This window comes from Lissotriton vulgaris, chromosome 5 (genome assembly GCF_964263255.1).
Source record: "Lissotriton vulgaris chromosome 5, aLisVul1.2, whole genome shotgun sequence".
Classification (NCBI taxonomy): domain Eukaryota; kingdom Metazoa; phylum Chordata; class Amphibia; order Caudata; family Salamandridae; genus Lissotriton; species Lissotriton vulgaris.
Window position 1 is genome coordinate 1,982,527,866 of NC_141693.1, and position 72,089 is coordinate 1,982,599,954.

The window sequence follows — 72,089 nt, forward strand, 5'->3', positions numbered from 1 at the left end:
AAAATCACGTTAAATAGGCTTCTAGGCCTATGGTGCCAACGTCTTTACATGGTACACTTTTGATTCTCGCACACGTTTTCTTCATGTTTTCTGGCCCAGTCGAGCCAGACCCTTAATCGAGACTCCGAGTTCTTTTCTGCCTCTGAAAGCTGCAGTTTAGGTATGGATCCCTGACCTCTGCCTTACTTCCTGCTCAGACGAGCGGTGCCCGGCTTGGCCTGGTCTGCTTGCCAAGACGATGTTTTACCTACAAGTTATCTGCTCAGCCTCCTCGAAAACACATTCCAGTCTAGTGAAATAGGTAAACATATTCACGGCTGCAGTGCAAAGGGCCCTGCCTTCCTGTCTCCATGCAAGTAATTTACTGCTCCCGTTACCATGGTAGGCCCATGGCCCCCGCACTTCACATGAAGATCCATATGCACGCACTAGCATTCAGTGATGAACGGCCTCTGCCCGAGAGACCTTTTACTTCAGACACTACATCCTCCAAACATAAGATATCAGATATGCTTTAAGTGCAGGTCGTTCTGACACCCCAGACATTAGTCTCCTCTACTAGTGCTAAAGTCAAAGCCCCCAGCTCTCCCCGGTTACACATCATGCTCAGTTGCGCGCGCATGTATGCCACAAGTTTCTGCTGATTCTGCAAACTTTCTCTAAAGCATCCACCCACATGTGACGTTTCTTGTGACGTTTCTCTGACATGTCGGGTACACGCCCATGTGTACGCCTTCTTGCACGCCTCCTGTTACGCACATGTGTTCTTATCTCTCTCTTTTCACCTGTTACGCCTACTGTATTCATTTCAATTGTACTGTTTTACTATATACAATGTGTGATGGTAATAAAATGTTGAATGTCCCTTCCTGAACCTTAGTGGTGATGGAACCCGATGTCCCATGCCTCGAGGCATTTCATTAAAGCCCGTATGACTCAGATACCACGGACTCTGCCTCTCATTTGATTGAGCTATCCTTATTGTCATTTAATGTAATCAAAAATTGTACGGTAAAACTATTTACCACAGAACTCGAGATCCATATTTGTTAGTTCCAGAATTAGAGATTTCAGTTCTGCCAGCTGTGCAATGCAATCACCTAGTGACTGTGTATATGTTTTTAGAGGCTGGAATCCTCCATCCCTCATCTTACCCTTTGCCACTGCGCAAGCGACCAAGTATTGGTGTTTTGTTCCGACTGCAGGCTGTGCAGACCCTTTAGTATAAACTTTAAAGCCATACTGATCAAGAGGCATTACTTGACTGGGCAGAGGATATTCTTGTTCATATTATTTTTGTGTTTGTAGTGTAGTGTCAAATATGTCGGCCCACTCTATCCATCTTGGATGTAAGGCTTATGTGTTAGGAACACTAGCCTTTTTGACAGCCTCTAAGGTTGGGATGGGAGTCACAACAATTTTGTGTTTTCCCTGAGCCATTGATCTTTCTCTCACTACAGGTGTTTGGATAGCAGTCAGTATTTTTTCTGTAGGTGCAAAATGCATTTCAGCATTAGAGTCTAGATGTAATTTATACGCTGTTGGTACTGTGTCACCCACGTTAATAGTGTTATATGTGTATCCTGTGGGCCCTGCAATTGAGTGGATTAACAAGTTTGTTGTGATTACACATGTGTTTAAGTGTTTTGCAGCTAGCATGCCAGCTTGTACTGCACACAAAATCTGTGTGTGTTTTGGTGTCCAATGTGTGCTTGAGAAGTCTGGACAGATCAGTTCATAAAACAGTTTTCGCATAGTACCTAATCTGGTATGTATGTTCTACTAAAATTAGAAAACCTAAAAGTAATTGTAGCCTTTTTTATTGTGGTTTTTAAATGGAATTTGTATCCAACCATAACAATTCTCAGAATTATGTGATCTACTTTGACCAGATGGGCATCTTAAGTCATCATCCGTAAGGTATATTTTATTGACATAGGACAATGCTTCATTGTCCAATATTGGTAACAGTTCTGTTACACAGGCTGAGAACAAACCTGGGCTGTTCTTGTACCCATGTGCCAAATGCAGAATTGCTTTTGTGACTCCAAGGTGGTAAATGCTGTCAAATACCTGCTTTCAAGTGCTATATTTTGTCAGAAAAAGACATCTACTATGTTTTTTTTTTCACAACCAATTTTATTAAGCAAATGATCATCACAAATGTGGCATCTCCACACATCGAGCACACCACAACAAAATCAATATAGCAATTACACAGGCAGCAAATAATAGAGCAGATTCAGAATAGGCTTAGTATAGAAATTCCCCAACACCCTACCCTAACCCCCAACGCTACCCCCCCCCCATTCTAAGAACCCCCCCCAACCCCCCCTACCACACGTGTATATATAGCAACATGGAAGACAAATATGTGGGTGTAATTCCACCAGGGCGTTACCGCTGCGGGCCAAGATTGTCACTGCGATCAGATGTCCTCCTCCTGCTCCGCCGGGGGGTCCAAGGACAGACCACGGTAGTCGGCCCAACGCTTCCAAATTTTGTAGTGTTTGCGCGGGCGCCCCCTCGCCTCAAAGATCGGCCCCTCCAGACCCATGAAATAATCCAGCCCAGCCTTCCACGCCGACAAGGGGGGAGCCCTCACTGACTTCCACGCTCGGGCCAGGTCCCGCTTAGCCACGACCAGCCCCAATAGCAACAAGTGGCGCTTATAAACATTACCACCAATCCCTTCCATGATATGCAAGAGGCCCAGCCGGTGGGTACGGGGAAGATCCCAGCCCAGGACCTCAGCCAGACAACTCCACACGCCCCTCCAGAACCCAGTCAATCGGCCACACGACCACACCGTATGCACCAGAGAGGCAGGCACCACTCCACAGCGCAGGCATTCCGAGGACGCAATCAACCCAGCCTTCCACAACCGCTCACGGGTATAATAGGCACGATGCAGATATTTGAATTGAATTAGCCGGAGCCGGATCGCAATGGCGGTTCCACGTGGGGATTCCAGTGCCTCCCTCCAATCGTCTTCATCAAGGGGGCCCACATCCACTTCCCACGCCTCCCGAAGGGAGTGTAGGGTGGAGGAGCAATGAATTACAAGTGTCTGGTAGATCCTAGAGACCTTCCTGTCCCCCAGGTCCCCCATAAATACCTTGGCCTCTACTGGACTAAATTCCGGCAGGGAGTCGAGACCGGCGATGTGCGGGGCGAGGGCATGCCGCAGCTGGAGGTAGCAGAAGAACTGGGACTGAGGCATTTGGAACTCTGCACGGAGCTCCTCGAAGGATTTGAGGGTGGTGCCCGACACAACCTGGCCCAGCTGAGTAATCCCAATGGTCTCCCAACCCTCAAACCCGGTTAGGGCCGCCAGCTCCGGGAGCAAACCATTGTGCCAAAGCGGCGTCTCAGCCGTCAACCTGCCCCACCATCCCATGCGGCGCAATGACTGTCGCCACGCCGCAAAGACCACTCCGGTGACCGATGGCAATGCACGGCGTAAGCGAGCGGAATAAAGAATCGTGTGGAGCGTGCGGTCGCCCATGAGCAACCGTTCCAGGGCATAAGCCGGATCTCTTCTATCACCATACCACCATTCATTTAGGACCAGCAGGTGGGAAGCCTGGTAGTAAGAGAGGAGGTCCGAGGTGGCCAGGCCACCACTGTATGTGGACAGAAAGCACGTCTTCAACGCCACTCTGGCCGCACCACCACCCCACAGGAAGCGGCCCAGCACTGAGTTAACCTGACGGAACCACTCCAGGCCAATGGGGTATGGAAAGTTCTGGATTTGGTACAGGAGCCGCGGAAGCGCCACCATCTTGAAGATGGCCGATCTCCCAAAGATAGTAAGCGGCATTCTAGCCCATGTCTTGACATCAGCCTGAACCCGCTCCCACACCGGCAAGACTCCACGCGCCCAGGCCACGGCCCGCGACTCCGAGAGAAAAACTCCCAGATACTTTAGGCCCTCCGAGGCCACTCGCAACTCAGCAGCCCAGGGGTCACCAACCACACCACCGCCCAGCACCCACAGGGTCGATTTATTCAGGTTAAGGTGAAGGCCCGAGACCCCGCCAAACTCCCGCATGATTTCCAGAACTCGGGGACCTGATCGCCGTAGATCCGTAAGGAAGAGGAGGACGTCATCCGCATACAGTGCAATCCTATCCACCAGATCCTCATTCCAAACGAAACCGCGCAACCGGTCATCCGCACGTATCCGCGACGCCAGAGGTTCCATGGCGAGGGCAAACAGGTACGGGGACAGCGGGCAACCCTGCCGAGTACCACGACCCACATGGAAGCGCCCAGAGGTAGCACTGGCCACGCGGACCGAGGCCGTAACGTTGGTGTAGAGGAGACGAATGTACGACAGGAAGACCGGCCCCAGGTTGAGGCGGGCCAACAGTGTGAACAGATATGCCCAGCTCACCGAATCAAAGGCCCGGTCCATGTCCGCTAGGAGGAGTGCCGCCTGTTCATCTCTAGCACCCATAGCATCCACCGCTGCCTGCGCCCGCCGAATATTATGTCGAGTGGCCCTGCGAGGCATGAATCCAGCCTGATCGGGGTGGACTAGGTCAGCAACATGGGGCAGGAGGCGGTTTGCCAAGGCCTTAGCCAGAACCTTGGCCTCAATGTTGAGGAGGGAAATCGGCCTGTACGAGTCATGCCGGTCCGGTGCCCTGCCCGGCTTCAAAAATACCACGATTTCCGCATGTCGCCAATCTGGTGGCAGCTCTCCCCGAGCCCGTGCCTCCTCTAGAGCGCAGCGATAGTGGGGCCCCAGCTGGACGTGAAACTTTTTGTAGAATTCACTTGGGTAGCCACTCGGGCCGGGCGCCTTACCCGTATTCAGTTGACCAAGGGCCTCTCCGAGCTCCTCAGCCGTAAGCGGGGCGTCCAGTGCGGTTCTGGTCTCATCGGGGACGGCTTGCGGTAGTAGGTCGTCAAGATACGCGGAAATCTCGCTCGCCTCTAAATGATCCCGGGGAGCGTATTGCGCCTCGTAATAACGGGCAAAGCTAGCCGCCAGCAAGTCCGGGTCGGTCATGACCGAACCGTCATCTGCAGTAAGGCCCGGCAACACTAGGGGCTGGAAGGTCGCCTGGCCCAATCTATGCAGCATAGTACAGGACTTGTCGCCCCACTGATACACCCTGCTGCGCGTGGCGAGCCACGCCTGCCGGGCATCCTCATAAAGAACAGAGGCGTATGCTTGCTGGGCCTGCAAGAGCTGCCTCACAATGCCCTCGTCGCTCCCAAGCCGGCCACGTTGCTCCAGCTCCTCCACGCGGGCCGCGGCGGTCACAATGGCCTCCCGATGTTTTCGTCGAGCAGCCACGCACCAAGCTATATCCACGCCCCGAAGCGTGGGTTTCAGCGCCTCCCACACCACCACTGCACTCACATCTCCAACCAAGTTCTCGCGCCAGAAATGATCAATCGCCTCACGCAGGTGATGCACATACTCAGGCCGCTGCAACTGCCAAGAGGACATCCGCCATCGAAACGGCTGTCTCGTGGAGGGGAGGGTCATGGTAGCTAGGACGGGGGAGTGATCAGACAGGCCTCTGGGAAGTATCATAGCATCTTTGACCCGACTCAGACAGGCACCCGGCACAAACAGATAGTCCAGTCTCGAGAAGGACCCATGCACCGCCGACACATATGTGAATTCACGCACAGCAGGATGAAAGTGCCGCCATACATCAACCCAGCCCAGGCCACTCGCAGTCGCACGCAATTTGGTGGGAGCAATAGTGGGGGGGGGGTCCGACACCACAGGCACCCGCCTCAGACGATCCAGGCCTACATCCATAACCTCGTTCCAGTCGCCCCCCACCATGGTTAGGACCTCCGGAATCTCATCCCACAGCGCGAATAGCCGCTCAGACAAAGCCCACTGCAGAGGGGGGGGGGGCATATACGCTACCAAAAACCACCTGTTCAGTACCCAACCGGCCTTTGATGAAGATATATCGGCCCTGAGGATCAATCCACTGCTTGTCATGCACATAGGCCAACCTGCGGTGTACTAAGATAGCCACCCCCCTAGAACCCCTCGTAAAACCGGCATGGTACACCTGCTGAAACCCGAACCTCTGGAGGCTAAGGGCCTTAGAGCCCAGCATGTGAGTCTCTTGAAGCAGCAGCACATCTACCATCTCTCTTTTCCCCCAACGCAGCACAGCCCCACGCTTGATTTTGTCCAGAATACCCCTCACATTCCACGTCACAACACGCAGGGTCTTTTGAGGAGGTACAGTCGTAGTATCAGCCATAATCAAGACAGTGTCCAGCATCCGGCCCCCCGCCCCACCCTGGCGCACCCCACAAAGCAACAAAATCAAAAGCCAAAGACACGTGTGGTCCCACCCTCCCAACCCGAACCCCCAGTACCCCAAAACCCACCTGGCCACCTCCGGCCCCGACCTCCCCAACCCCCAACAATAAGACAACCCCCCCCCTGCACCCCACACCCCCCACCCCGATACCTCAGAAAACAGTGAAGTATCTGTCGCGGCATGGAGAGACCTGGGTCCAGAACAGAGAACCCAAGGCCCACCATACCAATGGATCCCAACACCCCCATCAACACTCACTCACCACCCCCCCAACAACACCCACTACTCGTGAGGGTCTAAGGCCCATAGAAGCCGCCACCCGAGCCCCGCAGTGGCTCTACCCAGAGCCTCAGAGTGTTTTAGAAGCATACAGAGAAGCTCAGGCAAAGTCACATGGAACAGTCTCACCAGTCGGTCCATTTCGGGCAACACCAACAGCCAGGCACCACCAGGGTTCAACTGCCAGCATCAGAGTGTTCAGAGTCAATTGTGCCGTTCGTCTGCGTCGCACTGGCGGAAGCTGACCGTTTCTTAGATCTGGACCTTCGATGCCGTCCTTTCCGGTTGGTGCGGTCCGTCCGCTCCGGTGATGATCTCTGGGACCCGCCAGGATCCAGCCCCGGCTGGGCATGGGGCCGAAGTCGCACCGTCTCATCGGTCCAACGAAAAACCTCCTCGGGTGTATCGAAGAAGTGTGTCCGGGACTGGTGTACTACCCGCAGGCGGGCCGGGTACAGGAGAGAGTATTGAAGCTTCAGGCCCCGCAACTTAGCCTTGGCGGCCACAAAGGATTGTCGCTGCTGCTGAACCATTTTCGTGTAGTCCGGGAAGATCATTATGGCATGATTCTCAAATGTAAGCGAGCCCTTGGTCCTCGCCTCCCGCAGTATGGCATCGCGGTCATGATAGTTCAGCAGCCGAGCAATGACCGGCCGAGGACGTTCCCCCTCAGGCGGCCGCTGAGTCAGGGCCCTGTGCGCCCGTTCAATCACAAAACACGCCGACAGTGTCCCCTCGGGGACCCAGCTCTCCAGCCAGTGAGTCAGGAAACGCTCCATGCCATCTTTCTCGCACCGCTCCGGAAAGCCAATGAAGCGGAGGTTATTTCTCCGTGCGCGCCCTTCGGCATCCTCCACACGGGCCGCAAGCGTCTTCTGGACACACTTCACCTCTGCCATTCGTTTCTTTAGGGCGCCAATGTCTGTTTCGGTCACAGATACTCGAGATTCAGTCTCAGTGATCCTCGCCACTGCGTTTCGTAGGTCCTGGCGAAGCAGTGTAACGTCCGCTCCCACCGCCCCTATTTTGGCGTCCAGCATGTCCCGGGATTGGGTAATGGCCGCCCGGATTGCAGCGTTGTCCGGCCCTGATCCGCCACCTCCGCCAGACGCCCCGGCGCCACCACTGGGCCCGGCAAACTTGTCCATGGGGCCCTGCTTGGGCGGGCCCCCTCCGCCCCCCCTGGTCATGGCCGCTCACGGACACAGCGGATCAGCACACTGGACTGGACGGGTAGGTTCAGCGGGCCCGGGGCAGTGAGTCCACAACAAGAAGCACAGGACCACGTTCAGACGGCGGGTCCGGTGCCCGCGCAGGAGGGGCGGCGGGTCAATACGACTCCAGTGGCACGACACACAAGGCTCCGGACCAGACAGGTCCCCACGATGCCCACAGGTACCTCCAGGATCCAGAGGAGGCAGGGCACCTTCAGCAGTATCCTCATGTAGTGGTGCCCCCAGGCTGCAGCATTGTCCTCATGCAACAGTGGCCCAAGAATACAGCAGTGTCCCCACGCAACGGTGGCCCGGGAATGCAGCAGTGTCCCCACTCACCAGTGGCCACCGGCTGAAGTATTCGGCCAAAGTCTGCGCTGCTGACGCCACTCACAGCGGCGCGCCCACTGCCACCTCTCGGCTGTCCCAAAATCGAGGTCCCCGGCCCACAGCCAGCTACGAGGCCGCCGACCGCCGTCAGCGCCACAGGGTCCCAGAGGGAATGGAGCCGCTAGAACCCAGCACCGGAGGAATCAGGGCCCACTCCCGGACCGACGGCGCCCGCCCAGCACCAACCACGGGCTCAGGGTCCAAGCGCTGCAGGGACGTCCGGGATCCGCACCACAGATGGCACCCTCAGCCGCGCTCCGACAGCCGCCACACGGCGTCACCAAAATCGAGGTCCCCGGCTCGCGGCCAGCCACCAGGCCACACTCCGCCGTCGGCACCTCAGGGTCCCGGCGGAGACAGAATCGCGGGATCCCGTCACCGGAGAGAACAGGACACACTCCGGAGTCAGCAAGACTCGCCAGGGATATTCTGCGGGCTCGGGGGCCAGGATAAATGTCTAAAGTAAGATCGGGCCGGCGGGAGCTCTACTAAGCTGCGACCGCCATCATCGCCCGTCAAGCCACGCCCCCGACATCTACTATGTTTAATGTGGTTTCATATTTTGTGCGCACTATGTAGTTCATTAGTGCAGCACTGTTTGCATTTTGTACTGAAAATGTGCGAGTCTGACTTTTTAAATTGTCTATAGTCTAAGACTCATCTGTATGAGGGATCTGATTTTGGCACCAGAAACTAGGGATTTGTCATTGGTGAGGCATACGGCTTGATGACACCTTGATATTTAAGTTGTGTTAACATTTTACAAACTGCTTTTTTTTACCTCATGTTTATTGGGGTACTGAGGTTGCATTTTCAGGCTGGACCTTATGGGTATTATATGATATGGCTAATCCTTATCCCAGCCAACATGACTGTGATGTAATGCCGGGGCTTGTGCAAGGGCCCACTTCTTGGTATGCACATGCTTCACTGATTCTGGAACAAGGTAGGAGAAAGCTGGATGTATCACAATGTCCCCTTGCGGGGCCTCTGTTACAAACTCAGGTGGCCAATCTATATATCTAAGAGAATGTTATAGCCAAATGGCTGGTTCTCCCTAAAGAGAACCTTAATGGTGCCTTCTTTATCACCCTCAATTCGAAGTTGCAAATCATATAATCTGATTGGAGAGCTGAGTCTTCGATCTGGACAAACTCATCAGTTGTTCTCTCCACCAGAAACTCTTGAAGATTCTGGCAAACTATCAATACCTCTACCGCGCTGTCTAGCTGTCTAGCACAGTCATAGCCCACCCCATGTTCAAAAGCAGTCCTCTGTATTCGTGGCATGTTTCACTGAAATACTTGCCACCTTCTTCATTTTGAATTGAGGCTGTTGTTGTGGATGTTTTTCTTCCTTTATTTTAATAACGTTTGAAGAGCGTTGTGACTCCTTCTTTTGTTGCAAATACTCCTCTGACCTGCGTTCTGATCATCCTCTTCTATCCCACTGTTTTTCAGATGACTCCTGAAAGGAACGAGAAGGACATGTTTCAGTTTACTGATACCTATCAGGCTGTTTAAGTGTTTCACCGTTACACAGATTATGGCACTTTTCAGTGGACTTCTGTAGATTAGACCCATCCCCTAGTTTAGATTTCTCTTTATTATTTTACTTATTATCCAAGCATTATTTAGAAGACTCAGGTGCCTTTTTGAAGTTGTCAGAATTACCCTTAATTTGTGGTTTATTAATTTTGGCTCACGAACTATATTGACATATAGATGTACAGGTTTCTGCAATAGTTTTTGGTATTTCTTTCTCCTGATCCTTTACTGGAACTTGTGCAAGACATTGGACTAATGGCAGTGTTGCTGCTTCCCCTTTAATATTACTTAAATCATTGAGAAGACTGTGGTACAGCATAGTTGTCCAGCAGCTTCATCCCCAAGTCCAGGGCTGGGGCTTCTCTGTATTTATTTTGAATCAGTTTTAGCACATCAGTCAAAACAGCTACGGATGGTGTACCATGTGCTGTGGTATACAAAACAGTGAACACTGAGCCCAATGTGGCACAATCTTCTACCGGAAGAAATTTCTAAAGATAGGCATATTGTGAGCATTATATGATTTTCTTGAGGATTCGTATAGGGAAATTCTGCTTCAAGCTGATTTGGTTTTGTGCAATCCAGAATGGAATTTCCTACCATCAGGTGGGAATCTTTCCCATTATTTAATTAATAGTTACTGGACTAATTGTCTGCATTTCTAAATGTGATTGTGCAGCTTGAGCATTCCTGGCCGGGGTCAGTGGCATTGTTCACATGACATGCTGTGCCATTCTTCTGTATAACGTGAGTAGACCTGTGTATAGTACATACATTTCTATTGTGTTTAGGTCTGCTATGTGTGGATAGGGTGTGTAGCCGGCCAAGACGGACCATGTTTCCCCTTCATTGCTGAGGGGACCCAGTCAGGCATTTGTTGCGGTATATGATGGAGCTCCTTGGAACCAATTTGCATGTTCCTGTTATGTGAGCGGTATTTCTAAATCTGCATAAGCTGCATAATTGTTGGTAACTGCTTGCACAACTTATTTATGAACTGTCTAGATTGACCATTAATTGCTGGAAATGTTACCTTTGAATAGCATACCTGTTGTGTATGCTTCATGAGTCCAAACCACGAAAGTAACATCTCTAGCTGTAGCTTGGAGCCCATGATGTAGTAACATTTGTGTCAACGTATGTGTACTATTTACTAGTATGTTTATTGGTTGTGCGTTAGCCATGTTGATTTATGGAATTCAGAGACGGTAACTATAGTGGGGTGATCCCTTGAAAGTTACAAGCTTAAACAACCTACAGGCAAAAACAGGGGTTTCCTATTTAGCTGAGGAGGATGTATCCCTATCACCTCAGATGTCTCTAGTTAATTGGTGAGTAGGGTCTTTGGCACACTAAAGAAAACTCCTAGAGAGAGACCCATTGAAACACTACCCAAACTAGAACAATGGTGGCACCTTGGCATACGGTTCCAACTTTCTAAGTAAGACTGTGTGTTTGGGCAACATACATGTCAAACTAAGTGGACTGAGGCTGCACATACCATCAGAATGTGTTGGCCTAAATCCTGGATAGCTCATAGTGCGCTATCTGGGCCCTTAAACTCACAGGGCAACAGATGATGTCTGCAACCTCAGAACATGACAACCATAATCCCCCCAAGGAAATCATGGAAACAAATCTTGCCCTTTCGTTTGTAACTCAGGCATGCCCAAAGAGGTACACAAATAATACACAAGTGCCGTTTCAAATATTTATTGTGGCAACTGGATTCTTGTGTAAAATATATGCGCTGCAATGTTTAATAGAATGAAGCAAACCAATGGCACCAGCATGACAAGAATGGTGAACAGGATGAATAATTCAAGCATTGTACAGTTGTATTAGATTATATGAAGACATTTGTTTGTACTCCTAACTAGCTTTGCCTACTCTAATAAGTATAGGTGTGCTAATCTGCCAGATCAGCCAGAGTGGCCTAACTCCTAATTTACCTCTCTGCGTGTATAATCTGACACCCAGGTCTGGTGTAGAGCAGGTCACCATCCTTCTAAGGATAGGGATGGAATCCAGCTGGGTTAGAATTCAAGCACAGAGTCACCACGACAATCCTGTTGAATTGCTTCTCTGCCTTAGAAAGGGCTCATGCAGTTTTTATATAAAACTAAACCCATGCATTCAGTGTCTGAGCTCTGGACCGGCTGCGTTGTTTATTCTATCCACCCAGGGTTGTCGGCTAACAGACAACAATCCATAACATAGTTTGCATAGAGTATCTGGGACTTTGTACAGAGTGTTCTAAAAAACAATAATGTGCCTACGAAGAAATGAACAGGTAAGCAATTATTTTCCGAGTACACTGATGTGCAAGCAAAATGTGTTACAAAGGTCACTGTTTAAAAAGACTGTAAACTTTTTAAACTTGAAATTGGAAATGTTTGTGCTCAAGCCCTATGAAACTACATGACAACCTACCAGTTACCTGTGGGTTTGTTTGCTGCCGCTACTAACCTTTGTGTGTATAGGCATGGAGTGCATGTGTCTGTTCTGTGAGTTGTTTTGTGCACATGTATGTGTTGCCATGTCATACATGTGGTCATTTAGTGTGCATGCATGGAGGCATATTATGTGTGTGGTTGGGTTAGGCATGCACTCTGAGTGTGTTCGTATGTGTATGTGGGTTGGAAGGGAGTGTGTGGATTGACGCATGTATGTGGTAGTCTGGAGAGTGTGTCTATCTTGTTTGTGAGTTCTGCTACACAGGTGATATGGGTGGATAGACAGCTGCTCTGTGTACATCATGCATGAAATCTTTGAAACACTGCTCTTAGAAGGGCGCGTCACCCCGTCTAATGAGCTTGCAGGGCTGCATTCGATGCAGTACCTAGTGGTGAACTGTTACATGTGTACCTTCCTCATCTTTCAGTTCTCAGATTTAATCCTGTATCCATTTGATTCATACATATGTGGAAATGTTTGGGGCCAGAAGGAATAAATTGCTTGGACGGTGACCCTTCACATGTATCTGGTATCAAAAAAGTATGGTAGTGAATTGGACCAATGACTAGGTCCTGATGAGACCCGACTAGTAGTTCTGGGACAAAATGTCAACACTCCCTCAATTAGTTGTGTTGTAACTGAAAGACTTGGAGTATATGTATACAATTGAATACCGGATAGGAAAATAGTTTGTTCAATTAGCCCGCAACCTTGGGGCCTGTAGTGTGTATTTGATTTCAGTGTACATAGGGATGTAACAAAAGAGTTGTACAAGTTCCCCTGGGGGTCATCTTATAGACGGGTCTCTCTCTCTAAACTGACTGGTGTGGTTGATATTCAGGGAACCAGTCAGGTCCCTTGTCGGAACTAAGAAACCTCACACAACTAATGGGCTGGATGACATGTTTCATTTAGCCCTTGTGGTGTTGTATCATCATCGGCTTCCTGCTCCTGCGTCAAGCTGGCGCTGCAATGCCTGACGGGTAACAACAAGTGTTACACTTTTGTGGAGATCTTTTGTTATTTAGTTGTGTGAGGTTTCTTAGTTCCGACAAGGGACCTGACTGGTTCCCTGAATATCAACCACACCAGTCAGTTTAGAGAGAGAGACCCGTCTATAAGATGACCCCCAGGGGAACTTTGTACAACTCTTTTGTTACATGTTGTTAGGACAGGTACACTGGACCCCTCTAAATATCGTCCCCTTTTCGTCCCCCTCTGTTGTACACACAGTATACATAGGGAAACACCCGTTTTTCAACGACGGTGTTTCAATGCGGTGCCATCGCAACGCGACTTTCACATCGCAGGCGGCTTTACAACGCATGCATTCATAACGCATGCTACAACGGCGCAGTGAGATTTACATCGCTAGCGATTGGAATGCCGCGATGACAACTGGGACACGGCTGCTGAAGATATGCCAGTGTGCGCGGAACATTTGTTTTTCAGAAAAAGTGATATGATGCCTTATTTTATATATGATGGATGGATGGCTGGCTAGAAGTGTGGATGGGTGCATGATGGGTGGGTGGATGGATGGATGGATGGATGGGTATATGGTGGAAATTGTTGATGGATGGGTGGATGGATGGATGGGTGGATGGAAGCATGGATGACCAAAATTGTGGATGGATGCATGATGGGTGCATGATGGGTGAATGGATGGATGGATGGATGGATGGATGGCTAAAAGTGTGGATGGGTGCATGATGGGTTGCAAAAATTGTGGATGGGTGCATGATGGGTGGATGGATGGATGGATGGATGGATGGATGGATGGATGGCTGGCTGGATGGCGGAAATTGTTGATGGAGGCATGATGGATGGGTGGATGGATGGATGGGTGGGTGGATGGATGGGTGAATGGATGGAGGAAATTGTTGATGGATGGGTGGATGGATGGGTGGATGGATGCATGATGGGTGGATGGATGGGTGCATGGATGGAGGAAATTGTTGATGGATGCATAATGGGTGGATGGATGGAGAAAAGTGTGGATGGATGCTTGATGGAAGGATGGATGGATGGCTAAAAGTGTGGGTGGATGCATGATGGATGGGTGGATGGATGGATGGGTGGGTGGTGATAATTGCTGATGGGTGTAAATGTAAATGTAGTGTATTTTGTAAAGCGCACAGCTGCCCCAACCGGGCGTCCCGGCGCTGTATAACGCTGTGGAACCCTTCCTGGCTCTCCCTGTGAGATGCCCCTCCTGGGCACCCCCAAGGTGAAGTAGGCATCCCAGTGTTGTAGGGGCCGTTGTGGAGATTAAGCAAGCTATTGCCCGGAGTTGCAGCGTGGGACCCATGATTAGAGTAGGCGCTGAGGCGAGAATTATCGAGTCCGCGGACATTGAGCCCAAGACCCTGCCGCGTCGGGACTTGAACCCTGGTCCCGGGCCTGATCTTTGCTCCAGAGTCTGCCGCTCTAACCAGTGAGCCACACTTCTCCATGCAAGATGGGTGGATGGATGGATGGCCAAAATTGTGGATGGATGCATGATGGGTGGATGGATGAATGGATGGATGGATGGATGGATGGATGGGTGAATGGATGCGTGATGGGTGGCTGGATGGAGAAAATTGTTGATGGATGCATGATGGGTGGATGGATGGGTGGAGAAAAGTGTGGATGGATGCATGATGGATGGATGGATGGCTAAAAGTGTGGGTGGATGCATGATGGATGGATGGATGGATGTGTGAATGGATGGATGGATGGATGGCGATAATTGCTGATGGCTGCAAGATGGGTGGATGGATGGATGGATGGCCAAAATTGTGGATGGATGCATGATGGGTGGATGGATGGATGGGTGGGCGAATGGAATGCATGATGGGTGGATGGATGGAGAAAATTGTCGATAGGTGCATGATGGGTGGATGGATGGATGGATGGGTGAATGGAAGCATGATGGGTGGATGGATGGTGGGTGGATGGCGATAATTGCTGATGGATGCATGATGGGTGGATGGATGAATGGATGCATGGATGACCAAAATTGTGGATGGATGCATAATGGATGGATGGATGGGTGGATGGATGGATGGATGGATGGATGGATGGATGGGTGAATGGATGAATGATGGGTGGATGGATGGAGAAAATTGTTGATGGGGGCATGATGGGTGGATGGATGGGTGGAGAAAAGTGTGGATGGATGCATGATGGATGGATGGATGGCTAAAAGTGTGGGTGGATGCATGATGGATAGATGGATGGATGGATGGATGGCGATAATTGCTGATGGCTGCATGATGGGTGGATGGATGCATGGATGGCCAAAATTGTGGATGGATGCATGATGGGTGGATGGATGGATGGGTGGGTGAATGGATGCATGATGAGAGGATGGATGGAGAAAATTGTCGATGGGTGCATGATGGGTGGATAGATGGATGGATGGCAAATTTGTGGATAGATGCATGATGGGTGGATGGATGGATGGGTGAATGGATGCATGATGGGTGGATGGATGGATGGGTGGATGGCGATAATTGCTGATGGATGCATGACGGGTGGATGGATGAATGGATGCATGGATGACCAAAATTGTGGATGGATGCATTATGGATGGATGGATGGGTGAATGGATGAATGATGGGTGGATGAATGGGTGAATGGATGGAGAAAATTGTTGATGGGTGCATGATGGGTGGATGGATGGGTAGAGAAAAGTGTGGATGGATGCATGATGGATGGATGGATGTTTGTTTGTCATTTTGTAAGGAGCGATAATAATTATATGTTGTGCCCAGAGCACAAAAAGCACTGAGCCTTGACCCCAAAACACTCATGACCCCCAGAGTATTTAAAACAATGAAAATGCAGAGCCAATGACTATAAAAGACCGGACCCTCGGCGCTATACCACTGGAGCACAGCCCCGCCTCTAAAGCACTAACTGTATGTAGTCCAACCCCCGGTAGACCCGTGCCCCAGTGCACGGACCTCCTCGCTGCCCCTAAAGCCATAAACCATGTTAAGCGTTAATGCTTCCAGAGCTCTCGCGTCTCCCGCTCCATGCATGCTTTGGTCATCCAGTCCAGGTATTTTTCTTTACATTTTGGGAATTGTAGCCTTTTTCTGCCTATAATAAAATCAGGGCAACAAATCGGAGAATGCCATTGAAAACCATGGTTAGATGAGGAGGAAGTGCCCAAGCAAGAAGTTGGGAAACTGGAGCTCTGAATCCCAACCACCCTTATGCCTCCACTCCGCTTTCTGCGCACACTCAGAACAAGGCTCTACGATCCGGGTGTGATCTTGGCCCGCCAGATGAAACCACCAGAACCTTAAAAGTCTTCGAATGACCTTCGAGGACCTTCAAGAGCCCCTCCTTTCTGCGTTCAGGCCAGGATCCCGGCAGTGAAACGCAGACTTATCTAGAACTTGGCAATGAGCAAAGTGTCAGCAAAGTAAAAATCAATAGGCCTTAAAGCTGCGGACTTTCACTACTTTGCGCAAGTGCCAGCCGCCCCTCCACACTCGCCTCGCGCCCCGCCATCTGTCCCATCACTAATCTTAGACACAAGCGCTCATCGGGGCTAGATACCGTTTCTAATTCCTGCCCTAATCAGCTTCATTGTAGCAATTTGCTGAGTCGTCGCCGGGGTTTGAACTCCCCATCAGATCATATTGGCGTCTGGGGTGCACAATGCTTTCCCCTCTTCTTCTCTCCCCACTCCTGGGCGAGGGGGCTCTCCGGAAGGTGGCGGCGCTCAGACCCAGTTTCGGACAGTTAATAAATCCCAGACCTCATTATTAGGATTTGTGGACCGCAGTAGTACACATTATCAACAGCAACAGCAGTTGTAGTGTCCTATGGGCCCAGGGACTGCACTGAGGCCGGAAACACCCATTACAACTACTTTGTTTCGTATTTATTGTTATATAAACAAAAAAACAAAAAAATGGGAAAATAGAAAGGGAAGAATTAGCGTTGTGGGGACGGTGGGGGGGGGGGGGGCAGTGGGGCCTAGGGTTAGAGGCGGGATCACGCATTGACCCAACAAAAATGCTAAAACTGTGGTAGGACAGAAAGAGCACGTTGTCATGACGTGCGATGTAATCGTCTACGATGTTAGGTACTTGCCAATATGAATCCACGCATTGGCGTTGCTAGGACGTGCGAGGTAAAAGAGGATGATATGTTGGTGTTTGCGATGTAATCAACGCGTGGTTAAAGCACGCGATGAAATGGTGCGCGATGTATCAACATACATCCTTATACGTAATGGTTTTTTAATTGCTCATGGGGGCGCACCAAAATAAGAGTCCAAGAAGAAATAAGTAGAAAAATGTTCTTTATTTATCTTTATCCAGCTAAAAAACAAGTCATCAGCAAAATATGTAGAAAGTTCAGCCAACGTGTTTCACTCCCTACCAAGGAGTTTCTTCAGGGCTGAAAAAACAATTAAAAAAAAAATATTCCCATCAATTTCCTGCATAGCCAAGTGTATACATGTTATCCCATTTGACATTACATCATATAGAGATTCTTTGTAGAACACTTGTTTCCCTGTAACAGGGAAAAACAAGAAAAGGACACAGTAGCCTGATAAAAAGGGGAAAGACTGATCAGCAAATATTTGTTATTATCTTAAAAGACCTTTTCTAAACGGTTGTTACCACGGAAATGGGAAGGTTTACATGGAAGGCCGTGAAGAAAAGTGCAAAACATCATATTTAAAATGTATATGCATATTGAGATCCCACTATAATATTAGACCTCCCCGCAAGGGACCCGCGGGGGGAGGTGAGTATCCCACCATTGGGAGAGAATAACGCATATCTCATTTTCCAGTAACATGGGCATACGTAGGTATAATATCACTGTTTCACATTCGTGTGTAAGAAACATACGTATAATATCACTATTTTACATTCATGACTAAGCGAGAGTTCATAGCTACTGATTGCAGAATCATATATCCACTTTCAAAGAATACTTTCCTCAAATTTATGCCTTATTAAACCAAGTAGTTTGGAAAGGACAAGGGAGAAAGAAGAGAATAAACAAATATATATATACATAGGTCACAGATTTGAACACTCTACATCATTTTTTGTCTGTTCACTGAGGTTCATATCATAACATTGTCAAAAACAAGGTACATCCTTCTTCCTACTGTTTCTATTTGATTTTAAATTAGACTCAAGCGGGAATGGATCGGAAATGGTGGCGGTAGTTGGAACATAGTTCTCCTATCTGTTGTTAGCAAGGAAGAATATGGTATCGGGACTGTGATTCTTACCGCTACAAGTCTTTTCGGTGTGTTATATTTAGAGGTTCCCTCTGTAATCACACTAGTTTTTCGCCATTCATTTCTTCATTCCGACATAGTTCTGTTCTGTAAGGAAACATTGTTTTACGCTATGTGTATATTTTATTATGATTTGTCTATGATGTCATTCGTTTGTTCCCTTTTAAACATACCTTAAGATTATTTGCAGTATCTCTCTTCCCTTATCTTCTCACGTTTTCACGGACTTTGTATGTCTTGTCCATAAAACGGTTCTGGTAATCCAATGTTTACCCGTCCCTGGCCGTATTCGTTTGAGGTAGTTGCAGTGCTAGATCGTAAAAAAGGTCAAAATTAGACACTAAGTCCATCACGTACTCCTATTGGACATAGTGCTGTGTATTTGCGTTTAGTGTCATAGGAGCTACCATGCCGGCTATTATAGAATCATAGTAGCCCGAATTCACAGTTGGCAAGATACTAGTTGGGCAAAGGTGAAATACATTTTTTTTATTATATAGAGTAATTCTCTCAAGGTATTTCATATTGTCATTGCAGGGGGACATCCTGCCCTGTGCCCTAGCTCCACGAAAAATTATAGCGTCCCCGCCCATGCTATAAATAGAGATCAAAAGTCTACAAACTAGTCCCCATATTATTCTATCCCACACAAGAGAAAACAAATTGGGGAGAGCATTGTTCTGGGTGGGTTCTATTAGTCTCCTTCTGTTTCAAAAACTCAATTATCCCAATAAACAGAAGAACACCCATTGAGATACCATTATATTCGCCAAGTGGTACTTTTGTATGTAGAGAGGGCCCGCTGACATTGCTAACCTCCGCACACCCATTAGTTTTTAGTGCCCATTACGGATATTCGCTACACTTCTATCCCTGTCTCTCACCTGTACTGGCAGACGTTCGGTTTCAGCGTCTCGGCATGGCTGGTTCCAGGCTGAGTTCGCCATTGTGGATACCGCCTTATATTCAAAAAGAAGGTTGCCCATTGGTCAGACTTTTTCTCTTTATCCCGCCCCGTTACCGGTTTCAAAAGGTAAACCTTTTAGCTTTGGGCGCCATCTTTGAGCGGACAGTAAACGCGACAATTGTATTATAACGCGTTATGTGTGTATCTGTAGGATATTAGATAAGATAAACAATTAGATTTTTTCGGAAAGCTTTTTCTAAGCATTTTGTCGCTCTATTTAAAATGTCGCTAATTGGTACATGTAGTGTCGCCAATCAGTTAGGAGCGTTTGTATGTCTAATTTCATGTTTCTACATGGATATCTTGACCTGACCCTTGGATCACACAGCAATGGCATAATAGTGATAATATTGACCAACGGAGCCCTTATTCCGTATGTGAAGTATTGAATGGAGTTTTATACTATGTTATACACCGAATATTCTGCAGGCGCCATCTTGGAATGGTTAAAGGCATACAATATTCCATTTGTTTAGAGTTTAGGTCGTATAGTATCAGGGGGTATATATTACATACGTGTGTACCGATTATCTACCAGAACTTGCGCAAGTATAGGTGATCAGTTCGTTTGCTTTAAAAAGGGATGCACTTGTGGGACACCCCCGCGCCGCACGGCCACCAGCTGCTGCGTGTGCCCCTTGCCTGCCCTCTGCCTCGTTTGCCGATCGCCGGCTGCCGCCGCTGCGGTTGTTTTTGCCCTTTGTTTTTACGTAAATTTGTGCCTGCCTTGTTTTTCCCTCTTTTTGCCCTTGTTTTTGCGTTTTTTTGTGCCTGTTTTGTTTTAATCTGTATTTTCCCCGTGTTCTTGCTTCCTTCCTTGTTGTCCGCCTACCCCGCCGCCCTCCGCCCTCCCTTCCCGCCACCGCCGCTTGTCCCCGCCCCTTTTTTCTCTTCTGTAACCCTCCCCGCTCCCGCCTCCCAGCTGCTCCGCCCACCCGCGCACTTCGCCTTAAATGGCGACCGTGCGAACGCGCAGCGGTCACGCGCAGCGGGCGCGCCGATTGTGCGCCGAAGGTCGCGACCGGATCGCGACCAGCGCCAGGACCCCTGGCCCACGAAGACCCCGACCTACCCGCCTGACGTACTCAGCCGCCACCCTCATCGCTCTCAACACCGGCCGACTCCCAGAATGCCATCAAGCCACTCCAAGACGTACCCACGGACCTTTCAGCTGCCACGCCTGCAAGTTCTCCTGCATCCGGACCAGCCCCGCACCAGCACCCGCCAAGTCGAACACCAGCAGCACCCACCTCAAGTGCATCCTGCTCAACACCCGCTCCGTCCACAGACACGCCATCGAACTCTGGAACCTCCTAGACGCCACAGCCCCTGACGTTGCCTTCCTCACGGAGACCTGGATGAACGCCTCTTCAGCTCCCGACATCGCCATCGCTATCCCAGAGGGCTACAAGATCGTCCGGAGGGACCGAAACGCCAACCAGATGGGAGGAGGCATCGCCATCATCCACAGGAACACCATCCGTCTCACGACCAGCACCGACAACACCCTGACCAGCGCCGAACACCTGCATTTCCAGATCCACACCAACCCGAACACCACCCTCAGAGGCACCCTGATCTACCGACCCCCTGGACCACGCACGCAATTCAGCGAGGACATCGCCGACTTCGTCAGCCCGCATGCCCTCCCCTCCGCTGACTACATCCTCCTGGGAGACCTCAACTTCCATCTGGAGAACAACAACGACCGCAACACCAGCACCCTGCTCGACAACCTCGCCAACCTGGGACTCAAGCAACTGGTGTCCACCCCCACCCACCTCGCCGGACACACACTCGACGCCGTCTTCTCATCCAGCACAGACATCGACTTCAGCCACGCCACAGAGCTTCAATGGACGGACCACAGCTGCGTCCACTTCACCTTCAAGAGAACGACGACCCACCATCACCAGCAACAGGCCGCCCGCAGAAGCTGGAACAAGATCACAGCAGACCAGCTCGCCACCTCCCTGAGCCAGCACCCTCCTGCCAGCTCAGCGAACCCCACCCAGGCCGCCGACAACCTCACGAAGTGGATCAGCAACTGCGCGGACGAACTCGCCCCGCTGAGGACCCCGCCTAGCAGACCCGGCAGCAAGAAGGCCCCATGGTTCACCGACGAACTCAAGAGCTCCAAGAAGAACTGCCGAGCCCTCGAGAAAGTCTGGAAAAGGGAACCGACACCGGACAACAGGACCTCCTTCAAACTTGCCACCCGGAAACACCACCAGCTGATCCGCGCCGCCAAGAAAACAGCATTCAAGGACCGGTTGGACAACAACGCACACAACTGCAAGGAACTCTTCAACATCGTGAAAGAGCTTTCCAACCCCAGCGCAGGAAACAACGACGTCACCCCATCGCAAGACCTCTGCAACTCCCTCGCTTCATACTTTCACAACAAGATCACAGACATACACAGCAGCTTCAACAACCAACCAACGCACACCACGACCGAACAACCACCCCCCACCACCACCCTCCACGCCTGGACCCCGATCAGCACCGAAGACACCATCCGCACGATGAACTCCATCCACTCCGGATCACCGACCGACCCCTGCCCTCACCACGTCTTCAACAAGGCCGACGCTGTCATCGCACCCCACCTGCGAGACATCATCAACACATCCTTCGACACCACCATCTTCCCTGAGAGCTGGAAACACGCCGAACTCAGCGCTCTACTCAAGAAACCAACAGCGGACCCCACCGACCTCAAGAACTACCGCCCCATCTCGCTTCTCCCGTTTCCAGCCAAAGTCATCGAGAAGACCGTCAACAAGCAGATGGCCGCCTTCCTCGAGACGAACGGATCCCTCGACCCCTCACAGTCCGGCTTCCGAGCCAAACACAGCACCGAGACCGCCCTCATCGCCGCCACCGATGACATCCGAGCCCTGATGGACAATGGAGAAACAGCGGCCCTCATCCTCCTAGACCTCTCCGCGGCATTCGACACGGTCTGCCACCGCACCCTAGTACGGCGCCTCAGCAACATCGGAATCCAGGACAAGGCGCTGGAATGGATCATCTCCTTCCTCGACGGAAGAACACAGAGAGTCCGCCTACCACCGTACAAGTCAGAGGCCTCCGAAGTCATCTGCGGCGTCCCCCAAGGATCATCTCTGAGCCCCACCCTCTTCAACGTCTACATGAGCCCCCTCGCGGCCATCGTACGCAAACACAACCTCAGCATAATCTCCTACGCCGATGACACCCAGCTGATCCTCTCCCTGACCAACGACCCCGCCGCCGCCAGAGCCAACCTGCACGAAGGGATGAAAGAGGTAGCCGAGTGGATGACGACCAGCCGCCTGAAACTGAACTCGGACAAGACGGAGGTCCTCATCCTGGGCTCCTCACCCTCCGCCTGGGACGACTCCTGGTGGCCCCCCGCCCTGGGCACCGCACCCAAACCGACAGACCATGCACGAAACCTGGGCTTCATCCTGGACTCCTCCCTCTCCATGACCAGGCAAGTCAACAACGTCTCCTCGGCGTGCTTCAACATCCTACGCATGCTACGGAAGATCTTCCGGTGGATCCCCACAGAGACCAGGAAGACCGTCACCCAGGCCCTCGTCACCAGCCGACTGGACTACGGCAACGCCCTCTACGCCGGTACCACCGCCAAGCTCCAGAAGAGACTCCAGCGGATCCAAAACGCCTCAGCCAGACTCATCCTCGACATCCCACGAACCAGCCACATCTCCGGACATCTGAGAGACCTTCACTGGCTCCCCGTCAACAAGAGAATCACCTTCCGCCTCCTCACCCACGCACACAAAGCCCTACACGACCAAGGCCCGAGCTACCTCAACAGCCGAGTCAACTTCTACGCTCCCAAACGCCACCTCCGATCAGCCAACCACGCCCTCGCCGCCGTCCCCCGCATCCGAAGAGCGACTACAGGAGGAAGGTCCTTCTCCTACCTGGCCGCCAAGACCTGGAACTCCCTCCCGACCGACCTGCGCCTGACCCAAGACCACCTCTCCTTCAGGAAGAAGCTGAAGACCTGGCTGTTCGAGCAGTAGCGGCACCCCCCCCCCCCCAGCGCCTTGAGACCCTACGGGTATGTAGCGCGCTCTATAAGTGTCACTGATTGATTGATTGACTTATGTTTGGCGGAGTCTCCTAGTTGTAAAGGGGTATATTGTTTATTATAGACAAGGTGGGTGTCAGGATACGCAATATTCATATTTGTATCTAAAGGAACACAAGGATTGGGTGGGCATTACGCGGGCGTTAGAAACAAAGGAGAAAAGTGGGGGGGGATTTTTTGGAGGGGAGGGAGGGACAGAGAGGATCTTGTAGGTTATGCCTAGTGGTGTTCCCTATGAGACGGTACAGGAAAGAGGATGTGCCTGGGTGGAATCCATATGTGATCATACATATGACACAGTCTTATTACACAGTTACTACCCCACCCTGACAAGCTTAATAAGCAAAATGTGTACACCCCATGGTCATGGTGAGATTTTTAGTTTAGAACAATACAAGTTGTCATGTCATCATAGAAAATGGTACATTTCGCTATCCAAGTTCAGACCGTATTTTATACATTGTAATTTACATATCCATCTTGCCTCCCGCTGTCTGAGAAGTACCTCCCGATTACCTCCTCTTGTGGGCGGTTGTACATGTTCCAAACCATGGACCCAAAATTCAGGTTTCCCACCATGATTCTCCCAAAAATGTTTTGTGTGAACATATCTAGCATCTTTATTCAGAATTGCTCTCCTATGTTCCTGGATTCTTACCCTAAGGTTGCGTTTCGAGCTGCCCACGTATATTAGTCCGCAGGTACAGCCCAAGATGTATACCACAAAAGTGGTCGCACAGTTTATGAAGGATAGAATTTCAAAATTTGGTGAGCCATTGAATGCAAAATGCTTAGTTTTATCTCTGCCATATTCACAGATGTTACAATCCCTGCATGTAAAAAAACCATTCGGTTTTTGTGGCAGCCAGTTTGTACTAATGTCTCTGTTTGGTTTTAAGTAACTAGGGCATAGTTGGTTACGTAGTGTCCTGCCTCTACGGTATGTTACTGATGGATTAGTTCTCACATGTAGTTGCAATCCTGGGACCTCTTTTAGGAGATGCCAATTGTGTTTAAGGATTTTAAATATACTGCTGTTATGTCTGGTATATTTTGTTATAAATCTGACATCTGCACTTGTTTTTAGTTTTTTGCGTGACTTGGTTTTAAGGGTTTCGTTCCTAGGGATCCTGCGTGTCCTACTCTCTGCTCTATGGATAACATCCTTACTGTATCCCCTAGCTTCAAAACGACTCTTGAGTATTTGTAGATTGGTATCAAAGGATTCTGCTTCTGTGCAGTTCCGCTTCAGGCGTACCATTTCTCCAAATGGTATATTGTTTATTGTGGAACTGGCATGTGCACTGCTTGCATGCAAAACTGCGTTGCAAGCAGTGTCCTTGCGGTAAAGGGTACTTTGGATTTTGTTGTTCCTGATATAAAACTTCAGGTCCAAAAAATTAATACTCTCTCTGCTATATTCCATCGTAAGTTTCACATTCATATAGTTCTTATTTAGGTAACCAAAATAGTCCCAAAGATCAGTTTCAGATCCTGACCAGAGACAGATGATATCGTCAATGTACCTCCCCCAGAACACGATGTTATTGGTCCAGGGGGAGGCACTCTGGTTCCATGCATGTTCTCTTTCAAATTGTCCCATAAAGAGACAGGCATACGATGGTGCAAATTTGGTCCCCATCGCAGTACCCCTCTTTTGGTGGTACCACACATCTTCAAACAGGAAGTAATTTTTTGTTAGTACCAATTCCATCATTTCTAGGACCATTTGGTTCTTGTGGAGCAAGTCCGCCCCTTCTCTGTCCAGATAGAATTCACTAGCTTTAAGGCCAATGTCATGTTGGATGGAAGTATATAGACTTGTAACGTCTAGAGTAACAAAAAAGAGATCATTTGACCATTCAAAGTCTTGTAGCTTATTCAAAATATCTTTGCTATCTTGAATAAAAGATGGTAAGTTTAGAACATGTTTGTTCAGTTTGAGGTCTATATATTCAGATAGTTTCTCAGTAGGTGAGCCTATTCCCGAAATGATGGGGCGGCCTGGCGGGAAAGGCCCACCTTTGTGTATTTTGGGGAGGATATATATACAGGGGGATCTTGGGTTAGAGACCAGTAGGTATTGGTATTCCTGGTCGCTAAGTAGCCCCATCTCCTTCCAATCTAACAGTTTGGAGTTGATTTCGATAGTCAGTAGCCCAGTTGGATTGTGTGTCACCCGCTCATAGCAGTCCTTATCCGCCAACTGTCTCTCAATCTCATATGTGTAGTCCTTTCTGTTCATAATCACAATGTTTCCCCCTTTATCGGCCTCCTTAATTACTATATTAGGATCTTCCTGTAATCTCCTGAGGGCATCTCTTTCCCCTTTTGTAAGGTTAAAGTCTTTAGATCGTTGCTCCCTACTTTCCCTCTCAAGTTTATATAGGCCAGCAGTGACTCGCTCGTTAAATATATCAATATTTTGATGGTATGTACCGGGGAGAAACTTTGATTTGGGATGTAATCCACTATCATCAGACATATTTTCTGTAATTCTGCATTCAGAGCGGATGGTATCTAAATCGACCTCCATTTCCTCATTTAGTGTAGTTAGACATTGTAAACCTTTTATCTCAGCGATGGACATGCTCACAGGTTCTACTTCAAGCCCCTGGTTCCCAGGTAGTGAGTTACACATAGGTTTGTTGCAAAAAAATTCTTTTAATTTTAGTTGTCGTGTGAATTTAAACAGGTCTACGTGTACATCAGAAAAATCACCATCCTGAGTAGGACAAAACCCCAAACCTTTACACAATAACTTCTTTTCATCTAAGTCCAAACATCTATCTGATAAATTGACTATTCTCAATTCTGACTGATTGTTCGTTTCTATATCATTATTCCTTTCGTTACCATCTATTGCTTCGCTTGTTCTAAATAAATGGGAAAATAGAAAGGGAAGAATTAGCGTTGTGGGGACGGTGGGGGGGGGGGGTGGGGGGCAGTGGTGCCTAGGGTTAGAGGCGGGATCACGCATTGACCCAACAAAAATGCTAAAACTGTGGTAGGACAGAAAGAGCACGTTGTCATGACGTGCGATGTAATCGTCTACGATGTTAGGTACTTGCCAATATGAATCCACGCATTGGCGTTGCTAGGACGTGCGAGGTAAAAGAGGATGATATGTTGGTGTTTGCGATGTAATCAACGCGTGGTTAAAGCACGCGATGAAATGGTGCGCGATGTATCAACATACATCCTTATACGTAATGTTCACTTTTCATAAGCACTGCACTACAATTTCACAGTATGAATTGCACCTTATTATGTCCAGATGAATTGAAAAATCTGAAACGAAGAGAAAACTGTTTTTTTAATCAGTCTAATGGATATCATCCAATCTAAAAGTGTATGTTATCTGTTAAAGTAAGACAATTTTAAACAGTGATTGATCGCATTATCATATACTTACAAAATAGGTAATGATCCAAATTAGTCCATCAGGACAATTGTCTTAATATAGTATGGCTGTGCTTTTGAGCATGACACTTTACTTATGTCGTCACGCAGGGTCAAAATGAAAAAAAATAGTCATTAGGTCTCGCGACCTGCGTTGCACTGCGCAGTCCTTTTGCCTGGGGTTCAGAAATGGACCCTGGAATCGCACACACTTGTGCGTGTGTTTTCTGTTTTGGGGTCAGTAATTGGGCTTTTGAGTGCGTGTTTGGTTTCAACCAAGCACGCAATAGGCCAATGGCGGGCGCATTGCTCTGCCCACGGCCTATTGGTGTCTGTTACGCGCACCAAAGCTCATATGTTTTCAATTATCGTGCCCAGGACTTCATGCTGGTGCTTACGCCGACGGTGGCCCTCGCAGTCACACAGTCACATGAGGGTCAGATATACACGTCCGCTCTCCGTATTTGAACAGAGGGCTCCAACCAACTTCCACAGTCAAATGATGGTCAGAAATAAATGTCTGCTTCCTGTTTGTGAAAACCTGCCCTTCCTGTGAGCATCACTCGCAGTAACATACATTTTGAGTGGAAATCTTGAGCCTGGGGTGAAATGATCACCTAGGGGAACCAAGGCCAGTGGGGGTTGTAGGACTTTTAAAGTGATGGCATATAGGGTTGCTATAAAAACAGGTGTTGGGTGAAATGTACCAACAGCGAACTGCAGTGAGCGCGAATGCCTGAGCTTAGTGTGGGACTGGGATGGGTATTTGGGGGTCATTTGGTGCCTTTTAAAGGCTTCGTATGCCCCTGCATAGGCTAACACGACGATTTTTTTTTTTTTGTAACATTGTTTTTATTGCAGCACCAAAATAATTATACAGACAATACTTTTAAGACATATCCAATAAACTTAGCAGGAAGGCACATTATAATTCTTTCCCCCCCACCATGCCAAGCACGTCTTCAGGTAGAAGACTAAGCAGCCATCGCACTCAGTCCATTCCCCGCTTCATAGTTCAATGTCCATAGTCACATTCACAGGAAGACGTGGACTGCTTTTGAAATTTTCACCCCTCCCCCACCCCTAGCAACCACCCCCCCCCAACTTCCCACAGTCCTGAACTCCCCCCCCCCCCCCGTGGCAGCGCTGTTTGAGAATCCCAGTGAGATTAAGGTCTGGTGCGTGCAAGGAGGACCTATACATTCACTAAGGTGTGCTCCTAGGTGCGCTAGTGGGGTCAGCTGCTACCGGGTCTTCATCCTCCCCTACCTTCTCATCATTATCATCTCGGAGCGCCTGTACCATCATTTCCCACGCTGTCGCCCTTTCCATGGCTTTCTCATCATCTGTCCTCCTAGCCATCTGGTACCTCAAAGTGCTTTCACAGGCTGCCCACCTCAGACATTCACCATACCATCGTTTATACGTGGGTCCCACTTTCGATTTCCAATTCCTTGTTATTTCCCTCTTTGCCAGGATCAGCCCCAAATCTATGAATCGGCTGGTATTCTTATTTTTGGACGTGTGTGGAAACCAATTTAGTACCCCCACTGCTTTGGTGTACTGTATTTCCCTATCTGTAGCATTTTTCAGGGCCCTCCCAACCTCCTGCCAGTATTCCCCTAAGGTAGGGCAATCCCAAAGCATGTGTCCCAGATCCGCCCCAATTGTGTTGCACCTGGGACAGGCCGCCTGTTCCACCCCAAAGTACTGCCGTATTTTCCCTGGTGTGAGGTATGCCCGATGAATAATATAAAAGTGTATGAGTTGGAACCTAGCGTTCCTTGAGCTCTTCCGCGCCCTCCGCAATAATTGACCCCAAGTTGCGTCAGGGATCTCCATTTGGAGGTCCAGTTCCCACTTAGCTTTTAAGGCTGCGAGCGGCTGCAAGGCCTCCCGCAACATTCTGGAGTACAGACAGGTTACCGCCTTAAAGGTCCCGGCCGCCATCATTGTATATTGGCACGCCATGGAGGTCGCAGGTTCCTGCAATCCCTCTCCCCAGTGGTCTTGCATGGCGCCCGTTATCGCCGCATGTAACAAGTAATCTCCTCGTGGGAGGTCGAACCGCTCCTGCAACTCCTGAAATGGAAGCAATGCACCATCCTCATACAAGTCGCCTAGCATTTGAACCCCAGCCTCTTCCCATCCTAGTAATTTCGACCAGTCCCCACCGTGAGGCAGGGCTGTGACCATTCCCAGCGGAATTTCCGGAGCATACATGCGGCGGACCCCCGCTCGTTTGCGCGCCCGGTTCCAACAAAGCCGGAACGTCTGTTCCTCCACTGTCAAATCTCTAAGCAGTAGCTTCTGATGCAGCGTGATGTATGCCAGCACATGCCGCGGGGTGCCCTCGTCTCTAGAATGCTCCGGGCCTCGATGCACCCTCGCGACCTCCTGAGTGAAAGTCTGCAGTTGAGCCGCCAGATAATAGCCTTCAAAATCGGGCACCGCCATGCCTCCCTCATCCTTGGGTCGCAAGAGGGTATCCAGCGCGATTCGTCGCCTGCCCGTGCCCCATAAAAACGCTATGGTCAATGATCTCAGGCGCCGAAAGACGGAGCCCGGAACCCATATCGGAAGAGTCCTAAAGTAATATAACAGCCTAGGCAGCGCCACCATCTTAAGCAGGGAGACCCGACCAGCTAGTGAGAGTGGGAGAGTGGCCCAGAAGTCCATACATCCTCTCAGGGCAGTAATACAGGGATTAATATTGCCATCCAGCATATCTGCTGGGGTATGGTAGATATAGACGCCGAGATAGTGCAGACAGTGCGGTTCCCATCGGAGTTCCTGCGCCGTGAGCGGGCACGGCTCTCCCTGTCTCAAAGGGTATAGGCAAGATTTGGGCCAATTGACCCTCAAGCCCGATAGCTGCCCGAACAATTCCAGCAAACGCCTCGCCCCCAGCAACTCTGCTTCCGCATTGGCCAAGAACATCAGTAGGTCATCCGCATATAATGAGATGACATGCGGCCTGGCCCTGTATACCAGCCCCTTATAATGGCGGCCAGACCTAGCTTCCGCCGCAAAAGGCTCCATTGCCAAAGCAAACAAGAGGGGAGAAAGGGAGCACCCCTGCCTAGTGCCGCGTCGTACCGGATATTGCTTCGAGATCAATGAACCCACTCTGACTCTAGCTGTGGCTCCTGTGTATAGGACTCTGGTCCAGTTGATATAACCGTCCCCTAGCCCGAAACGCCTCATCACCTCGTACAAATAGTCCCATTCAAGACTATCGAAGGCCTTCTCGATATCAATAGAAAGCACGAATGGAGTAGTGGCTTCCGACAACCGAGCCCCATCAGCCTCGTCAGCCTGCGGATATTGTGGGTAGTGTTACGTGTCTGGATAAAGCCGCATTGATCCCTATGAATCAGACCCGTCATGTGAGTCAACAATCTATTTGCTAGGATTTTGCTCAGGATCTTGTAATCCATCGTGAGCATAGATAACGGACGGTAGGACGAAAGGGCCTCGCTCACTCTGTCAGGTTTTAACAACGGGATCATAAGGGCCTCGCACATGGAACTTGGGAGTCTACCTCGTGATTGCGCCTCATTATAAACCAATTGCAGTTGCGGAGCCAGATATTCCAAGTATTTGCTATAAAACTCTATTGGGAGACCGTCAAGCCCTGGAGTTTTATTTCTAGCCATCTGCTTCACTGCACTCCCTATCTCTCCGATCGTTATAGGCCGACCCAGCTCCTCCGCTTCCGATTCCTCTAATTGTGGCAGCTGCAACCCATCGAGAAAGGTGTCCAATTCTTCCGCCCCGCCCGTCTGCCCGCTCTCATATAAACCCTCATAATAAGCCCTAAACCTATCCAGGATCCCGGCTTGGGTGTGGCAAAGCCCCCCCCCTTCCGCCTAAATCGCCATGATCGGAGCGTCCCACCTGATTGGGTTGGCAAGCCACGCCAGCATCGACCCCGCCTTATCACCCTCCGCATGCGCCTTCCTCATGTATGCCTTGTGGTCGAAGCTACGCAGCCGCTCTAACTCCATCGCCAGCTCTTCCCTGGCGCCACTAACCCCCTCCTGGCGCTCAGGGTGATTCGGGCGTTCCCTCTCCTCCTCCCTCAATCGTCTCTCTGCTCTCTCGAGATCATCCAGCAAAGTTTTACGAGCCCCTGTAATGTTCCCAATACAGTGACCTCTGACCACCACCTTAAACGCGTCCCACTCCACAGCTCTAGTAGAGGCGGAGCCACTATTCTCCTCAAAGTAACGTGCTACTCGCTCCCCCAAGGCCTCTCTAAAGAGCAAATCATCCAAGGTATCAGGTTGCAGCCGCCATGTTGGTACACAGTTGGTTCCCACCATCCAGTTCAGGGACAACAACAAAGGGTTGTGGTCCGATAGCGTGCGTGCCAAATACTCCGCGCTACCCACTGTTGAGAGCATATGCGACGAGCACAGAAACGCATCCAGTCTAACATGCAGGTCATGTAAAGTTGAATGAAAGGAGTAATCCCTCGTGGTGGGGTGTAGTGCTCTCCAGGCGTCCCCCAGGTCCCATCTCTCCTGCCAATCCAATCGGCGCTTCGCTACCCTGTGTACTGGGGAGGCGTGCAGTGGGGGATGAGATCTATCCAAATCAGTATCCACCACCGAGTTAAAATCCCCCCCCATGAGCATCGGCCCTGCCAAATAACTCGCCAGTTTGCCCGAAAGTGCTGTTAGGAAAGCGTGCAAATCTACATTTGGGGCGTATACACTGCAGAGAGATACCACCCGGCCCCTGAGTCTCCCCTCCACAGCCACAAACCTGCCCTCTGGGTCCACCACCATTTTAGTGACCTGGAAAGGAACCCCTGCCCGTATCCAAATCAAAGCCCCCCTTGCAAAGGCTGAATACGCTGTGTTAAAGAGCTGCTCCCTCCACCTCCTTTGCAGCGCTATTCCCTCCTGCTTGGTGAGGTGCGTCTCTTGCAGAAAAGCTATATGCACACCCCTACGCTTTAGATACGCGTGAACCTTGTGTCTACGCACCATAGTATGGAGACCCCGCACATTCCAGGTCACACATTTCAAAGCCCCCGTACTAGCCATATCCTCTTGCACACCCAGATAGAACAATGAAAGTCATCCACCATGCGCTTTTGGCAACAACGTGCTGCCCCCCCTCCCACTCCAAACAAGTGAACCCCTCAACCCCCCAAGAACAACCCGAGCATCCCCAACTATTCTCGGTTCCCACCCCCCCAGGACAGGCCCCCCCCGCCAATGGAAGCGAACCCATCCAAACTATCACAACCAACTATCCCCTCAAAGAAAGGCACTATTTTTCGCAGTCTCCACTGCGATGACCGTAAGGGCCAGTAGGGCGCGGGCCGATGCCGAGAGAGTACGTTAAAACAAATCAATCCCGCATATCCCGCCCCATGATTCCCCCATAACAGACTCACGAAGTCCCACACAGTCGCAAACTGCGCTCACGGGCACAGCGCCCCAGTGTCCGACCAGCAGGCCGCTCCTCAAGTCCAGTGGGTCATGCTTCGACTATTTCCCCAGATGTTTGAGGCGTCACTATAGGGCCCTTGCCTCCGCCATATTCCGAAAGTCCCGTCTCCGACCCCGTGCCCTGCTCTTCAGAGTCCGTGCCCTTCCCGGACTGGCTTATAGTCGCGCCAGAGAGGTCCACAACCGCCTGTAGGGCCACCTTTCTCTCCGTCTCCGTCCGTGACACGGATGGTTTTCCAGTTCTCCGGCGATTCTTACGAATCCGTTGCGACTTCCTGATCGGCTGTGTCTCTCTAGCCTCCTCCGCCCTGGCCTTAGCACATTCCGTTCCAGCTTTGTATGTGTCCCACCAGGCCCAAGCATCCGCCGAGGTGGTGAAAAAAAGCGACTTGTCGTCCACCACAACTCTCAGCTTCGCTGGGAAGAGAAGGGAGTATTTTATGCCCTCTCCACGGAGCTCACGCTTGAGGGACAAGAAGTTGGCCCTGAGTCTTTGGGTCTCAAAAGTGTAGTCCGGGAACATGGTGACTCTGTTGTTGTCAACTTGAAAGGGTCCCACTTCCCTCGCCCTCTGTAGTAGCCAGTCCCGATCCCTGTAGTGGAGCAGCTTGATCACCACCGGGCGAGGCGGCAGGCCCGGGGCCGGAGGTCGAGCCGGTACCCTGTGGGCCCGTTCCAGGGAGAAGAAAGGAGATAGTCCCTCTGGTACCACCTCAGTGCGTAGCCAATTATCGAGGTAGCCCACCATGTCATCGCCCTCACTTTTTTCCGGTAGGCCCATGAGGCGAACATTATTGCGCCTACTCCTGTTTTCCGCATACTCGGCCCTCCTCTCCAACACCTTCAGCCTAGCCTGTCTAGGGCATCCGCCATCTGAGCTTTCACTGCTGCGTGGTCCGGGGCCAATTCCTGAACAGTGATCTCCATAGACTTGACTCTGTCTTTAAGTTTGTCATGATCCGCTTTCAGGAGAACCAAGCCTGTCGCCACCTGGGCGATGTCCTGCTGCAGGGCATCTTTTGTGGTCGCGATGGCCTCCAGTATACGGTCCTGCATGCGCTGGAGAGCAGACTGGTCGCGATCCGCTCCATCCGCTACATCTGTGTCAGCCGCTCCGTCCCCCTTCCCTTTCGGTTTCACCATCTTGGCTGCGGCCGGCACCGGCCCCTAGGGTCCCTTTGTCCCCCTCGCTGTCTCCGCACCGCAGAGCCCCGCCACTGGATAACTTCTCGGGCAATAGGATCAGAGGTCTATGATATCCGTAGAGCACCGGAATCTGCACTGATCGCACTAGTTGTTTCAGTTCCCGGGGGTCCTCTGCTGCAGCGGTGTCTCAAGGTACCAGATTGTGCTCGGATAATCGGGCCGTCGTCACAAAGCCGCCGCCATTTTAGGACCTCGTCTGGGAACGTACTTGTAGTCGCGTGTCCCAATAGCTCGCACCAGAGCGAGGAAAGATCACCTGCGCCTGCCGAGAAGGTCCGGAGGATCCCTCCAGTCTTGTAATCACTGCCAGTGATGGATCAGCAGGAGAGTCAGGCCTCGTACCCCCGTCGCTGCTTTGTCCAGGCCTCAGGGCGCCATCTTAGATCGACGGCATCACACCCGGTGCTGGCCTTCAAAGTCAATTTTCAGGACGAGGGACAGCTCTAGGTCGTCCACTCTGAATGCCGCAGGCTCCGTGACGTCTTCAAATTACAGATTATCCAATTTGTACTGGAATTCGCGCGGATAGTCAGGATGATATTCGGGATCGGGCGCGGAGCTCCGGGCTCACGCTGCCTACCTCCTCGGCATCCAAGCCACGCCCCCCGCTAACACGCCGATGTAGACTAAAAAGCCTTAAGCTCTGCGGGCTGCCTATGAAATGTGGCAGGCCTTTAATGATGCACTAAGCGAGTATAATTTTCTTACCGGGATGTCTGCGGTTTGCCCTCCACAAGATCAGTCTGAATCAGGGGTCTCCAACCTTCTCTGTTATGAGAGCTACTTATGATCAATAAAAACCGTCCTCAGCTACTAAGCTAATTTGTAGTGTAATAGTGATTACATCAAAAAAACGTTGTTAGTGGCCACACTATGTAAAATTAACTACAGTGATCACCTCTGCATCAGGCAGTGTAGCCAGCAGGAATATATAACAAGCATTTGCAATGCAATAGGTCTCGCAGTTACGCGAGTTTACGTTATTAGCATGTTAATGACAATGCCTTTTATTTATGTTTTTAAAACAAAAACAAAAATAAAAGGCATTGTTATTTGCAATGTTAATAGCTCAAACTCGCGTAAATGCGAGACATTTTGCATTGCAAAGGCTTGTTTTTAGTATTGGTTTTTAAGGCTGAGGAGGCAGACAGCAGTTTGTTGCCCAGCGCGCCTAAAATATATAATCGTAATTGTTCCAACATTGAGTGGCACCCACCTCGATGGTAGGATAGAGAAACGACAACGTGGCAGAGATGAGGTGACGGGCAACACAGCCCACCGTGATTACACAAATTTAAGCAGAGCACATGTAAAAACAGGGCAGGGTGGAGGAGCAACTGGTTTTAGAACAAATCACAGGTCAATAAATTTAGAAGACAGAAGACCAGACTAAAGCGAAGATTCATTTTTGTTGCCACTTCTGATGTTTCAAATCTCTTCCTCTCAGCCTGGAGGATCTTTTCAAAAGCCTAGTCATCCAGGCTGAGTTAATCGTATGATGGGACTCTTGGTGTCTGAAAGATGGGGAGGCTTGCAGACAATTCTTAGGGCCAATATCAGGCTGATCCATTTTGAATGAATGAATACCTTTGTCTCACTCACTTTAATAACAGTCTTTTTTAAGGCTGTCGATGATGTCAACTCGATTAACACAAAAGTTAGTAAGCTCCTAAAAAATGGGCCCCTTTAAGATTGTGCTTTCCTTCCCTGCTATTCAGCTTACTGCGAGGGATAGCCAGGAAAAGTTAATCTAAACTCTTTAAGTTCCTTGCAGACTGGCAGTTTGTAAATGCATTCTCAAGATACTTTGGGAATAACGTTGTAGCACATCCAAAGATAATTTAATAAAGTTTAAAGTTAATTCAGTTTGACACTAGTGACCAGTGAAGTTGCCAAAGATACATGAACCTGAAATCTTAAGCACCTTTGCATGCTGTGTCCTCATTATCTGGTATAGCATCAACCTGACATATCAACAGTATTTTAGTCTTGACATTACTGCTGTCACCACTATCACATCATCCCTCTGTCCTGGGCATAATAGGTCTTAGCTAATTTAGTTGATGAAATAAGCTTGAAGGCAAGTAGTTGTGCTCATCTGGAGAGTCTGTGCCTGATCCGCATATAACTGAAAATTAAGGGGCATATTAACAAGCGGCAGCGATAATTATCGCTGACCGCTGTTAGCATGAGAAAATCTATCGCTGGCTATCACTGGCGATAATCTCCATGTTAGCGTTGTATTAACAACGCTTGACGCCATGGAGATAAAAATCCTAGCGGTAGCGGGGATTATCGCTATTTTCAATGGAATATCGCTGGTTTTCGATCTTTCTCCCCCGGCAGGATAAGCTTTGTTTTGGCTATATGTAACTATAGAAGACTAATCTTCATTCACCTTTTTACCGTTAAAGTTTCTTTTTTCTAGGATGCCTTGTAAGATGGCATTGCCTTGGTTCCCTTTAAAGTACCCTAGTGTATCATGAGCCTATAATTGCACCCTTAGATACACTAACCAGGGAGGCTAAGTAGATACTTAAAACACAAGTAACCATGGTTACCCAATAGAAACCTCACAACCAGGAATAGGCTCTTGGGAAACGAATGGTCCCTACAGCACACTTTGTAAGCAAGATTAAGAAAAGGATTCAAGCCACATGATCAACAGTGGTTAAACAATATAGTAATAATGGGATATCCACAGTGTGAAGGTTGGGGAAGTATTTAACAAAAATAGTAGTCATGCTGGGACAGCATCTATATATGATGGCATCACCCCAGAAATTCTCTGTTGCTTTCTTGATTCTAAAAACAGCCTAGGCCTTATTTTTCTAATTTTCTTAAAGAAAGTATTGAGCTCCTCATACAGCTGGAGCGTTGTCTGTAAACAATCATAACAGACAAGGGAGGTGGCCAATTTAAGGAGGTCCTTCGGTTGGCATTCAGTTTCCTAATAGTTATGGTAATAGTTATATGTCGCTTACAGATAATCTGTAGTTTCTTACCACCCTCAGATAAGCTTCCCTTTCTGGTCGTTGATGTTGTCTCCTTCTTGTAGTTAACTTGTTTAATTTTCTTAAGCTGGAAGGCAAACCAGAGGGACCAATGAAATGTATCCTGGATAGAATAGGGGTTTAGCATGAAGTCAAGATGGAGTTCACAAATGCTGTTAACGCTGGTAAGTGCAACCTCTACTGCGCTAATGTGTTCCTTTACCCAACCTACTAATACATAGCGAGAATGTTTCTAAGTTGGAATAGGAATGTTTTTGATGTGAGGTGTTTGTATGGAGTCCAGAACTGAACATTTATTGAATAATGATGGTTTGGTATTGTTTGATGCAGAAAATGGGTTTACATCTGTTTACTTCCTTGATGTTGTTCCTGGTAACACTCCTTTATGAACTCTTCTCCAAGACGGCTCTACAGGGCTATTAAAATGCAAAGACCTGCAGTTACTGATTATCTTCCCTGTGGACTTTCACATCCATGGATCAAGATGCTCCTAATATACATCCCCAAGAAGCGGACTGCCTCAAGTAGCCCCTTGGACTCTGATATTCTTCAATATGAAGTGTTGCTCTAGTCCTTTACTTTTTGTAAAAACAAAGCTGTCCAATAGAAATCATCCCTTGAAAGTCTCTTTTGATGTTTACCATACATTAGTGGCTTACCTCCTACTGGAGATTTCACTATGTGAAGACCTTTTCTGTCTTCAGCCTTCATTATTTCCAAGGTGGGATGAAGTTCCATACTTAAGCTCAAAGTCTAAAGAGGTTATTTAAGATGTGGCAGGCTGTACTCTGTTCTACAATGGAAACGGAAGCAGGTACTCCGCTGCCCTCAAGGACTATAGACCACCATATGTGGAGCTGTCCACTCCACTAGTTGAGGTCTTTGTGCCTTCAGAAGAACCGCTGCCACAGCATTAAACTTTTGGTTTAAAACAGAAAAAACAAAGAGAGTTTGCTTTTGGAAAAAAACTAATATCCCTGCAACCCTTGGAGATTTTTCTCAAGATGATAAGGTATTTTTTATTTTCTGCTTAGGACCATTGGACTCTTCATGGCAGTGCCAATCAGTATAACAACAAAGGATATATGAACATCTGCCCTAAATGGCCCCTAAAAAATGACTAACACATGTATGTGGGTCTGTATATTTGTGCGTATATTTTTATAACACATGTTTGTAGCAGAGTGGGTGCAGACTGCGTCCTATACATCTGAATGTTGCCACACATGAATCCATTTTGAGTTCCAGTACTGGTTTATGTTGCTACAGTAAATCTTCACTCTCTCCATTTGTTGATTATATACTTTGGCAGCGGACAGCTGCAAGAGTTTTGTCCTTCTGTGATCCACTTGACCCTTAAAACACTGGTGGTACTCCTTCTTTTTGTTATATAGCTAAAGTAAATCTGACAGAATTCTTTCAGCTACTGCTACATCATTCATCAAGCGCTAAATGCAACTCATCCAAAATGCTGCTGCATGACTTCTTCACCTTCACCCAAGAGTGACTCCAGTCGTGCAATCGCTGCACTGGCTACCTATACATAGAACAGCAATATTTAAGGCGCTCTGCATTGTCCACAGTGCCTACCAAGAAAAAGGACTGCTCTACCTACAAGTTAAGTTCAAGCAATACAAACCAAACAGAACCCTGTGCTCCAAGCTTGAACCACTTTTCATCATACCATTTAACCATTCAGGAGCATTTACCCTTTAAAGTGCAGTTAAAAATGTGGACATTTCCAAGATAACTACACCACCCCACATCCCAACAACAGAGCCAAGACAGACAGTCACACCCTCAAGGGCAATCTTCAGCTTACAACCCACAGATTAGAAACAACCTAACCAGCCAACTGCTTTCGATATGCAGTTGAGCTAAGAAGACCAGACCTATGTTTCACTGAGGTATTATATAGTTATGTCATTTCATATATAACACGTATGTCCCACAATAATACTAAGGACATAATAGGCTGCAGTCAACAGCCAATTGTAGTTTCTACATCTTACATTCACATAAGACACATCTGCTACGAGGGCTGTCCATCACCCGTACTGTGAAGCCAAAATACCAGATATCACCAAAGAACAGGCCTGGGATAACTGAAGAGATCTGTCACACACTGCTGGACAATTTGGATAACTTTCATCTAGTCCACCACTGCAGGTCTCCAATATGTACGTCTTTAAATCTCAAAATGACACTCAGCTATGGAAAGATAGTAAAAACGCCCATCCTACCATATCGCTCCAACTATCTCACCCTCCAGCCATGCCAGCTCAGGACCAAACTATACACAAAATCTCAGATTGGACAACGTGGTGCGGTAACCAGCTAAGGAGAATATATCATAAGAAATATCATAAAGAGACTTGCAGAGCTATCCAATACTACAACTGAAGGAGAGTAGGGTCTGCTTACTGTGGTTACCCCCAGTTTTTGCTGTGTTTCACTGATTTATCGGCTTTAGTATGGCTGGGGCCCTGCTACCCAGGACCCCAGCCTACCTACTTCCTCTCTAAACTGATTGCATGTACATTAGGTACACTCCAGATTGGTTACTGGGTTACCCTTGTGAGTCCCTAGTATAAGGGCATAGGTACCCCAAAGGCCTACCAGGAGCTAAAGCATGTATTGTGCACCCCTGGGAAGCCGTCCAAAATGGCACCCCAGGTCTGCTCCTGCAGCCTGGGTAAGGTGGTGTAAGCACCCCTTACAAAGATATAGTACCTTTAAAAACAGACACATATAAACCTATAGGTCACTTCTATAGAAGGCCTTGACAATCCTGAAGGCAGAGTGCTTGGTTTTGTGTGACAGGGTGCCCAAGGATGAGCTGAGCCCCTCTGACCTTTTGGAATCCCTTCCTTATAGCTGTTCTGTGATACAGCCATACCATATACTCTTAAGTGCACTATAACCTTGTGGTTAATGCCAACTTTGGAATGGCTACATCAAAACATGTTGTGTTTGGTGTCAAACACTTTGGAATCCTATCCCCCTCCCCACCCCCCCACCAGTTCTGGCAGCGGGGTTAGAATTCCACCCTTCTAGAGGGAGAAGACATGTACACCTTTACTTACTCGGTAATAGTTTAAAAGAGTCCCAGCATCACAAAATGGATTCTGCTGCCACAGGCACGAGTTTGACCTCCTGCTGCTGAACCAAACTCCGGCAGGGGAGGCCTGGACAATAGGTTTCCTGTGAAGGGAGGTGTAACCACCTTTCCAGACAGGCTTTAGTGTATTGGGGCATGGTGGGTGCCTTCAGTGAATGTTTTTCAGACAGTGCTTGGGGCACACAAGCTGTCCCTGTGCATTTCCCAGTTCAAACCAGTTGATGGGGCACTCAGCCCCAGCTCTGTATCGAAACTGGACAAAGGGGAAGGGGTGTAACCACCCCCTCCCCAGGTCTTCCCGTTGGTGGGTCCTTGGAGTTAGTCCATCCCCTAAACTTAGTATAAGTATAGGAACCCAGTCCCTAGGACTTTAGATTACCCTGGATGAAACTCTGCAACATATATCCTGGAACTTCAACATTCTATTTTGACTAGAAGATGGAAGGATCTCCCTTGGGGTCAAGGAGCGACTCTCCTGTTCAAACAGGCACGAAAGAAGCATCTTTCCGGTCTGCATTTTCGAGGCTCCCGCCGGATCTCGAAGGATCTGCGACACAGGACATGGACTTCCAGAGAACTCCGAGGCGGACACGAGATCCCAGCAAAGCTGAGACCTGTAGCTATCACGAGAGACGTGGGACCGGAACTCCTGGACACCATGCACATTTACTGGTGCTTCTACTTCCCGAGCTTTCCCGAAATTGTGCATTGGGCTACTTATAGTCCAAGCCCTGAGCACCATCTGCACCGAAGATTGTGGGCCTACACTCCACGAGTGTTCCGTGGGCCTGCTTCTAGCAATTCTGCTTGAGGTTCCTTTGCGATCCCTGGTCCATTGACTGGTGGGTCCCCACGAAGGCAACTCTTTTTGTTTCTTGGGATTTTCTGGTTGCTCCAGACGTGCCCTGACTCCCCTCCAAAGGGTGAGTCCCTCAGACCTTGCTGGTCTACACCGAAGCCAATCTTTGCATTCTGCGTGGGTTGCTGTTGCCAAGGCTTGTTGCATCCAATCTGGATACCGACACTGCAGCACTCGACATACGACGTGGGACAGCTCAAATCCAGCTTCTGGTTGTCGTCAACGCCGCATGGTCCTCGTGGCTGAAGAGTCAAGCTTCACCTCTTACAGCTGATATCACCCGACATCGGCTGGCATCTTCTTGTTGACTCCCTGGTCACTGGCAAGGGACCCAGACTCTGTCCCCTCTGCTTTCAGGTTCTTCAGATCTTCGATCCACCCTTGGTTCCACCCGGACACTTTTCATCTGGTTGCCTGCAGCACTTCTTTGCAGCTCTCCATAGGAAACGACGACGAAACCCGACACGAAAAGACACCTATGCACCCGGCTTCCCTGGGTGAGGTAACACGAGTACTTCGGTGCTCCCGCGGGTCTTGACTCTCGAACTGTCCAGTACTGAAGGGGGTTGTTCCTAGTCCACTCCTAAGTGTCCTTATTCTTTAAAAATCTAACCGCAACTTTCTCCGTAGAAGTCAATGGTGATTCGCGGCTGTGTTTAGACACTGCACGCGTCCCCCGTGGGTTTCCTGCATCCCTATCTTGGGTGGTTCCTGGTTGCCCCAGTGGTTTTACAGGCCCTAGGCCTTGTCTCTATGTCCCACGTGGTACTTATACCACTTTCTTAATATATGGTTTGTGAGGACCCTAGGGCAAAACTTATACTGTGCTGATTTACTGTGTGCTACTTAAGTTTAACTTGTGTTCTTTTACTTCTAGCCTCATAAATAGACTCGAGGAATGTGTTTAGAATAAATACATATATATTTTATATATACCTGGTGTGGTTCTCCTTTCATTTGATCATTCATGAGGTTATAGACTAGTAAAACAAGCTGCTTTACATTCCTTCAAGGACTTAACCTGAAGGCTGCTCTCCACAGCTACCACTAGGATAGCTTTCTATAAAGGTTGTCTTTAAACCAACCATCAATAAGAGTCGTTTGGACTGGTGCAAGGTGCCTACTAGAATAGTGGACAGCATATGCCAGGCCAACTTCTCACATTGGTGTGCAGCGTGTGGTATTCCAGCTTGCATTGTTTTACCAGATAATCTCAAGTGTTGATCATTTGAAAAACCACTAAAGGTACCAGAGGTACATATAATACAAGCTTAAAATAAAGTAAGTTCTACTGAACTTAAAGTTGTGTGTCAAGGGCTTAGCACACCCTTTCTACAACCGAAGAGAGGTTTAGTAGGTAAACAAATAGTGTAGGTAGTGCATACACTCTTTAAGAGCAGGACCTAGTGGGTCTCTTCCAGATGTCAGTCAAGTACACTCATCTAAGTATGACACATTCCCTTTTCAAGAGTTAAGGGTTCTGTGTGCCATGAGAACATTAAAGACAGGACAGAATCCCAATACCCAACGCCTCATAGGCTGCTTGATGACTTTAGGCAGGCTACAGAACCTGTAAGGGTAGGCTGTGGGGTGGGTACAGCAGAGGAGGTTAAGAAAATCAGCCTTATTATGGATGAGGAGCTTTCTGTCTGACCGCTCCCAGATTGTCAACCTAGGCTCGTATCGTTCGACCCCTATGGAATTGACCAAGGGAGCACCCCAGGGCTCATGGTTGACATCTATATTGCTCCCTTGGCCAATCTTCTGAGGATACATGGGTTCATCCCCATATCGTACGCGACGATACCCAGCTGTTGTGAATGTATCTAGGACCCTAATTAAATATTCCCCGATTTATGCCCTTATGTGGTTATAACAAATCATATCCTTATAAAGGTATAAGAATCATATCCATATTTAGTCATAGCCAATGCAGTCCAAATACAGCAAGGCTACTTCCCTAGACTCCTAGAAAGCAACGCGTCCTTTAAACAAACCAAGCCTCCAGCAGCCCGGGAATTCCCCCTGCTTCTGTTTTGTATTGTCCTAGAACTCCTGAGAGTCCTGAAAGAACTGCCAGTTCTTAGTGACAGTTCTTAGTGACGTCTTATGTCCAACCTTACGTAAAACACAGCACCTTCCAGGTATAAATATACCAGCATTTGCCTTAAGCAACACACGGTGGTTTGGAGCAAAGCGGCTAACTACTTACCCAAAGCCTAGCTGATGCGAGTGCCAAAGGAAGCCGACCCTCCCATTTGACGCACTGAGAAAGACGCTGTCTTTTCTCCTGCCGAGAAATCCAGCTCCAGTGTTTCCAGTCACCCTTGCGGGTTGCTGGGAGTTCGAGTCCTGAGAAAGAGAAACAAGACCTCCTTCATTCTAAAACCAAGGTACAAAGCTGATTAGATCCTTAAAGAATTCTTGATTCAGATTCTTGGCAAAACTAACTTAACTTAAACTGCAGCTCACTTACTCCTTCCCACGAACTAGGCTTAGCTTAGGTAGGCGTTTTTTAGAAGCACCAGTTGAGTACGTTTAGTCAACTTTTATCATTGTATGTATTGTATATATTTTATCCGTTTTAAGTATCATATGGCTCAGAAACCATATAAATGCTTTTACAGTATTATTTCATAATACTCCTTTTACTTTACGCACTTTACTTTATGACAAGTATTACAATTGTGGCAATTCACTTCTCTTGCATGAGAAAGAAGACTGCTGAATAAATAACAACTTTTATTGAAAACGCCCGTCTCTCTGTTTCTCTGCAGTCTGGTGAAACTAAGCATGCACGATTGACCGAGTGAAATAGCTATCTATTGTTTTCACACGACTCTGGAGATATCCTCCTTATTCTGGAGGGAGCAAAGTTGTCATGTTTATGCGGTTGTCAGAAGCTAATCTTTTCTTGTCTATTCAGGAAAGTTAACTCATTCCTGTTCACTCGAGAAAGTTTCTAGTGACCTCTGAGCTAGCTGCCATTCATAATTAAGTCTAACATATTCAGTAGAGACCTAGTCGACCTCAGTCCTACGTCTAAACTACAGTTTATGTTATTCCAATGCGCAGAGCCTATTGGGAATATAGGAACTACACTACACAGCTACTCTTTCCATTTAATAAACTCACTTCAGGTGTGCGGTTGGCCTTCTCTAATGGGATGAGGCCCATATCACACTGGATGAAGAATAACTTCCTCCAGTGTAATGTGGGAAAGACAGAGATAATGCTCTTTGGAGAGGCCCCCCTCCTATGGGCACCAGACTGGTGGCCGACCGACCTGGGCCCAGCTCCCGCTCCCAAGCTCACAGTGAAAAATCTGGGTATCCGCCTAGATCAAGCCCTCAGTGTGAAGGAGCACATTACCCAGACATCTGGTTCATGTTTTCATGTAGTAGGCCTGCTCCGTCGAGTTTTTCCTCTGCTTCCTGACTCTACCCGCAAAACTTTAGTCCAGGCACTGGTATTAACTCTCCTGGACTACTGTAACGGTCTGTTGGTCTCGGCTAATGATGCCTCACTTAGCAGATTGCAGGTAGTTCAGAACATGGCAGCACGGTTGGTCCTTAATGCCCCCCCCAGACCCACTCCCGCCCTCTCCTTGTAAAACAGCACTGGCTTACTATACGCCAACGGGTCAAATTCAAAATATGCTGCACTATCCACAAGGCACTGCTTAACCTGGGTCCATCCTACCTCTCTGAGAAATTCTTGCCCTATGTACCATCAAGATCCCTCCGCTCGAGTGCTAAACATCTTCTATCGGTACCTTAAGTAAAAAAGGCAAGATTAGGTGGAAGAGCTCTCTCCCATCTAGGCCCCAGCTACTGGAATGAGCTCCCCTTGTTTTTGAGACAGTGTCCATATCATCGGCAATTCAGGAAGCTGCTTAAAACCTCTCTGTTCTGCGCCTGCTGATCTTGCTGGAATTGCTGCATACCCTTCGAGGGTCAATTCTAGCGCTATATAAACAAATAAATAAATAAATAAAATAAATCCCAGTGGGGAACTCCTCCAGGACTCAGACTCTGATGGTGACCAGGTCGGTGACAATGACCTAGACCTGGTGAACCCAGAACCTACTGGAGATGAGGAAGGCCAAAGTGACCCTCTCTTTGTCCCCCAGGAAGAGTTGGTGGTGTGCCCAGAAGCAGGCCTGCCAAGCATCACGCAACAGGTGTGACGCTAACGCATTTCAGTGCGGTGATCCGCATCACTGCACTGAAATGCATTGTCACGCATTTTGCCACCTGCTGCCAGGCGAGCCACCAGCGGCGCCTGTGACTGTGCCCGGGCTCTCTCTGCTGCTCCGAGAGAGATGCGCCTGTTTCCGAGTTTCTAAACAGTTAATCAGAGACTGTTCTCAGCTCTGAGCGCTACAATGTATCTCTCTCTGCCAGGAGCTGCCTATTGCCCTGGAAACAAGGGTGCTGCGCCAGCGCGGCTCATCATGAATCATCACACACTGCAGGGGGGCGGGCTGCCCTCAGTCCGATAGTACTGCAATTGTGTCAATCACCGACCGTGTCACCAGGGGGCCGGGATTAAATACGAATGTGCGGTGGTAGAGTGCCGTCACGTCCGGAGGCACAGAAAGTAATTTAGCAGAAGTGGCGGGGGAATTTGAGAGAGTGCAGGCTGGTCACGAGACAGCCTCTCTCATCAGCCAGGGATTATTACAATAGGATCTGACTGCGGCCGCGCTGACAGGTGTGAGAATTTATAGTATTGTTGGGATCGGAATGTTTCTTTGGAGTCAGCCTGATTTTGTAACTTTCAGCTGGTGCCCGTTAATGTTGGTTAAATGACAGCAGCTGAGCTGTTGTCTGCGCAGGTGCCTATCAGCCTTCTCAGTCATTTCCACGTGGACATAGGCCTGGCCACCTGGTCAGACTCAGTCATGCGTGGAATCATTCACTGGATTCCTGCAAGGCGCCTCACACCAAGGAGCTGTGCATTTAAGTATGCAGTGTGCGCCCTCCATCGCTGGTATGTCAAATAGGCGGCAATAACAATAACATTGTTTTCGTTTTGTGCCAGTGCCTGGCGGTTCAGCCGAGCTCTGCCTCTGTTTGCTCTAACCTCCACTGGCTGTAACACATACCTTTGCAGCCGGCGCGTGGTAAATATAACGAATACAGGACCTGGCAGTGCCTGTTATATATTTAATTTAGAGCGTCACTCACTGCAGCCTGACTGAGACCCTGTTACAGCTCCACTCTCCCAGGCTGCACTGAGCAGCGCCGCTTAGTTCGGAGCATGAGACAGATCTCATTGATCATTGCATGTTATTTACTATTGCCTCATGTAACTCGTACTATACGTAAGAGTCAGTCCCATCCGGTTTTTCGTTTAATTGTGGTCAGGTGACGTCCAACTTTCGAGTCAACAGTACGTTATATTTAATTACAGCGTTTCTGCTATGCCAGAGCCTGTAGCTCACTGCTCTCAGGACGCTGCCCCAGACCTCTACACAGTTGACACAATGAGGGCAGCTAATACATTATTATTATTTATTAGCATTAAAGGACTGAAATATTATTAAAGCCTGACTAACCCTGCAGCACACTGACTGAATACTTTCATTATAATTAGCACCTGAGATCCTTACTGGGGCCTCTCAGCCTGCTTGGTCAGGTCTTACATGTGACAGACCTGGGCAGACTATTTGTCAATCGTTAGTGCCTTTTCATTTTTTTTTGTGGTTTACAGCATTTTCAAGATCTTCTGAGAGTTTTTCGTTACTCAATGGGTGTAATTTCTGATATTGATATGTTTACCTGGTATCCATTGCTTGATTTTGCTCATGAGAAAGTGTCACTCATATTCGTTGAAATGTCACTCATAATTCACACAGAAATTATGAAAGTGTCACACATAGCAATCTGAAACCTTGGCAGCTATGCAGAAGACCCAGATCACCTTCAGTGGAATCTGATCATTCTGGCACATCTATAGGGTCCTCTGTCTCTGCTCATAGGAGGGGTACCTCCCAGGAGAAGAGAGAGCATCAGGTGAGAATGGAAGCGGCTCAACTGAGAATAAGGAGACACAAGATAGCCCTAGAAAAGGAGACCCTAGAGCTTGAAAGAGCAAGAAAAAAGATGGGGCTAGAGCCCCGTGGTGGCAGCAACTTCCCTAGTGGTAGGGAAAGGTCTTATGACCATAGAAACCTTAACAAGATTGTCCCTCCCTATCAGAATGGGGATGACATCCACAAATGGATAACTGCACTGGCGAGGGCCTGCAAAGTACAGAAGGTACCCCAGGTGCAGTGGGCAGCAATCTTGTGGCTTTCCTTTGCAGACAAAGGAAGAGACAAGCTCCTCACTGTCAGAGAATAGGATGCTAATGATTACATGGTCCTGAAGAGTGCTCTAATAGATGGGTTTGGCTTAACCACTGAGCAGTATAGAATACAGTTCAGGGACACCCAAAAGACACAGACTCAGGACTGGGTTGACTTTGTAGATTGTGCTCCTAAGGCTCTGGAGGGCTGGTTATTGGGCAGTAAAGTGTGTGACTGTACAGGATTGTATATTCTGATTGCGAGGGAGCAGATCCTTAATAACTGTCAAAATCAGTTGTTGCATCAACACCTGGTAGACTCTGATCTGACCTCTCCCCAAGAATTGGGAAAGAAGGCATACAAATGGGTCAGGACCAGGGTGAAGCATAAGGTACAGAACCAATGTGGCAAACAAAAGTAGCAAGATCAAAAAGGTGGGGAGAAGGGTAAAGGCCAGAATTCTTCAAACGGTCTCAAAAACGCTTCCAATGGTGGGAATTCCCAATCTGCTAAAAAGAAAGGAGGCCCAAGAAAACCCTGGTGTAAAGTCTGTAAACAGAATATACATTGGACCAGTGACTGCACCAAGAAAGATGCAGCACCAGCCACCATTGCCCCTAAGGCAACTGTTCCCCCTAGTTCAGCTACAAATGGTGGTTCGCAGCAGAAGGGTGCAGTAGGGTTGACCCTGGGATCTGAGATGGGCTCTGGCCTACTCAGTGTTCCAACTCAGGCTGTGTTAGTCTATGATGGAGGCATGGATATGACCTCCTCTGTGAGCCCCAGTAACCTGGGCAAGTATAGACAATGGCCTTTGATAAATGAGAAAGAGGCTTGGGCCTACAGGGCAGAGGGGCAAATGTCACAATGATGATATCAGACTTTGTGGACCCTGGACAAGTCATACTTGGTGAGACATACCAAGTGATCAGTGCTAGCAAGGTCAGGACCTATGCTCTGGCAGTTGTTAATTTCTCCTGGGAAGGGGGTAACTGGCCTTACGAAGGTTGTGATAAGTGCAGACCTCCCTGTAGAATGCTTGCTTGGAAATGACTTAGAGACTTCAGCCTGGTCTGAAGTGGAGTTGAGGATGCATGCAGAAATGTTAGGGATCCATGCACATGTGTTTGCTGTGACTCGGTCACAGGTAAGAAAGTCTAACACTAAACAGGCCCTGGATTCTGGAATAATGGACCAGGTGCCTTCCACGAAAAGGAGCAGTAGGGTTAAGGCAGTGCTTTCCCCCTGACTCAGAGTGATGATCAGTCTCTTGAGGGAGATGAGTGTGAGCCTGAAGAAGGAACTGTCCCAGAGGAGCTTGAGCCTTGAGGACAGGGGCCCTTCCAGGGCAGATCTGAGTCAGGAGCAGCTGAACTGCCCTTCTCTTGAACCCCTCAGACAGCAAGCCAGGGGCGGCCTTAGGCATGTGCAAGCTGTGCACCTGCACAGGGCCACCAAACCCCAGGGGCCACCACGCCAATATACATCCTTAATATAATAATCCTCTGAGTATGGATACATATTTGCGTGGTGGCCCCTGGCAGAGATTTGGTGGCCTCCGGCTCTGTTCCACTTCCAAACACCCTGACTCCCCCCTCTTCTCTGGCCTCCACGTTCTGCCTCGCCCAGACCCCGTCTTCTGGGCCCCCTACCTACGCTCCCTGCCCAGGGCCGCCATGAGCCTAGAGCCGCCCCTGAGCAAGCTGCTGCTGAGGCTGCTGGGAATGCTAGTGGCACCCATAAGAGTTATTGGGATGATGGACTCCTGTACTCAGAGAGTAGAGACCCCAAGCCTGGTACTGCCAAGAGGTTGGTTATACCTCTAAAGTTCAGGGGCTTCCAATTGACACTAGCCCACGATATTCCCTTAGCAGGACACCTGGGCCAGAACAAGACTTGGGACAGAATTGTCCCTCAGTTTCAATGGCCCCACATGTCTGAAGACACAAAGGAGTTTTGTCGCTCCTGTGTAACCTGTCAAGCCAGTGGCAAGGCAGGTGGCACTACAAATGCCCCCCTGATACCACTACCTGTGGTGGGGGTTCCCTTTGAAAGAGCGGGGATTGAAATTGTTGGACCAATGGATCCTCAGACAGCATATGGGCACAGGGTTATCCTAGTGGTGGTGGACCATGCTACTAAGTACCCAGAAGCTATTCCCCTTAGGACCACTACAGCACCTGTTGTGGCAAGAGCCCTCTTGGGAGTCTTCTCAAGAGTGGGGTTTCCTATGGAGGTAGTATCGGACAAAGATGCTAACTTTATGTCCAGCTACTTGACTGCATTGTGGAAGGAATGCGGAGTGAACTATAAATTCACCACACCCTATCATCCACAGTGCAATGGTGTAGTTGAAAGATTCAACAAAACCTTCACAGGGTATGATTAAGGGTCTCCCAGAAAATCTCAGGCGGAGATGGGATATCCTGCTACCCTGCCTTTTGTTTGCATACAGGGAGGTTCCTCAGAAGGGGGTTGGCTACATACCATTTGAACTTCTGTTTGGGCACCCTGTCAGAGAACCATTATTTCAGGAGAAGGAGGGATGGGTGTTACATCTCAAACCTCCTAAACAGGATATTGTGAACTTTGTACTTGGTCTCCGCTCCAGGATGACTGAGTACATAAAAAAGGCAACTAAAAACCTTGAGGCTAGCCAGGAATTACAGAAAGCCTGGCATGACCAAAAAGCTGTACTGACTGTTACCAGTCAGGACAGAAAGTGTGGATGTTGGTGGAGCCTGTGGCCCCGGCAGCTCTCCAAGACAAGTGGAGTGGACCCCACACTATTGTTGAACAAAAGGGAAAGGTTACCTATATGGTAGATCTTTGGAACTCCCAGAAGCCCCCATAGGGTGCTTTATGCTAATAGATTGGGCAGACATGGGCTTGCTCATGGCTACTGATAAAGGACAGGAGGAAGAGAGTGACCCTCTCCCAGACCTGCTCTCTCAGAACCCTGAGGATGGATCAGTTGATGATGTAGCCTTGGCAGGCAGCCTCACTGATCAGCAGCAGACTGATTGCAGACAAGTTCTAAATCAGTTTAGACATATGTTTTCACTGACTCCAAGTCAGACTAACTGGTGCACTCATGAAGTGGACACTGGGGACAGTCTGCCTGTTAAAAGTAAGATATACAGCCAACCTGATTATGTCAGGGACTGCATCAGAACAGAAGTCCAGAAAATGTTGGAACTGGGAGTTATTGAACCCTCAGATAGCCCTTGGGCTAGTCCAGTGGTCTTGGTGCCAAACCCCAACACCACGGGTGGATAAGAGAGAGATTAGGTTTTGTGTTGACTACAGAGGTCTCAATGCAGTCACTAGGACTAATGCCCATCCAATAGCAGATGAGCTTATAGATACTTTGGCCTCAGCCAAATTTCTCAGCACATTTCATCTAACAACTGGCTTCTGGCAGCTCAGACTAGCTGATGATGCAAAGCCAAAAACAGCATTCTCAACCCCTAGTGGTAATGCCCTTTGGTCTGATGAATGCACCTGCCACTTTTCAAAGGTTGGTGAATACAGACCTGACAGGCCTGGAAGACTACTGTGCAGCCTATCTAACCTGTCTTTAGCTCCACTTGAGAGGTTCACTTGGTCCACCTGAGAAATGTTTTGGAGGCCCTGCAAAAAGCAGGCCTAACTATCAAGGCTACTAAGTGCCAGATAGGGCAGAGTCAGGTTGTGTACCTGGGCCACCTTGTAGGTGGAGGCCAGGTTCCACAATTGTAGAGCAAAATCCAGACCATCATGGACAGGTTTGCTCCCACTACCCAGACTCAGGTCAGAGCTTTCTTGGGCCTGGCTGGGTACTACAGAAGATTTGTCAAGGGTTATGGATCCATTGTGACACCCCTGAATGACTTAACTTCTAAAAGAATCCCTAAGAAAGTTCAGTGGACAGTCAGCTGTCAAAAGGTATTTGATGACCTGACGCAGGCCAAGTACACTGCACCAATTCTGCAAAGTCCTAACTACTCCAAATAATTCATTGTCCAAACAGATGCATCTGAGTTGGGGGTAGGGGCTGTGCTGTCACAATTGAATGATGAAGGTCAGGACCAGCCAGTAACTTTTATTAGCAGAAGGCTGACCCCTAGAGAGAAACGTTGGTCAGCTATTGAGAGGGAGGCCTTTGTTGTGGTTTGGGCTCTGGAGAAGCAAAGCCATACTTGTTTGGCAATCACTTCACTGTTCAGACTGACCATAAACTCCTCTTATGGCTAAAACAGATGAAGGGTGAAAACCCCACACTTTTAAGGTGGTCCATTTCCCTACAGGGGATGGACTGTACAGTGGAACAAACACCTGGGAGTAACCATGCCAATGCAGATGGACTCTCCAGATATTTCCACTTAGAACACGAGACTCAACTGGTCAAGGTTAGTGTAATGGCCCTGTGTTTGGTGGGGGGGGTGTTGTGTAGGAGAGTAGGATCTGCTTACTATGGTTACCCCCACTTTTTGCTGTGTTTCACTGATTTATGACTTTAGTCCGGCTGGAGCCCTGCTAAAAAGGACCCCAGCCTAGCTGCTTCCTCTCTAAACTGATTGCATGTACATTAGGTACACTCCAGATTGGTTACTGGGTTACCCTTGTGAGTCCCTAGTATATGGTACCTTAGGTACCAAGGGCATAGGTACCCCAGAGGCCTACCATGGGCTGAAGCATATATTATGCCACCCCTGGGCAGCCTTCCAAAATGGCACCACAGGTTTACTCCTGCATCCTGGGTAAGGTGGTGTAAGCACCCCTTACTAAGATATAGTATACCTATATCTGCCTTTAAAAACAGACACACATAAACCTATAAGTCACTCCTATGGCAGGCCTTGACAATCTTGAAGGCAGAGTGCTTGGTTGTGTGTGAGAGGGTGCCCAAGCATGAGCTGAGCCCCTCTACAGCTTTCAGAATCCCTTCCTTAAAGCTGTTCTGTGATACAGCCATACCATATACTCTTAAGTGCATTATAACCTCGCGGTTAATGCCAACTTTGAAATGGCTGCATCAAAACATGTCGTGTTTGGTGTCAAACACTTTGGAATCCTACCCCCTGCCAGTCCTGGCAGCGGGGTAGAATTCCACCCTTATAGAGGGAGAAGACATGTACACCTTTACTTACCCGGCATCAGAAAATCACAAAATGGATGCTGCTGCCACAGACACGAGTCTGACCTCCTGCTGCTGGACGAAACTCCAACAGGGGAGGCCTGGACAATAAGTTTCCTGTCCAGGGAGGTGTAATGACCTCCCCAGACAGGCTTTAATGTATTGGGGCAGGGTGGGCCCCTTCAGTGAATGCTTTTAAGACAGTGCCTGGGGCACACAAGATGTCCCTGTGCATTTCCCAGATCAAACCAGTTGCTGGGGCACTTAGCCCCAGCTCTGGTGCGAAACTGGACAAATTGGAAGGGGTGTAACCACCCCCTCCCCAAGTCCATCCCCTAAACTTAGTATAATTATAGGAACCCAGTCCTTAGGACTTTAGATTACCCTGGACGAAACTCTGCAACATATATCCTAGAACTTCAACATTCTATTTTGACTAGAAGATAGAAGGATCTCCCTTGGGGTCAAGGAGTGACTCTACTGTTCAAACAGGCACCAAAGAAGCCTCCCGCCGGATCCCAAAGAATCTGTGACACAGGACACGGACTTCCAGACATCTCCAAGGCCGACACGAGATCCCAGCAAAGCTGAGACCTGTAGCCATCACGAGACACGTGGGACCGGAACTCCTGGACACCGTGCACATTTGCTAGTGCATCTACTTCCCGAGCTTTCCCAAAGTTGTGCATTTGGCTACTTCTAGTCCAAGCCCTGAGCACCATCTGCACTGAAGATTGTGGGCTAACACTCCACGAGTGTTCAGTGGGCCTGCTTCTAGCAATTCTGCTCGAGGCTCCTTTGCGATCCTTGGTCTGTCGACTGGTGGGTCCCCACAAAGGCAACTCTTTTGTTTCTTGGGCTTTCCTGGTTTCTCCAGATGTGCCCTGCCTTCCCTCCAAAGGGTGAGTCCCTCTGACCTTGCTGGTCTGCACTGAAGCCAATCTTTGCATTCTGCGTGGGTTCCTGTTGCCAAGGCTTGTTGGGTCCAATCCGTACACCAACACTGCAGCACTTGACATCCAATGTGGGACAGCTCGAATCCAGCTCTGGTTGTTGTAGTCGACGCCTCCTGGTCCTCGTGGCTGAAGAGTCAAGCTTCACCTCTTACACCTGAAATCACCCGATATCAGCTGGCATCTTCTTGTTGCCTCCCTGGTCACTGGAAAGTGACCCAGACTCTGTCTTCTCTGCTAGTAGGTTCTTCAAATCTTCAATCCACCCTTGGATCCACCCGGACACTTTTCATCTGGTCGCCTGCAGCACTTCTTTGCAGCTCTCCACAGGAACGACGACGAAACCCGACCCGAAAAGACACCTATGCACCCGGCTTCCCTGGGTGAGGCAACACGAGTACTTCGGTACTCCCGTGGGTCTTGACTCTCGAACTGTCCAGTACTGAAGGGGTTTGTTCCTAGTCCACTCCTAAGTGTCCTTTTTCTTTAAAACTCTAACCACAACTTTCTCTATAGAAGTCAATGGTGATTCGCAGCTGTGTTAAGACACTGCATGCATCCCCCGTGGTTCCTGGTTGCCCCAGTGGATCTACAGGCCCTAGGCCTTGTCTCTATGTCCCTCGTGGTTCTTATACCACTTTCTTAGTATACGGTTTGTGAGGCCCTTAGGGCAAAACTTATACTGTGCTAATTTACTGTGTGCTACTTAAGTTTAATTTGGGTATTTTTACTTCTAGCCTCATAAAGAGACCAGAGGGATGTGTTCAGAATAAATACATATATATTTTATATATACCTGGTGTGGTTCTCTTTTCATTTGATTATTCATGAGGTTATAGACTGGTAAATCAAGCTGCTTTACATTACTTCAAGACTTAGCCTGAAGGCTGCTCTCCACAGCTACCACGAGGATAGCTTTCTGTAAAGGTTGTCTTTAAACCTATCATCAATAAGGGTTGTTTGGATTGGTGCAAGGTGCCCACTAGAATAGTGGACAGCATATGCTAGGGCAACCTCTCACAACAAGTATATGGAAAACCATAAAACTGTGCATCTGTCTCTCACACTCCATCATCCACCACACTGCTACGTGCTGTGTCCCATGACACCATAACCACACCTCGGTGGTCTTCGTGCACGGCATGGACCAGTAGTGGCTCATGAAGGGAGTTCAGTGGGGTGGTGAGGCGGGGCACGGAGGGGTAGGGTGGGGCTTAGTAAACACCAGAATATGGATGAACAGAGGTTAGTAAACATTTAAATAAATAAGATGAATTTCGTTGTGCGTGCTGCATCGAATTTTTCAGAGCGCGCAACAAAATTCGTTTTTTTAATTTAAATATTTACTTACGTCATTCATATTCCGGTGTTTAATACCCCCCGCCCTGCACCTTCCCCGCCCCGCCTCACCGCTCCTAAGAACTTCCTCCACAGGCCGCTACTGGCATGGACACACTTCCCAAGTAAGATCCCCAAACAAAGATAAAACCCTTCAAACCACACACCCTCCATGTAGCAGTTTGCTACACATCTGGGTAAGTGCTCCTGTGCCCCACATAGGGGAAGTAAGTGCTTTATAAATGCTGCAATGCAAAAAATGTTTCTATCTACCTAACAAACTTTGTGTAAACTCTGTTCTCCGTGAAGTGCTCTAATACCCTGGTGGGGTAAAATCTATGCTATGTGAAACACCTCAATAAATAAAATAAAATGAACAAACATGATAACCGCACTAGGTGCCCATCACACATGACTTGGACACACCTCGCACAAAGGCTCAAAGCGAAGACAACACACTTCCAATCACCGTGTGACGTGTTGTCTGTGAGGATAAGCGCTTTGGTGGTAATAAGCGCTATAAATATGCTATGATCAAATACAATGGTGTCAGGTTGGATAAACTTCAACACTGCCATTCGCCAAACATGTCCTAATCACAAACAGGGACGACTTATATCCGCATTATAAATACAGGAATCTCCGAATACTGTATTCAATAAATCTATGGAAAAATGCGTGTCCCTCTTTCAAACATATTTGTAAAATAGCATATACGTAATGGTTTCAATCTGGTTGAAATTACATTTATGAAAAATACTTTGATCTTGGAAAACCTAGAAAAGCTTGGATAGAAAAAAATAAGCACGTCTTAAAATCAACATTAGAAAGAAAATCCAGTGTGGTTATCCTGTAAAAAATATAATCAGCCTCTCTGCGTGACCACGTGACGCACGAACGCACGCCCGCGGCTGGCAAAGACATTATCATCTGGCTAACAGATTGGGTTGACTTTGTGACATTTAGGGGGCGTTCATCGCCATGCATGCCTCGAAAGGGGAAAAAATGCCATTCCTTTGACCAAATAAGGGTAGGATTGGGTTTCCTCCCGCAGGCTCGTGCCAGACGCCGCCTGGCAATCCTGGCGCCGGTGCGCGCCTGCAGTGGGGGAGGGGATCCCTGCAGCTCTCACCAAGACAGCCTAGACAAAGACGAAGCAGATGGTGTGTCATGGCGGCCGCCACTCTGTCCAGGATTTGCCTATCTCTCTGTGTGCTCGCAGCAGTTTTTTTTCTAAAACAGATTTCCTGTGTATCTTGCAGCCTTTTTTCTTTGGACAAATGTTTCCCTGCGAACACCTTCCTTTGCAGTTTGAGCCTAAATGGCATATTCCCCAATTATTTTCTCTTATTTATGCTGTTGTTCTATATGTTGCCTCCAGGCTATGTTAAAACAATTCTTTGTTATTTGAGTTTTTTGTAGATGTATCCAGTCTGTGCCCACGGTGACAAAGGTGCCAAGTGGCACCATGAAACCCTCACCTTAACAGCCAAATTCTAACAAATGCACTGTGCAAACTGGGATTTCTAAGCCTATATATTAGGGTAAAATCAAAACTACAAATTCCACAATCCAGTTTTCGACATAGTCAAATGCCAGGACTGGCAGAAAGTGTCACACATGGAATGGGTCCATTTGGCGGATGTGTGTATATGGTTCTCTGCACCAAACTACGGTGCATTTGATTTTGCAGGCAGAAGGGTCAACGGTTAGTTTTAAAGCCAGGGGTACTTAGGGTATAATGGGTTTCAAACTCCCACAGACCTCAGACACACACATACCAGGATTTGGGAGATAGGTGTGTGGAATGCAGAGGGGAGGGCAGGATAGGGTTTCCTGAAGGGAATAAAACATCTTTCGGCCACAGCCAAAACTGCCAGAACCCAGCCGCATTCTCTACTGCCCTTGGGGTCGCATGTTGTTCTGGAAGGTGTTGGCTGAGCCACATTCCACTGTACAGGATGGGGACATACTGTCCAGTCCAGTGCTTTAAATGGGCAGGTACTCATTGGTACTCGGCACATGCACTTTTTTTAATTTTAAAGGGAGAATAACCTGCATTTTATTTTTTGCTAGAATTCTCTTTACAAGTTGTACAATATATGATGCATAAGCGGAACAATGGGCTGAATAGAGCACAAACATCCCACACCTTAACATGTGGTACATAGAAAGATAGTTAGAACCAGAGAACAGGAATACTGCGACCATATGGTAACACTGGAAGTGTTACAACCTTCCGTTTAATTGTCGTTCTTGTTCCAGGCCTGGCGCATGCATTTTCCCACATAAAATGGAATTAATGAGACCTGATCCAGGCAAAATCGGACTTCTCGGTTCCATCTCCCAATCTGAGCCCACCAGGACCGCCCTCCTGCCACCGGGTGGTTTACCAATCCTCGGTCATCCTCTAAACAGACGAGCCCTCAATATCAACTCACCCGTCGTACCCTAACCCAATGTCCATTGATAGTAACCTCTTTTAAACTGTGATGAAATGCGAAACACAATTAATAACAATGATTAGTTGAGTAACCAATGAACTAACTACCCCCTGAGTCATAGGCCAGCGCCATTACTAGATCCACAACCCAAAAGTGCAACATTTACTAAGGTTGGAGTAGGTCACCCTACATGCAGGTCAGGTCCTATTCCATTGTCTCTATACCAATGCCTTCTCTTGGTGTATACAGGGGTACTGTCGCAAAGGGGAGTGATAGGTTGGCTGCAGCGAGACTCCGAGAAGTGATGGTATAGCGCTTAACAGCATGATCCATATACCCATATCGGTTGTCAAGGACTGGAGAACCTCACAGTATCTTAGCCACAATCTCCCCTCGATTAGCATCAGCACTTATCATGGCTGCAACACTTTCAATTGGAGAGTACCTGTATTTCTCAGGAGCAAACAGCTACTTTGGGATAGTTAGTACCTACACTTTCATATTTCCATTTCAAGCATTAGTCCAGTCATAATGTCCGGTATGCTCTTGTGTATGGAGGGTGGTATGTGGGGTATGTTGAGGTTGATTGTACTAGAGCAGGGAGAGGGGCTGGCTTAAGGATGAAAGCTCTTAAATTGTGCCAAAAACTACAATGTTGACCACATCATTCTTAGCTGATCTGGTATTTTTCACGTAAAGTACACAACATTTCAAGCCCGCTAGAGAGGTTCCATGTGGCTCTGCTACTCTTCAGCACAGCACAAAGTTATGCTCCACTGGCGGATCACCAACATATGAATACATTCACACTTAAGAGAGGCTCACTGAAGCTTGATAGCACCTGCTTTGAATGCCTTAGGAATTTACCTGTATCCCAAGGAGAGGATCTGCAGACCCCTTGTGGAAAATCTATTCAGTGCTCCATAAGTTAGATGCTCCACATCCCAAAATGCATGTGCTCTTGTGTTTACCTATGAAATATATGAAAAGTGTCCACTGCCTGAATGGTGTCATCTGCAGGGACAGTGCATTTTTCCCACAATGCAGTTTCCCTTTATCATGCAAGAGGCTTTTCCAGGTCCCACCTTAGAATAGAATAGAATAGAATAGAAACCATTTGTAAAGCGCCTGATTACTCAAAAACAGTGTGTCCCCGCGCTGAAATCTGCAAAGAAGCTCAGAGGAATAAACACAGGTAGGTCAGACATGGGCAAGGGAAGGGGAAGAAATTAAGTGCGAGGGAAAAGAAAAGTTTTCAATTTTCCTCGAAATCTAATTTCAGAGGGTTTCATACGCATCTCGAGTGGGAGTTCGTTCCAGCCCTTGGCAGCCAGGTATTTATTTATTTATTTATTTATTACTGGCATTTATAGAGCGCAACCAAATACCCTTGGGTGTCTCGGCGCTAGACTGCAGTAATGTCTCTCCTTAGAAGTAGGTACAATGGGCTTAGTGGTTGTGATACTGGTCGAATAACCACGTTTTCAGTTTTTTCCTAAACTGTAGGAGTGAGGGGCTGGATTTAACGTAGTGAGGTAGGGTGTTCCAGATCTTGGAAGCTGCGGCAAGGAAGCGACGGTCGCCCCATGTAACTGTCCTACTACGTGGGGTGATTAGTTGATTCAGTGCAGAGGAGCGAAGTGCTCTGACTGGTTTGTAAGGTTTTAATTGCTCTTTAAGGAAACGAGGCCCCTGATCCTGCATTACCTTGTAAACTATACACATGGCTTTAAACTTTATCCTATTTTGGATAGAAAGCCAGTGATAAGTTCTCAGAGTGTCTGAGATGGGGGCGAATTTGGGTGTTTTGGATAGCAGGTGTGCGGCCGCGTTTTGTACCGTCTGAAGCTTTTTTGTGACTCTTTTTTGAGCGTTCAGAAAGAGTCCGTTGCAATAATCTAGGGAGGTAAGGACCAGTGATGTGACCAGGGTCTTAGCGGCCGTGTCAGGTAGAAAAGGCAGGATTTTCCTAATCATCCTGAGCTTAAAATGGGCCGTGGAAGCTACCTTGTTGGCATGGGTCATAAAGTTGAGTTGGTCATCAAACATAACTCCCAGATTTCTAACCTTGGAGGTAGGACAAGGTGGGGTGCCAAACGTAGATGGCCACCAGGATGTCGGCCAGGATGGTGAAAGATTGCCGAAGATGACTACCTCCGTTTTGTCGGAGTTTAGCTTCAGGCAGTTACCTGCCATCCACTCACCTATGGCTGTCATGCCAGATTGGAACCGTTCGGCCACCTCCTGACCGTCACCCTTAATAGCCAGCACCAGCTGCGTGTCGTCAGCGTAAGAGGTTAGGCTCATCCCATGTGCTTTGATGACACTAGCAAGGTCCGACACATAGATGTTGAAAAGTGTCGGACTTAGGGATGAGCCTTGAGGAACCCCGCAAGGTAACGACCGACTGGCAGATTGGAATGGGCCTAGTGTGACAGCCTGGGTTCTGTTAGCCAGGAAGGAGGCCAGCAGATTTCTCGCAGTAGACTGGATACCCATTTTTTCGACACGGTTGACTAAGGTCTTGTGGTCAACCGTGTCGAATGCTGCGGAGAGATCTAAGAGTACCAGCAGGGCTGTCCCTCCTTGGTCCCGGATGGCTCTTATATCATCCGCTGCTTTAATGAGAGCGGTTTCCGTCCCGTGATATTTACGGAATCCAAACTGGGTGTCATCTAGCAGGTTATATCTCTCTATGTAATCAGACAGCTGTTGGTTCATAGCTTTCTCCGTAATTTTCGCTAAAAATGGGAGACTTGCTATAGGTCGATAATTTTTCAGCTCTTGTCTGTCGAGGTTGGCTTTTTTTAATAAAGGTTTGATCAGAGTGTTTTTCAAAGAATCCGGGTAGGACCCGGAGCACAAGATGGTGTTGCAGACTAGGGTGAGAATAGGAATAATAGTGTCTGAGACCGTGGTCAACACCGACGTAGGGCATGGGTCCAAGGCTGATCCTGATTTAACCGAACTCAGTAAGATCTTAGTTTGATCAGTAGTTAAGGGATTAAAACTCATCAGGGGATTGCTCAGGACAGACAGAGGAGGGGGCGTGGGGGTGGTAGTTGGTTCTGAGGTGAAAGCTTGATAAATGTTGTTTACCTTTGCAAAGAAGAACTCAGACAAGGCATCGCATAGTGATTGCGAGGGGGGGGGTTAAATCAGGTGTGTTACCCGATAGTATTTTAGCGATATTGTATAGCTGTTTGCTGGAGTTTTTGGCTTGTTCTATATGTTTAGAAAAAAAGAGCTTTTTTGCTGCCGTTATCATGGATTTGTAGGTGGCTAGAGCATCTTTGTATTTGTCCTTACTTTCGCTGTCATAAGCTCATCGCCAGTGCCTTTCCCTGTTCCTTGTTAGTTGTTTTTGTGTTTTTAGCTCTTTTGTGTACCATTGGGCAGTCGGGGTACTCCTGTTTCTAGAATGAGACTTAGTGGGTACTAGTTGCGAAGTGGCCACACTCAGCCATTCATGGAATTGGTGTGTAGCAACACTGGGATCGTTGGATAGATCCGGTCTGAGTTTGTTTAATAGTGTGTTTAAGCTATCATAATTTCGATCCTTCCAAGCTTTAAACGGACCTGGCTTAAGGTGAGAGATCTTTTTGCTCAGTGGTTCTTTAATGGTCATGTTAATGAATATGGCCGAGTGGTCCGTCCAGGTCATAGGGAGAATGTCGGTGACATGTAGGTCTTCGATGTTAGTGAATATGCCATCTAGCGTATGTCCTGCTTGATGGGTAGGGGCGTTAACCAATTGCCTGAGGCCGATTGATTCTAGGTCTGATGTAAGGGAGATAGTGACCGTATCGTGGGTTTGTTCGAGATAGAAATTGAAATCGCCCATGACGGTGGTGGACTCATCTGTGGCTATGGATTCAGTTATAATCCCCAGATTGGTTAGGAACGCTGCTCTGGACCCAGGAGGTCGGTATAGGAGCACTCCCTTAAAACTAAAGGAAGGGGTGAATTTTATAATGAAGTGTATGGCTTCACATGATATGGCTGGAATGGGGGAGGTGCGGATTTCAAATTGATCTTTAATTATGATGGCCAGTCCTCCACCTCTGTTTTTCACCCTGTCCTGCCTGTGGACAGTGTATCCATGTGGAACTGCCGTGACAAGGTCTGGGGCGGAAACATCATCAGTCCATGTTTCTGTTACGTACAGTGCGTCTAGATTATGGTCAATAATAAGGTCAGCGATCTCTTGGCAGTGTTTAGCCAAGGATCGTGCGTTGATAAGGGCCATATTAATATGCTTCTCCTTGATGTGCTTGGTGGAAGTAGTGGCGGTGGTGGCGTCAGTAAAGGGAATGATGGCATTACAATGGGGACATTTTAAGTCAATACCTGTGGCCATATGTGCCAGGTCGATGAAAGAGCAGCGGGAGGTGAGCATTGGGCGAAGCCGCAGCAGAGTGCTCCGATGATATGGTAGGGGCCGGGCAGGGGTCGTGGCCCTGGGCCCGGTCCCGGCGCGGACGGGCGCAGACGGGCTTGCCTCTGGCGCGCCGTCGGCGCGCCCGCTGCGCGGACGGAAGGCCGTCTTCTTATATCCGGTGTGAGGAGGGTGGGAAGCGTCCTGCATCTGCAGCGCCACCCCTCCCTCACCCAAGATGGCCGAACCCTTCTCTCCAGGCGCCCCGGATACAAATGCGCTCTGGGAGTCGGTTCGAGTGGCCAGGGACCTGAGATAGTTTTCAATCAACTACTCTTGTCAATTCGATTATTTTAAAAGGTATCAACAACGTGTGCAGCAAGTATTTAAAATCACTTTACAACACAGTAAAATACAGAAAATGGAAAGTGCAAGGTGCAGGAGTAAAATTAGAGCACAGCGCCCCCGGCTTCCGCCTCAGGGGAAAGACATCGGTTGAGTCAGCGAGCAGCGCTGCTTACCGGTTTAAGTAGCAGGGAGGGCGGGAAGCGTCCTGCATCTGCAGCGCCACCCCTCCCTCACCCAAGATGGCCGAACCCTTCTCTCCAGGCGCCCCGGATACAAATGCGCTCTGGGAGTCGGTTCGAGTGGCCAGGGACCTGAGATAGTTTTCAATCAACTACTCTTGTCAATTCGATTATTTTAAAAGGTATCAACAACGTGTGCAGCAAGTATTTAAAATCACTTTACAACACAGTAAAATACAGAAAATGGAAAGTGCAAGGTGCAGGAGTAAAATTAGAGCACAGCGCCCCCAAACGAGGAGCCACCTATCCTGGCTCTAGTGATTTTAGGGATTTTGAACAACATCGTTCCAGAAGATCTCAGGTTCCTGGTGGGCCGATGTATTGTGAGTAAGCAATGTAGATATCCTGGACCGGTGCCATGGGCTATACGGTGGGCAAAGCATAAAGACTTAAATTTAAGTCGCTCCTTGATGGGGAGCCAGTGGAGTTTGGACAAGGCAGATCTCCCTGAGGCTCTTCGAGGAAGCTTGAGCACAAGGCGCGCAGCGGCATTCTGAGCGCACTGGAGTTGGTGGATACCCTTTTTGCTCAAACCGAGTAGCAAGGCGTTCCCATAGTCCAGATGGGGGGTTACTAGGGCATCCATGGGAAGGAGGTCTAATACCTTCTGAAGGACCTTCAGTACGCTGAAGCATCTAGCTGTGACTTTGTTAACATGAGGTTTGTCTGAAAGGTTAGAGTCCAATATTATGCCCAGATTACGCACCGAAGCCACAGGACAAGGTGGACTGCCCAATTCCGCAGGCCACCACATGTGAGACCATGCGGAAGAAGATTTTCCTACCACCAGCAGCTCGGTTTTGTCGCCATTAAGGCAAAGGCAATTGTTGTTCATCCAAGCTGCCACGGAAGAGAGACAGTTGGAGAAATTGGTGGCATCTTCACTGTGGTCGGGTGTAAGCTTGAACATCAATTGGGTGTCATCAGCGTAGCTGACAATGCCCACCCGATAAGTGCAACTATGCGAGCCAGGGGTTCCATATAGATATTAAACAAGGTTGGGCTCAGACTCGAGCCCTGAGGAACCCCGTGGCTCGCCTTTCTGAGAGAGGACTTAAAGGGGGGGAAATGCATCTGAAAGTTCCTGTTGGCCAGGAAGGACTCCAACCACGCAAGGGCTGACCCCTTTACTCCCATACCAGATAGCCGAGACAGCAGCGTTGAGTGCTGCACGGTGTCAAAGGCTGCACTTAGGTCTAAAAGTACCAACGCTGCTGTCTCTCCCTCATCCACTATATGCCTAAGACTCTCGGTGGAGAAGAGTAGGGCTGACTCCGTAGAGTATCCGGCTCTGAACCCTGATTGAGTAGGATGCAAGACCGAGTGTTCTTTCAGATCAATGCCTATTCACTACTTTCTCCACAATCTTAGCACAAAAAGGGAGGAGGGATATGGGGCGGAGATTCTGGAATTGGGAGATGTGGATGTTGGCCTTCTTTTTAAGGGGGATTACTTGGGCAGTTTTCCAGGCATCTAATACCTTGCATTCCTTAAAGGAGAGCGATACAATAAGACTGATATGGTCAATTATTGTGGACTCCATGACTCTTCTGTAGCGAGTCGGCGGGCATACATCGCTCGGAGAGCCAGATTGTATATTGTTTACGATGCTGAGTAGCTCTCGTTTCTCGGGAGTGATAAAACACGTGAGACCAGAGGTCCCCGTGTTGCTATTATTGACTTCTGCAAATTTGCTAGAACTGGACTCATCTTTTGTGAAGGTGGCATGGATTTTGTCAATCTTGTTAACAAAAAAATCAGCAATGGAGTCACACAGTTCTTTCGAGTGAGTATCTTGAGCTTCCAATCTAGTTGGAATCGTAAGTTCTTTATAGATAGAAAACAGTTCTTTAGTAGGATTATCCGCTGAATCAATTCTATTTTTAAGGTGGCAGCTTTTTTCCGATCTCACTAATTTATGATATTTATTTAGTTCAGTCTTATATAATAGTTTATCCTCGAGATTGTAGTGTTTTCTCCAGTTGCGCTCTATGGTTTTACATCTGGCTTTGGCTAGTTTTAATTTTTCCGAAAACCATGGAGCGGTTTTGGATTGCCTGGCCGGGGTCTTGGATGTCCAAGGGGCTATCTCATCCAGGGCATTGGACAGCCAATTTTCATAATTTTCCCAAGCTTCTTGAAGAGAGTTACTTTGCGAAGGTGGATTTTTTTGAAGAGCATGTCTGAAGGCTTCTTGGTTAAACGTTTTCCAATTTCTTCGTTTCAGGGAAGGGGGTTTAAGGATTCTGTTTTCTGTGGGTGTGTTATCAACCAGGAAAGGGATGACAAAATGGTCTGACCAGATTACTTTAACCGGAGGGAAGGCAGTGATGCCCTCCCAGTTGGCAAAGATGGGATCCAGGAGATGGCCGTGTTGGTGTGATGGGGCAGTAGATTGTAGATTCAGCCCTAACGACGCCAGAGCCGTGGCCACCTCCTGTGCCTCCTTACATTCCCTGTCCTCAAAATGGAGGTTTAAATCACCTAAAATGATAAACTTTTTGTAACGGAGAGCTGGCTGCGTGATATAATCTAAAAGATGACTATCAACTTGTCCAGCTGATCCAGGTGGACGGTACATCAACAGACCGTTAATGACCGCCATTGACGGCGAGGAATTGAGGCCACGCCTACTCTCAGGCCACGCCCACCCGCCACAGTACAAAAGCGCTGTCAACAGCGTAAACTAACCAGAACCCTGCTAATCTCCTGAGGCGAATAGAAGCCGGGAGACGACCGATTTTTTTAAAATTGTAACTTTCTTGTGTCACTAAATTGAATAACCTGTATTTTTAATAGCGCACTCACCCGGCTGGCACCTCTGCAGCGGGCTCGAGACACGCCTAAACAGCGACCCCTTCGCTGCACCGAACAAGGCAAAACAAACATTTTGCCGCCATTGACGGCGAGGAATTGAGGCCACGCCTACTCTCAGGCCACGCCCACCCGCCACAGTACAAAAGCGCTGTCAACAGCGTAAACTAACCAGAACCCTGCTAATCTCCTGAGGCGAATAGAAGCCGGGAGACGACCGATTTTTTAAAATTGTAACTTTCTTGTGTCACTAAATTGAATAACCTGTATTTTTAATAGCGCACTCACCCGGCTGGCACCTCTGCAGCGGGCTCGAGACACGCCTAAACAGCGACCCCTTCGCTGCACCGAACAAGGAAAAACAAACATTTTGCCGCCATTGACGGCTAGGAATTGAGGCCACGCCTACTCTCAGGCCACGCCCACCCGCCACAGTACAAAAGAGCTGTCAACAGCGTAAACTAACCAGAACCCTGCTAATCTCCTGAGGCGAATAGAAACCGGGAGACGACCGATTTTTTAAAATTGTAACTTTCTTGTGTCACTAAATTGAATAACCTGTATTTTTAATAGCGCACTCACCCGGCTGGCACCTCTGCAGCGGTCTCGAGACACGCCTAAACAGCGACCCCTTCGCTGCACCGAACAAGGAAAAACAAACATTTTGCCGCCATTGACGGCGAGGAATTGAGGCCACGCCTACTCTCAGGCCACGCCCACCCGCCCCCTTTCCACCTATAAGGATGTGCAATCACCGGACGCGCAGCGGACGGGCGCAGCGGGCGCGCCGTCAGCGCGCCGAAGGCGCGCCAAAGGCAAGCCCGTCTGGGCCCGTCCGGGCCCAGCCGGCCCTAGGCCCAGCCACTCTGCCCTCTGCAGCCCGTAACGACCTGACCTACACTCGGGCTGACTTGTTAGCCTTGAACCCCAACAAACATCCCTCCTGCTCGCGCATCTTGAATGGAGACACTCAATTCTCCGGCTGTGACCGCTGCGACCCCGCCAATCAGACCACGGCATCAAAGGGTTTGCACTTAGGCCTTCTTAACTGCAGGTCGCTCGTGAAACACGCACAGGAAGTGAACCTCCTAATCACTAATAATGCCTTAGACATTCTGTTTTTAACAGAAACCTGGCTTACTTCCAGTAGTGGCCCAGACATCGTCCTAGCACTCCCCCCCGGGTACGTCATGTGCTCACAGAACAGACCAGAGGGTAGGGGAGGTGGACTTGCAATAATCTTCAAAGACACCCTTACCTGTAGAACGTCTGATGGCAACATCAAGGGATACGAAAGCTGCCACTATACTATTATTATCTCCCCTGTCACTTCGTTGTCAGGAACGCTGCTATATCGTCCACCAGGCAATCTAGGAGACTTTCCGACCAAAATTACTGACCAGACCTCCACCAAATGCACGTCCACTACTAACTACCTATTATTAGGAGACCTGAATGTACATTTCCTGGACCCAGACGACAAGCAGGCCAATGAATTACTCCAGGATCTCACCTCAATGGGCCTTGACCTTAAAAACCCACAGGCCACTCACGAAAAAGGGCAACTGCTTGACCCCATTCTCTCCAACATCCCCAACCTGAGAACCCTTGACCATATCCCCCTTCCCTGGACGGACCACTTCTTGGTCCCCCTAGTATGGGACATCATCACTTTGCCCCCTCCACCCCCAAAAATCAGAACGTATACCAGACGATGGCAGAAACTAGAACCAGACGTCTGGGCAGCCAAACTCAGAGAAAACGTTCCCCATCCCCCCCATGACACCTTAGTAGGGGACAAAAAATTCAGTACCTGGATTACCCATTCGCTCGACGCCATTCTGCCCAAAACCCACTCTCTCAGACACATCAAGAGAGTTAATCCCTCACCCTGGTACACCCCGGAACTCAACCTGCTACGTAAGGCTTGCAAAAGAAATGAACGTATCTGGAGGAAGGAAAAAACCGAGGAACGGAAAGAATCATTCCGCACCTCCGTAAAATCTTACAAAAAAGAGCTCCGCAACATCAAAACTAGTTTCTACGAGAACAGAATTAAAAACGCTGCCTGCTCGGCCCATGAAACCTATTCAGTTCTTAAAGAACTACTCCACGCCCCTGATCCCCCACTCAAACCCCTCGATCCCAAAGAAGCTGAAACTAAATGTAACAAATTAGCCACCTTCTTTGACGAGAAGATTCAAAACATTCTTCTTACCATACCCCCCCCCGAACAGGACCCCATACAGCAGGATCCTACCATCATCACCACCAATCCTCCTTTGCTGCCAGCCCCCCAACCCTCCCTGGACGCTTTCGGTCCTGTAACAACGGAAGAAGTAGGAGCAACGCTGGCCGCAATCAAAAGTGGTTCCCCCCTCGACCCTGCCCCCCTCCGTTTCCTAAAAAAAGTGTCAAGTACCATCATCCCTCCCCTCATGGCCATGATTAATTCCTCTCTCTCGGAGGGCATTGTCCCCCCCAGCTGGAAAGCGGCAGCAGTCAAAGGTCTACTGAAAAAACCCTCCTTAGACCCGCAGGATTTCGCCAACTACAGGCCCATATCCCTTCTCCCTGGAAACAGCAAGATCGCAGAGAAGCTGGTAAATAAGCAATTATCGCTTTACCTAGAAAGCAACAACCTCTTAGCGGCCTCCCAGACAGGATTCCGTCCAGGTCAGGGCACGGACATCGCCCTCCTGACAGCAGTGGAGAAGGCCAGAAGCATTCTGGACATAGGAGGATCAGTGGCAGTGATCCTCCTAGATCTCAGTGCGGCCTTCGACACTGTAGACCATCCCACCCTAATCCACCGACTGGGAGAGATCGGACTAAAGGGTATGGCCTTGAAATGGCTAGAATCCTTTTTAACAGGACGCTCCTTCCAGGTGCGGGAAAACGACAGCTGTTCATCCACCATCCCCCTCCGGTGTGGAGTACCGCAGGGCTCATCTTTGAGCCCTACACTTTTCAACGTGTATATGGCCCCACTGGAGAAGAGGGTCAGCTCGTACGGCGTGTCTGTTATCAACTACGCCGACGACACTCAGCTTGTCGTAACCCTTTCTCACCCTCACCACGCCCCATCCGATCTCCACAGCTGCCTCTCCGAAGTCCACCGATGGATGAATCTCTCCTCATTGAAATTGAACGGGTCCAAGACTGAGATCCTCCTGATGGGCCACAAGGGGCCCTCTCTACCATCTCACCTTTGGCCTAGGTGCCTAGGGGACCCTCCCGCACCCAAGGAAGAGGTCAAGAGCCTTGGTGTGTGGATTGAGAAGGACATGAGCTTTAAAACCCAGGCTAATAGAACCGCAGGGACATGTTTTGGGCTACTCAGAGCCTGCAGGAAGATCTTTCCCCTGCTTCCCGATACCGCAAGGAGGCTCCTCATTCAGGGTCTAATCCTGGCAAGATTAGACTACTGTAACGCCATATACCTGGGAGCCCCTGAAGCCACCCTGAACTCACTGCAGAAAGTCCAAAACGCCGCCGCCCGTCTACTCACGGGCACACCAGGAAGATCCTCCGCCAGGCCGGCCCTCAAATCTCTCCACTGGCTCCCAGTCAGAGAAAGGGTCGTTTTCAAGGCCCTCTGTCTGGCCCATACAACCCTCAACAACAACGGCCCCCCACTCCTGAAAGAACTCTTAATCCCATACAAAGCAGAGAGAGATCTCCGGTCTAATGTAGAGAATCTCATTGTAGTCCCTAGAGTCAGAAAAGCCAAGACCGGTGGCCGTCGCTTTTCGGTTCACACGGCCAAACGCTGGAACCATTTACCACGGAAACTCAGGACAGAACCGAACTACCTTCAGTTCAGAAAAATCTTAAAGACCCTCCTTTTCCCTCAAATATAATCTCATTAGTTGGCTGAAACCCTTGGAGAAGCAGGTCAGCGCTGGGATGCTCGTTTGAGTTACTACGCGCTTTATAAAAACCATTAAATAAATAAAAAATAAATAAATGTTTCTCGGTCCTAATTTGATAGTGAATAAGCGGCTTTCACTGTGCAGTATAGTGGCTTTTGCTAGGGTGCATTCTAACTCAGCTATATGAATGAGGGCTATCCCTCCCCCTCTTTGTTTATGTCTGTCTAAGTGAAGTAGACAGTAGCCAGGGGGGGTAGCTTTCAGCGCTTCCGGGGCAGAATCCTCATCAAACCACGTCTCAGTTAGAAAAAGCACTTTGGGCTTATTTGTGGTAATTAGATCGTATATTTCCATTTTGTGTTTTTTCATCGATCTACAATTTAGTAATAGCATGTTAGGTTTAGCTATAGGCAGTATGTTAATCTTAGGTGATGGAAAAGTCTGGTCACAAAAGTCGCAGGTAGTAGGTAATCTATCGGCTTGATAGCTGTGATCACAGCAATTGGCCACTTTTGAGCATAGGAGAAGAAGCTCCTGTTTCGTGTATTGCATGTGGTGCCTTACCGGTTCCGAGATATCAGGTGGTGTCAGAGGACTAAGAGGAGTCGCCACGCGACCCGGTCTGTCGCGGACGGGCACAGACGGGCTGGACTCTGGCTTGACTCCGGCGCGAATACGGCGCGCCCGCTGAACGCGTCCACTGCGCGGAGCCATAGCCGTTTCTTTTTATATTGTTGCCTCTCGCCCCAAGGGAGGAAAGCCCTACCCAAAATGGCGGCCGCAATAACTCTGCCCGTGCCCCAGGTCGAACAGCCCCGAAATCGGCCGGACCCTCTGGGGGAGGTAGCGCTAGATGGGGTGAGTGCAGACCAGTATGATTTTAAAATTAAAATAAAATGAAGTCTTCACCCGAAAATCGGTAAAGACAACAGCGCCGCGATAAATCCGCGCGCTTAGTGCAGGGGGGAAAGGACACAAAGGGCAGTGCACACAAGAAAGGATTCTTAAAACAGGACTAGAGAAAAGAGTAACCGCCCTGCTCAAGCCTCAGGCGTCAATTGCAGGATTCTCGAGATTTAGTCCTTCTATTGTTTTTATACTGTTGCCTCTCGCCCCAAGGGAGGAAAGCCCTACCCAAGATGGCGGCCGCAATAACTCTGCATGTGCCCCAGGTCGAACAGCCCCGAAATCGGCCGGACCCTCTGGGGGAGGTAGCGCTAGATGGGGTGAGTGCAGACCAGTATGATTTTAAAATTAAAATAAAATGAAGTCTTCACCCGAAAATCGGTAAAGACAACAGCGCCGCGATAAATCCGCGCGCTTAGTGCAGGGGGGAAAGGACACAAAGGGCAGTGCACACAAGAAAGGATTCTTAAAACAGGACTAGAGAAAAGAGTAACCGCCCTGCTCAAGCCTCAGGCGTCAATTGCAGGATTCTCGAGATTTAGTCCTTCTATTGTTTTTATACTGTTGCCTCTCGCCCCAAGGGAGGAAAGCCCTACCCAAGATGGCGGCCGCAATAACTCTGCATGTGCCCCAGGTCGAACAGCCCCGAAATCGGCCGGACCCTCTGGGGGAGGTAGCGCTAGGTGGGGTGAGAGCAGACCAGTATGATTTTAAAATTAAAATAAAATGAAGTCTTCACCCGAAAATCGGTAAAGACAACAGCGTCGCGATAAATCAGCGCGCTTAGTGCAGGGGGGAAAGGACACAAAGGGCAGTGCACACAAGAAAGGAGTCTTAAAACAGGACTAGAGAAAAGAGTAACCGCCCGGCTCAAGCCTCAGGCGTCAATTGCAGGATTCTCGAGATTTAGTCCTTCTATTGTCTTTATACTGTTGCCTCTCGCCCCAAGGGAGGAAAGCCCTACCCAAGATGGCGGCCGCAATAACTCTGCCCGTGCCCCAGGTCGAACAGCCCCGAAATCGGCCGGACCCTCTGGGGGAGGTAGCGCTAGATGGGGTGAGTGCAGACCAGTATGATTTTAAAATTAAAATAAAATTAAGTCTTCACCCGAAAATCGGTAAAGACAACAGCGTCGCGATAAATCTGCGCGCTTAGTGCAGGGGGGAAAGGACACAAAGGGCAGTGCACACAAGAAAGGATTCTTAAAACAAGACTAGAGAAAAGAGTAACCGCCCGGCTCAAGCCTCAGGCGTCAATTGCAGGATTCTCGAGATTTAGTCCTTCTATTGTTTTTATACTGTTGCCTCTCGCCCCAAGGGAGGAAAGCCCTACCCAAGATGGCGGCCGCAATAACTCTGCCCGTGCCCCAGGTCGAACAGCCCCGAAATCGGCCGGACCCTCTGGGGGAGGTAGCGCTAGATGGGGTGAGTGCAGACCAGTATGATTTTAAAATTAAAATAAAATTAAGTCTTCACCCGAAAATCGGTAAAGACAACAGCATCGCGATAAATCCGCGCGCTTAGTGCAGGGGGTAGAGGACACAAAGGGCAGTGCACACAAGAAAGGATTCTTAAAACAGGACTAGAGAAAAGAGTAACCGCCCGGCTCAAGCCTCAGGCGTCAATTGCAGGATTCTCGAGATTTAATCCTTCTATTGTTTTTATACTGTTGCCTTTCGCCCCAAGGAAGGAAAGCCCTACCCAAGATGGCGGCCGCAATAACTCTGCCCGTGCCCCAGGTCGAACAACCCCGAAATCAGCCGGACCCTCTGGGGGAGGTAGCGCTAGGTGGGGTGAGTGCAGACCAGTATGATTTTAAAATTAAAATAAAATCGCAAATCGGTAAAGACAACAGCGTCGCGATAAATCTGCACGCTTAGTGCAGGGGGGAATATTCCCTGTTCCTATATCTTAGAGATGCACCAGGAAGTTTTTGCTGTCTCGCGTTTCTAGGAAACAACCACATTAAACCAAGAGAATTGCCTGGAACAATGCACTGGTTCGTATTGGGGACAGAACCTGCCACTCTCCTCATGAGTCATCAGTATTGCATCAAAGCTGACTTTAACCCACACTAATTGTAATTGTATTTATATAGCTCTTACTATCCCTGATTAAGCGTTCAAGTGCCTTCCTGTGCCTCCGGAACCCAAAGGTGGATTAGTAGGGGAAAATAATTTGTTATTGGGGGTGTTAGGAGTAGTATACATGTGAGTCTGTTAGTTGGATGAATAGGATAGGGGCTAGATAGAGAATGGAAGAGTTTTGAAAGAGTTGTTTGGGAGTCCATTGCAATAAAAAAGGTTTGGGATGAGTAAGAGAGTGGAGGTAGGGGATATTTTAGAGGAATAGGATGCTGTAGAGTGTTGATTTGATGGGGTTTGGAGAGATTAATAAACTTTTTTTTCTTTTTCTTCTGTGTAGTTAGAGGAAACTATATAAATATGTAGATACATGACCACACATAATAGGTATAAATACATGGAGATGTTACCATGATACGCATATGGAGAAGAATACGAGTATAAAATTGTACTAGATAAAATCCATGTAAATGCACATAAGAGGTATGCATACATAGGGATTTTTATGGGATAAAGTCCTATTTGTACATGTGTGGATACATATTTAAAAATTCAGGTTTTCCTCAATATTTTAATAGTAAAGCACCTATAAATTCAAGTATGATCCTATTTACACATTATGACAAATATGTCATGTAGGAAAATAAACCCACAGGCATACACTCATTATTTTATATGTTATT